The sequence below is a fragment of the Lactuca virosa genome, chromosome 7 (assembly GCF_052849685.1).
Source record: "Lactuca virosa cultivar CGN04683 chromosome 7, Lactuca_virosa_CGN04683_v6, whole genome shotgun sequence".
NCBI lineage: Eukaryota > Viridiplantae > Streptophyta > Magnoliopsida > Asterales > Asteraceae > Lactuca > Lactuca virosa.
In genome coordinates this window covers 193169258-193241346 of record NC_136432.1, presented here as the reverse complement: position 1 = coordinate 193241346, position 72089 = coordinate 193169258, and the positions used below count along the sequence as shown (strand labels likewise).

General features: G+C 38.3%; 5 protein-coding genes across 8 annotated transcripts in view; 2 read left to right on the top strand and 3 right to left on the bottom strand.

Moving 5' to 3' along the window:
- The window catches only part of LOC145124452 (zinc metalloproteinase-like protein), a 3986-nt gene extending 906 nt beyond the window's left edge, over positions 1-3080 (top strand). Inside the window, exons 2-10 of one of the 4 annotated variants that reach the window (XM_079059777.1) lie at positions 1-45; positions 132-341; positions 436-516; positions 596-682; positions 779-874; positions 956-1009; positions 1087-1842; positions 1943-1982; positions 2672-3080. The exon at positions 1-45 is cut by the window's left edge and continues 201 nt beyond it. In XM_079059777.1, the coding sequence (XP_078915903.1) occupies positions 1-45; positions 132-341; positions 436-516; positions 596-682; positions 779-874; positions 956-1009; positions 1087-1842; positions 1943-1982; positions 2672-2847 (1545 nt within the window). In that variant the 3' untranslated portion in view covers positions 2848-3080. Of the gene's footprint in view, positions 46-131; positions 342-435; positions 517-595; positions 683-778; positions 1010-1086; positions 1843-1942; positions 1983-2671 lie in introns of all 4 variants that reach the window. The other 3 variants (XM_079059780.1, XM_079059775.1, XM_079059776.1) reach the window with 3 other exon arrangements.
- Positions 3081-40733: 37653 nt separating this feature from the next.
- On the top strand, positions 40734-44020 carry LOC145124686 (Beta-ketoacyl synthase). Its single transcript, XM_079060115.1, has 14 exons — positions 40734-41027; positions 41123-41352; positions 41453-41560; positions 41640-41711; positions 41782-41868; positions 41961-42112; positions 42240-42320; positions 42405-42438; positions 42938-43004; positions 43089-43165; positions 43233-43293; positions 43400-43482; positions 43582-43653; positions 43748-44020. Exons 1-14 carry the CDS (start codon positions 40880-40882, stop codon positions 43910-43912), a joined length of 1437 nt encoding a protein of 478 aa, XP_078916241.1. The 5' UTR covers positions 40734-40879; the 3' UTR covers positions 43913-44020.
- On the bottom strand, positions 43948-46106 carry CPZ (Metallo-hydrolase/oxidoreductase superfamily protein). The gene is made up of 8 exons (XM_079060116.1): positions 45621-46106; positions 45390-45552; positions 45227-45297; positions 44836-44931; positions 44642-44755; positions 44449-44517; positions 44279-44353; positions 43948-44146 (listed from the first exon to the last, which is right to left on the bottom strand). Exons 1-8 carry the CDS (start codon positions 46017-46019, stop codon positions 44054-44056), a joined length of 1080 nt encoding a protein of 359 aa, XP_078916242.1. The 5' UTR covers positions 46020-46106; the 3' UTR covers positions 43948-44053.
- A 2550-nt stretch (positions 46107-48656) lies between these two features.
- On the bottom strand, positions 48657-49416 carry LOC145127415 (putative BPI/LBP family protein At1g04970). Its single transcript, XM_079062617.1, has 3 exons — positions 49283-49416; positions 48850-49195; positions 48657-48788 (listed from the first exon to the last, which is right to left on the bottom strand). Exons 1-3 carry the CDS (start codon positions 49414-49416, stop codon positions 48657-48659), a joined length of 612 nt encoding a protein of 203 aa, XP_078918743.1.
- A 1342-nt stretch (positions 49417-50758) lies between these two features.
- On the bottom strand, positions 50759-53453 carry LOC145125918 (putative BPI/LBP family protein At1g04970). The gene is made up of 6 exons (XM_079061326.1): positions 52886-53453; positions 52604-52743; positions 52159-52504; positions 51392-51640; positions 51177-51302; positions 50759-51090 (listed from the first exon to the last, which is right to left on the bottom strand). Exons 1-6 carry the CDS (start codon positions 53288-53290, stop codon positions 50887-50889), a joined length of 1470 nt encoding a protein of 489 aa, XP_078917452.1. The 5' UTR covers positions 53291-53453; the 3' UTR covers positions 50759-50886.
- Positions 53454-72089: the final 18636 nt, after the last annotated feature.

Here is a 72089-nt window from a genome sequence, read left to right as displayed (position 1 = left end):
GATCAACAATCCCATCTCACTTTGCAAGAAACATCCATTCTTGAGGTGCCAAATCTTTCTTTTTGTATTTTTCTAATACTAAAACAAAATGTACATACCCTTGTTCTTAATCACCTACTTTATACTTCTAGGGGAAACCTATACGGATGATGGGAGTTCCAAAAGAAGAGATTGATCAAGTTCTAGAAAGTTCTAGAACAGACATGAGGATAGCTGGATTTGATGAAGAAGAGAAGCGAATGAGGCAAAGAATGTCAAACGGGTTTGATTCCCCATTGAAGCTTCCTCAAGGAAATTATATTTTTGGTGATTTTAAAACACTTGATCTTCCAGGAATCAAGGTATTCAATGATTTATCCATTCATCATATACTTTCATCTAGTTTTAATCAACATTGACATGATTATATTTATATCAATTACATGTGTTTTATAGTTAAATCCTCCACCTTCAGAAGCACTCAGACTAATGCACACACTTGCTGCAGATCGAGGAATTGTAGCTGTCATGAATAAGGTATTGTATAGTTTTATATTTTTATAAACACTTTTTATAATCTATAATCTTATATCTTATTTGTTTATTAAAAAAAAAGCATAAATGGCGTGTGGGAATCATGACTGAAATGGCTCCAGAGGGTTATGTTGGTGTAAGCCCAGTATGCATCCTTGGTCTTAACAAGGTAAAACTCACCACCAATTTTATAAAAAAAAAAAAACAAAATATAAATATCAGTTTCTTACTTTTTTTTTTTTTTTTTTTTAACTTTTTTTTTCAGAATAAAGGTGAGGAGATATCTTTGCGCCTTAGAACTGATGACCTGAAGGGCTTCAGAAAATACCAAAGCATTAAAAAGACTCTTTTACATGAACTTGTAAGCATCTTTATCAATTCAAGCTTCTATTTTTATAGAAGGGTGCTCTCTTTTTTACTAAAAAACTCTTCTTTCTTTCAGGCTCATATGGTTTTCTCTGAACATGATGCTAAATTCTATGCTCTTGATAAACAGGTAACAACACAAAAAAAAATCAAACTTTGAATCAAAATTCAAAACCCTTTTTGCTAATCTTGTTTCACTATGAACAGCTTAACCTTGAGGCCAATTCTCTAGACTGGACAAGATCCACGGGTCACACCTTAAGTGGGTCCCACACAAATCAACAATATGAACCAAATTTCCATGTTGAAAATAATAATTTCTCCCATAAACTTGGAGGAAACTCATCAAACATTTCACTAGCAAATGCTCGAGCTTCATCAGTTGCTGCTGCTTATAATCGTTTAGTAATCACATCCATCAATCCATCAACAACAGCATCTGAAACCCATCAAGAACCAGATCCTGATGATTCTATGGAACTTATTGAGCAAAATTACGAACCTGACCCTGATGCTTCTATTGATATCATTGAACAAAATTACGAACCTGACCCTGATGCTTCTATTGATATCATTGAACAAAATTACGAACCTGACCCTGATGAACATGAAGTGGTTCAAATTCAAGAACCTGATCCAGATGAGAGTGTAGAAACTGAAGTACCTATGGAGTCTGAAACTAGAATTATAACTTGTGAAAGAATTGAGGGGAATTTTAATTTTGTGTCTGAAAATGAAATGAAGATGGAAAGCAATGAATTTGAGCCAGATACTGATGATGAAGAGCTGCAAAGAATTCAAGATCCTGTAATGGTGGCATGTAATCGATTGAAAAAGTCGATTCAGACCCTGCAATCTGAAGTTAGTCCTTCAGAGGCTTCAATGGTGTTTCAGACTTTGGTTAAGATAGTGAAGAATGTTATTGAACATCCGGATGAAATAAAGTTCAAGAAATTACGCAAGGTTTGTCATAAGATTTTCAAGAATCATAGTTTTTTTAAAGATTAAAGACTCGTATTTTTTGGTTATTTAATTATTTTCTGTTTGGATGATTTTTTTTCAGGCTAACCCTGTGATCCAGAAGAACATAGCAAATTACAATGGTGAGCATCTTCTCTTGAATCTTGATTGATTTTGTGATTTCAACTTTTTTATTAGCATGACTTAATTAGGGTTGGAATTAATCTTGACATAATGACTTTATGGGTTAAGATTGATGATTGTTGTCAAAATAGATGGATTTTGTGAAAATTGTTTATTTGGGATGTAAGGGTAAAATGGTCATTTAATTAGATTTGTGGAGTAGTATAGATCTTAGGGTATGCTCGGTAAAGGGTAAAATGGTCATTTAATATCGACCAGACGGAAAAGAAACAATACTTTATCTAGACTTTATGGGTTAAGTTTGATGGTTGTCAAAATTGATGGATTTTGTGAAAAATGTTTATTTGGAATGTAAGGGCAAAATGGTCATTTAATTAGATTTGCAGAGTAGTATAGATCTTAGGGTATGCTCGGTAAAGGGTAAAATGGTCATCTAATCTCAATCAGACGAAAAAGAAACAATACTTTATCCAGACTTGATGGAAAAAAAAAGCAGAAACAACTCGTTAATTACAACTACTTTTTTCAAACACTTCTATACAAATAAAAGAGCTTAGTTGCATATTATTATTATATATAATAAAAGCAACTAGCCTATGAATAATATATTTTTGGGTTTTAGACTTTGGCCACACTGGTTTCGTATGTTTGTAGGTTTGGTCCCTGTGTAGAAAATAAGATACAAAAGTTGTCCTTTTTTTTGATGTGGTAGGTGCAATGGAGATATTGTTTTTGATTGGTTTTTGTGAAGATGTTGTTCAAGATGAGATTGGAAGAGCGGAAGCTTATTTGGTATTGAAAAGGAATGATCCGGGATTGTTGTGGTTGGCTAAATCTTCATTGGAGACATGTGTTGCTTTTTAGATTTTTGTTAAATGGTGATTTGATTATTGGTTGTTGCATGTTTTTCTCTTGTACAAAATATAATAATGGGGTAGTATTTGGAATTGTATATGTATTGTGAACCGAGGGCTTGTTGTATATCGATTGAATAAGTGTTTAGAGGCAATTTGGTCGTATTAAAGGCTTCAAACTATTTGTCATTTTTTATTCCAATGTACAATATATAGTTTTGGTGCAAAATATATCATTTATCATTGTTTGTACTCTTTTAGAGGGTGAGAAAAGGGTAAGGGGAGCTTATCTTTCACTCTTTCTCCTCGTGTGGTTGATCAACTTTTTTTTATAACTTTTGTTTAATTTTTTTTAATATTTATTAAATTATATATCTATTAAAGTTATAAAAAATATGTCAAAATTCATGCTTTTAATATCTACTAGTATTTACTATATATGTCTATACAATGCTTATTTGTATACTTTGCCCTCCTATTTTCATTTACTATATATGTCTATACAATGCTTATTTGTATACTTTGCCCTCCTATTTTCAGTTCAATTATTATTATTATTATTTTTTTCGCTGGCCACTCTTTATTAAATTTTCTATCTTTTTCTTCCTTGTGGACTAATGTTTTACAATTTGTATACACGTCATCTAAGCCGAAATAAGCTTTATTTTATTCTATTTTTCTTCATTTTTTCACTGAAGATCATGTATGAAAAAAAACTCATATTGTCTATCATTTACCTCTTTCCTGCCCTATTATTATGTGATTAGATTAGATTAGGGTAGTGTTATCGTTATTGTTTGTTGTTTTTTATATTTGAACCATTCAACGAAATTTTTTAAGTTCTATTTTTAACTATGGGTGTTCAAAAATAACTGAATCCAAATATCCGATCCGAAAATGCGAAGATCCGAACTAAAATTATCCGGATTTTCGGGATATCCGGTTTTCCGGATTCGGATACGGATGTTCATTTTATAAAATTTCGGATATTCCAGATATTCGATATCCGAAAATCTAATTTTTTTATATATTTAATATTTTATTTTATTATAGTAAAATGAAGAATTTAGGGTTAAATGTGTAATTTTTTCTTTTGTTACTAGTTACAATGATGGGTAATTTCTGTTTCTTTTACTGCTGGAACGAAGATATTTAGGTTGCGTTTAATTACGGAAAAACAATTTTTCATTTCCTATTTTCTGTTTTCCGTTTTGAGTTTTCGTTTTCCGTTTTCATTGGAAAATTTAGAAAACGCGTTTAATTAAAACTTATTCATTTTTCATTTCCGGTTTCAGAAAATTAGCTAGAAAACGTGTTTTGATGTGTATTTTTCTATCGGTTTACATTTTAGAAAATGGTAGTAGTGGTAGGGTGAGGTTGGGTGGGGTGGTGGTGGATTTGATGGTGGCGACGGCGGTGGTGGGGGCGGTGGAAGTAGTAGTGGTGGTGTGGATGATGACGATGGTGGCGGTGGTGGCGATGATGGCGACAGTTATGGTGGTGGTGGGGTGGTAGTGGTGGTGGCAGTGATGGGGTAGTGGTGGATATAATGGTAGGTCGAAATTTACGGTAGTGGTGTGTGTGTTTTTATGGGGGTAGTGGTGGTGATAGATGTATGTGTGTTTGTGGGGGTGAGTGTGTCGGTGTATTTGTAGAAGTGGGTGTATGGGTGTGTTTGTAGAGGGGTGTGTGTGTTTGTAAGGGTGGGTGGGTGTGTGTGTTTGTGGGGGGTGGCAGTAGGTGTGTGCGTGTGTGCACGTGTGTTTATTGGGGGTAGTGGTGGTGGTATGTATAACGTCCCAAAAATTCATAGTAAAATTTTCATTTTTAAAACAATAAATCATACAAATGAGTTGTTCCAAAACCGATCAAAGTGAGTATATTATTTAAACATCATAGTAAAGATCATAAATGACCAATGCGCAAAACTATGGGGGGTGATGTGCAGTCACGTCAGACCCTTCCCTTTCGAATCAGAAGTACCTAGAACCATGAACATAAAACCGTAAACACAAAGCTTAGTGAGTTCCCCAAAATACCACCAACCATACATATAATAGAGATTGTTATGTGCCAACCATAGTTTTCCCATGAGCTGTATCATGGTCTTTCCTTGCCATGTCGGGGGACAAAACCCTGGGTCTTGCAGACAAGTGCCAAAAGTCACCTCCTGGTCTTCCATGCAAGTATCACATAGACAACTAACATACTATATATATATCTGCCAGGATCCAGTCCCTGTTCTTGCATACAATTTGCCGGGAGCCACTCCAGGTCTTTCATACAAATGTCAAGGGCCACCCCTGGTCTTCCTATATAACATAAGCCAATGGGTCGTCATTGGTGCCTTCGACCTCCAAGTACAGTGAGGAGACTCACCTAAATCTGAAGATAAGGAGGGTTGGAAATGAGTTAAGGTCTTTAAATAGGGTCCAAGACCCACAATTAGGGTTTGCATCTGACCTGCATACGCCCAACGTACTCCAAGTATGCCCAACGTACCGGGTTGGTCATCCACGATCATTCATGCCCAGTACGCCCAACGTACTTGGCTTACCCAAAATTTTGTAACTTCTAACGGTCATAACTTCTTCTTTCCAACTCTGTTTTTGACGAACCTTATATCTACGAAAAGTTATTGAGGAGCTCTATAATCCTATCTAATTACTTTTGACTTAAAATGTAACGCCCGTAGATCAGGGCTAGTCAATTAAGAGACAATAAGTGTCGAAAATGACTTTTTGATAGAAGATTATTTAGAATGAATAGCCTTAATAAAAGTTGTAGTATAAGTTACAAGGATTCTGGATATATAAAGAATGTCGACATCCGAGTTATAACAAAGAAGTTATGACCTGTCGAAGTTTCGCGACAGAACCGGCACGACACAGCGCGACGTAAATAGTGAACTTACGATAGAGCGATATTTGGCTCTAGCGATCTAAACGAAATTCGTAGAATACGTTAAACCGAGAGCGTGCATAAAGAGAATGCCCAAATCTGACTTCGTATAAGAAAGTTATGATTTTTCTAAATTTCAGCTTAGCGGTATGCAGCCCAAATCTCGAAATTGAGATCGAGTGATCTTTGGCCGAAACAATCTAAACGAGAATCGAAGGTGTCGTCGATAGTAGTTCAACGGTAAAAAGACAGACGAAAACGGACGTCGGATGAAGAAGTTATGAATTTTTAACGGACTTTTCCTGTCCCGGCCCGTTAAAAATATAATATTAAAACTAAATTCAAAATTAGCCGACGGAGTCTAAACAAAAGTTGTAGAGCATAATTTCACCTACGCGTGGATATAAAGAACGTCAAAAACGGAGTTCGTATGCGAAAAATATGAATTTCTGAAGTTCGGAGCACAAACTTCGAGACCTGACTGCGTTCACGACGTGAACACGGTGTTCACGACGTGAACTCAGTGAACGGCACGTTTCGAGCCTAGAAGACACACGGCAAGCCTAGGAGGTGACCAGGATCAAAGTCACGACGTGAACACTTATGGTTCACGACGTGAATGTCGAATTTTCACCCTATAAATAGAAATCGAGGGTATCCGGGAATGGTTGCTAATTCACACTCTCTTTCACTCTCTATACCCTCTCTAGCCATCTTAAAACACCCTGAAGCCTCAGGAACGCCCCTAGCACCCGAAGAAAGCCCGAAGTTCCCGAGAAAAAGAGTTTTTTCGAGCCAAAACTCTGCCCGTGTGAAGCCCGGTTTTTCAGAAAACAACCCAGTCTCATTGAAGAATATTATTTTAAGGGACGAAGTGGTGTCCAATCGTCGTCTTATCAAGTGAGTGTATAGTCTCTTTCATCTTACATATAGATATGAAGTATTTTATAAAATACGTGCTATGTGTGTGTGTGTATATATATGTATATATATATATATATATATATATATATATATATATATATATTGTTTGTTTATTAAGATAGATCAGACATACCCGATCCGGGAATATGGATTAGGTAAGGAGGTAAATTTTAGATCCGGGAGTACGGATTATGTATTTTTGAACTATGTGTTCATCCGATAAGGTATCAAGTGCATAGTCCCTTTCATGAACATGATTTTAATACAAGTATTGATTAAAGTATTAAATATTTATGTGTGTGAAATATTTGTTATTGCCCGATATATGTGTTAGATATATATTTGATGATATACTATATATTTGATGATATACAACGTGCAAACCAGTTATGGTTCAATATGTGTTAAGATGTGTATATATGATATTATTGTTAAGTATACACTAGTTAGCGTTGCCTAAATGGAGATAGTATCGAAAATTGATTATAAGCATTGTAGGTTTGCCTAGTGATGGGTTAAGACTTAAAAAGGGATGTTTAGTTCAATTAAGTTTGTACATTGGGTAGCCTCTTATTAAGAGTACGTGTGTGGTGAGATCGATGATCGGTGGAGTACGTCCTACGTACAGAAGTATATTTTATGTATGAATTCCTTTTCAAAGCCCTGTGTCTTAGGTGATGCTTGTGTCGGGGTATTATTATGTTCTCGGGTACGAGTCCTACGCATACCGGAGTACTATAATGTGCCAAAAGTACTATCATGTACAAAGTCTTTTTGACACTATTATGTGTCGGTTACGGGAGCGTACGGGAGTACTCTATTAGTATTTCCCCATACTTTTTATTTTGAAAGAGCTTTAGAGTCAGTGTTTCTTTTATGAAGTGATCGGACAAGCTTCATATGTCAGCGTTTTCTTTCACGAAGTAATTAAGGGAACTTCGTAGACTGCCTAATAAAGTGTATCGGTAATAGACCACTACTAGGTATGTCTGGTGTTATATTGCTGGATAGGGTGAGTCTGGAGGTAAAATACATCACGATATTCAGATCACTGCTAGGCAAAGTTCGATGCTGGATAGGGTGAGTCTGGGGGTAAAATACCTCACGATATTCGGACCACGGCTAGGCATTGTTATCTAGATAACTACCCCTCACTTAATTGTCTTGTGGTTCTTTCTTTTACGAACGAAGGTTCGTGGTGAAAATTATTCCATTCCCCTCATTTGATGTCTTTATTGATCCTCGTTTGCTGCCAGGGAATTTCCGAAGCAGCTTCGTCAGTTTGTTGTTCATATTGATTCCTTAGGCTAGATCTCGTAAGATCATTGTATAGGGTCAGTATGTGGGGATCGACGGGATGGGATGGATTGTTTTAGAGATATGATATATATGTGTTAATAATAACAGTGGTCGTGCAGGATTTAGATATACATTATTATCACATTGTTTGAACTAGGTGTTCATTAAGTATTTTCAAACAGAGTGTTTACCAAGTATTTTGATTTAAGTGTTCACTAGTTGTAATCTAAATATCCAGGCAGCTGCGCCTAAAGGATTATATTGGCAGCTATAAATTTAGTGTCTTATATATGTATGTTGGTAGCTATGGATTTAGTACCATATAGATGAACATTGGTAGCTATGGACTTAGTACCTTGGCAGCTATGGATTTAGTGTTTGTTGTATAAACCTCAGGCAGCGATGGACTTCATGCCTATTCCTTAGGTCAATCCTTAGGAATGAAGGATAGATGATTCTTAAGGTAGATCGTCAAGATTAAAGAAGATAATGGGGATGGGTAATTGGGTTGATTGTTTGATGATTAAATATAATAAATTTACTTATTGTGGGTTGAAAACCCTATATGTTCACCAGGCTCCCAAGCCTGACCTACTCAGTTTTTCTTTGTATTACAGGTAGTTGCACCAGAGCATAAGTTGGATGACTTATCAAAATATTTTGGATTATAGGCCAGTAGTTGTAAATAACTGTTGTAAGGCTTATAATCTGCCGTTTATGCTTTTGTCCTGTATCGGAACATGACATCCCGAGATTTTGTTATATAATGAAAATACATTTCTTTAAGAAATGCTTTGATAAATTTTTATCATATTTTGTTTTGGGAACAAATTCCGCAACTCTTTTAATGAAAGAATTACTCTTATTTTATTTTAAAATCATAAATTGAATCAGTTTTTTCTGGCCGAGAAATTGGGGATGTCACAGTTGGTATCAGAGCATTAGTTTAAGCGAACTAGGAATTTGTAGGATTTCTAGACTTAAACTTAGAATGCTAAGCAATGATTGTGAGGAGTGTGTCTAATAAATTTAGGTAATGCACCTGAATATACACGAGCACTAGTATATTTTAGGAAAGATGCCTAAAATGCTTTTATGTGGTAAATGTTATATGTTTGCCATATATGATACTAGTTGTTCGGATCTATGGTTTTATTGCCGACCGAATCTGGAAACCTTACGTGTTTAGGATTCTAAGCGTATGACTAAGATATTAGAACTAGCATGTATACATTTCAGAGTGATAAAGAGATTTATACGTCTATCGTAAATAAAGCTTTCCTATCTTAAAATTCTCGCCTAAATACACTGAACGTCTGCTTGGGTGTACAAAACGTTATGGTGAAGACTCGTAGAGAATTGAGTAGATGGAGGAAATGAAAGGCTTATGATAGTGAATGACACCTATCGGAAGATATCGTAAGAGTGGTATCTTGCCTTTAGAATGTGTCTGATAAAATAACGGAACGTTTAGAGGAGTACGGTACGTCTGAAGTACACCTTCGATTGGCATGATGATGGAACGATTGGTGTAATTCTTGAAGTTGTCCCATCGTTTGGAATTTCCATCACCAACCGAGTTGAAGTAGAATTGATGATTGAAGATACGCATGGAAGAAGTCCTAGTAGAGTCTAGGAAAATTTTTATGATTAATTGGACACATTAGTATGTGTTAAATTGTTTTGTGATTTTAGGACTTGGGGACTACGAGACCATACTTTAGACGAGTATGAGTAGGTGTGAATAGTATTAGAGATCTATACTAATGGAAGCACAAGACTCACACTTGGATCAGGGAAAGTCACAAGGTTACCAAGAAGCTAGTAATTGATCCCGTTTTATTCATGTATGTCGTTACCATCGTTTCGGTAATGACTCAGAAGATGAATGTTAATCTGACCTAAGTGGTCATATCAAATTGAGTCTGACTACGAGGAGTTTGTTACGTGGTTCGGAGAACCAAGTTCGATGTAACATCTGACTTAAGTCAGAAGATTGAAATCAATGTGATCGATAGAATCGCGCTCGTTGTTAGAGAAATTGGTAGCTAGAGATGCTACATGTTAAAATGTAATTATATCACATTAGAACATAAAGGAAGGTATAGTTTGTTCTGGAATTTGACTCTAAGAGACTTGAGTCTAAACGTTGCATCACACGATGATATGTCATTAAAATATAACACATCGATCCATGGTAGTAATAAAAGAACTTGCCTTAAGTTTGTTAAAGAAGAAGAAGGAGTCTCCAGTAAGGATCAAGATTGTGACTTGAAGGTCATAATTTGGAGTTTAACATAAGATAGAAAGCAGGTGCAAGATTTGAGCATCGCCTGCAGTCAAGAAGCCCAAAAGTTAGATACTCGTCCGAAGAAAAATATATATTACGGTTATTACATAGGATGGAAAGATAACGTATGGAATCATTATACCAGACCTATTTCGTTGATGATTACGGGACGTAATCATCCTAAGGGGGAGATAATTGTAACGCCCGTAGATCAGGGCTAGTCAATTAAGAGACAATAAGTGTCGAAAATGACTTTTTCATAGAAGATTATTTAGAATGAATAGTCTTAATAAAAGTTTTAGTATAAGTTACAAGGATTCCGGATATATAAAGAATGCCGAAATCCGAGTTACAACAAAGAAGTTATGACCTGTCGAAGTTTCGCGACAGAACCGGCACAACATAGCGCGACGTAAATAGTGAATTTACGATAGAGCAATATTTGGCTCTAGCGATCTAAACGAAATTCATAGAATACGTTAAACCGAGAGCGTGCATAAAGAGAACGCCCAAATCTGACTTCGTATGAGGAAGTTATGATTTTTCTAAGTTTCAGCTTAACGGTATGCAACCCAAATCTCGAAATTGAGATCGAGTGATCTTTGGCCGAAACAATCTAAACGAGAATCGAAGGTCTCGTCGATAGTAGTTCAACGGTAAAAAGACAGACAAAAACGGACGTCAGATGAAGAAGTTATGAAATTTTAACGGACTTTTCCTATCCCGGCCCGTTAAATATATAATATTAATAATAAAGTCAAAATTTGCCGACGGAGTCTAAACGAAAGTTGTAGAGCATAATTTCACCTACGCGTGGATATTAATAATGTCAAAAACAGAGTTCGTATGCTAAAGATATGAATTTCTGAAGTTCGGAGCACAAACTTCGAGACCTGACTGCGTTCACGACGTGAACACAGTGTTCACGACGTGAACTCAGTGAACGACACGTTTCGAGCCTAGAAGACACACGGCAAGCCTAGGAGGTGACCAGGATCAAAGTCACGACGTGAACACTTATGGTTCACGACGTGAATGTCAAATTTTCACCCTATAAATAGAAATCGAGGGTATCCGGGAATGGTTGCTAATTCACACTCTCTTTCCCTCTCTATACCGTCTCTAGCCATCTTAAAACACCCCAAAGCCTCGGTAATGCCCCTAGCACTCGAAGAAAGCCCGAAGTTCTCGAGAAAAAGAGTTTTTCGAGCCGAAACTCTGCCCGCGTGAAGACCGGTTTTTCAGAAAACATCCCGGTTTCATCGAAGAATATTGTTTTAAGGGACGAAGTGGTGTCCAATCGTCGTCTTATCAAGTGAGTGTATAGTCCCTTTTATCTTACACATAGATATGAAGTATTTTATAAAATATGTGCTATGTGTGTGTGTGTGTGTGTATATATATATATATATATATATATATATATATATATATATATATATATATATATATATATATATATTCTTTGTTTATTAAGATAGATCGGACATACCCGATCCGGGAATATGGATTAGGTAAGGAGGTAAATTTTAGATCCGGGAGTACGGATTATGTGTTTTTAAACTATGTGTTCATCTGATAAGGTATCAAGTGCATAGTCCCTTTCATGAACATGATTTTAATACAAGTATTGATTAAAGTATTAAATATATATGTGTGTGAAGTATTTGTTATTGCCCGAGATATGTGTTAGATATATATTTGATGATATACAACGTGCGAACCAGTTATGGTTCAATATGTGTTAAGATGTGTATATATGATATTATTACTTAAAACTCTGTGTTAAGTATACACTAGTTAGCGTTGCCTAAATGGAGATAGTATCGAAAATTGATTATAAGCATTGTAGGTTTGCCTAGTGATGGGTTAAGACTTGAAAAGGGATGTTTAGTTCAATTTAGTTTGGACATTGGGTAGCCTCTTATTAAGAGTACGTGTGTGGTGAGATCGATGATCGGTGGAGTACGTCCTACGTACAGAAGTACATTTTATGTACGAAGTCCTTTTCAAAACCCTGTGTCTTAGGTGTTGCTTGTGCCGAGGTATTATTATGTTCTCGGGTACGAGTCCTACGCATAGCAGAGTACTATAATATGCCAGAAGTACTATCATGTACAAAGTCTTTTTGACACTATTGTGTGTCAGTTACGGGAGCGTACGAGAGTACTCTATTAGTATTTCCCCATACTTTTTATTTTGAAAGAGCTTTAGAGTCAGTGTTTCTTTTATGAAGTGATCGGACAAGCTTCATATGTCAGCGTTTTCTTTCACGAAGTAATTAAGGGAACTTCGTAGACTGCCTAATAAAGTGTATCGGTAATAGACCACTACTAGGTATGTCTGGTGTTATATTGCTGGATAGGGTGAGTCTGGAGGTAAAATACATCACGATATTCAGATCACTGCTAGGCAAAGTTCGATGCTGGATAGGGTGAGTCTGGGGGTAAAATACCTCACGATATTCGGACCACGGCTAGGCATTGTTATCTAGATAACTACCCCTGACTTAATTGTCTTGTGGTTCTTTCTTTTACGAACGAAGGTTCGTGGTGAAACTTATTCCATTCCCCTCATTTGATGTCTTTATTGATCCTCGTTTGCTGCCAGGGAATTTCCGAAGCAACTTCGTCAGTTTGTTGTTCATATTGATTCCTTAGGCTAGATCTCGTAAGATCATTGTATAGGGTCAGTATGTGGGGATCGACGGGATGGGATAGATTGTTTTAGAGATATGATATATATGTGTTAATAATAATAGTGGCCTTGCAGGATTTAGATATACATTATTATCACATTGTTTGAACTAGGTGTTCATTAAGTATTTTCAAACGGAGTGTTTACCAAGTATTTTGATTTAAGTGATCACTAGTTGTAATCTAAATATCCTGGCAGCTGCACCTAAAGGATTATATTGGCAGCTATAGATTTAGTGTCTTATATATGTACATTGGTAGCTATGGATTTAGTACCATATAGATGAACATTGGTAGCTATGGACTTAGTACATTGGCAGCTATGGATTTAGTGCTTGTTGTATAAACCTCAGGCAGCGATGGACTTCGTGCCTATTCCTTAGGTCAATCCTTAGGAATAAAGGATAGATGATTCTTAGGGTAGATCCTTAAGATTAAAGAAGATAATGGGGATGGGTAATTGGGTTGATTGTTTGATGATTAAATATAATAAATTTACTTATTGTGGGTTGAAAACCCTATATGCTAACCAGGCTCCCAAGTTTGACCCACTCAGTTTTTCTTTGTATTGCAGGTAGTGGCACCAGAGCGTAAGTTGGATGACTTATAAAGATATTTTGGATTATAGGCCAGTAGTTGTAAATAACTATTGTAAGGCTTATAATCTGCCGTTTATGCTTTTGGTCTGTATCGGAACATGACATCCCGAGATTTTGTTATATAATGAAAATACATTTCTTTAAGAAATGCTTTGATAAATTTTTATCATATTATTTTTGGGAACAAATTCCGCAACTTTTTTAATCAAATGATTACTCTGATTTTATTTTAAAATCATAAATTAAATCGGTCTTTTCTGGCCGAGAAATTGGGGATGTCACATAAAACATATCGAAATAAAATCCTTAATTCATAAAAGAAGTATGAAACAACACTTTTCCCATTTTACCCTTTGACTCCAAAGCACAACCGAACTCTTGGATCACATAATCTACATTACCCACATCCAAATGGGTCTAAAGCTCTCTTTTCCCGAAGCCCGAAGCCTTATGATACTTTATCTTCGGGTCACGGGCCCCGAATTATGAAACGACTCGAAACAGGTTGTTACAGTATGTGTGTGTATTTGTGGGGGTGGGTGGTGTGACAACCCAGAACTTCAATCTTGTACAATTAATCAATTCAATCATTATTCAACTTGTTTTGTCGATTTCTAGTACTATTCAAGGGTTCGTTTAAGTGATTCTAAGCTTGAGCATGACCAAGGTTGAGTCTAGGAATGAGTCAGCAAGTCGTATGCTGTCAAAACAAGGCCATACGCACCTTTAGAGGGAGTGTACGGCCGTACACATGGGTGTGCGGCCGCACACACATCTCCTGGCAGCACACTCATCCCTATATATATAAGGTGACCCCTTTCACTCATTCCTTTCATTTGGCTGCACTCTACTTTCTCTCACTAAAAACTTCATCCAAGAACACTCTAAGGGCATCAAGAACGTGAATTACTCCATCATTCAGCTTGTTATAGTGGTAAGACACCTTGATCTAAGCTTAAAACTCTTCGAGTTCTTCGTATTCTTCAAAACTTGATGGGTGTATGACCAAACACTCATGTGTGCGGCAGCACACTCCGGTGTACGGCAGCACACTCATGTGTGTGGCAGCACACTCCTGTGTACGGCCACACACTCCTGTGTATGGTAGCACACTCCTGTGTGCGGCAGCACACTCCTGTGTGCGACCACACACACACATCCTAGGACCACAAACCCATTTCTAAGACCCTAAACTTGTACTACAACCAAGTATGGACCTAGGACACTTCATGGATGTAAGTATGGACCTTGAAAACACCTCAAAGGCACCTTCCATCATGAGTGTACGGCCGCACACCCATTGGGCCGCACACCCATGGCCATACACACCTTTAAGGTGGCCATACACCTCCCTCATGCAATCCTTTGAGGTCCTAACACTTAGTGCGAGTAGTGCCAAGTTCTTAGAGTGGTTCTTCATCACATCTAGTGGTGAAATACCTTCATTTGACTCGTTTATGTGTCATTACATGTTATTAGGATCGAATCGTGTTCAGGGCTTCACCAGAACACCCGGCTCTTCGTATAGATCCTTCAATCAAACCACTCGCTCGAGGTGAGTTCATACTCCTACATTTTCCGTATTTTTAATGTTTTCAGGGGGGGATACAAGCTAAACATAAAGGTTTTCAAAACTCATGAAATTCTCATACTTTAACCCTTTTGTACTGTGTTGAGCATAAGGGACGTTTTCACTAAAATTGCATGGTTTTCCGGACTCGCTCTTCACTACGTTTTACATGCAAACTATAATCGGTATAGTTTGGGATTTTCTAAGCATAACAAGTATAGAAACTTTCACTACTAAACGTATGCACTAAGACATAAATAGTTTACAATTTGCATCACTACTTTATCGCAGTTTCATAACTGTAATTATCACTACAAACGATATACATTCGGATTTTCACTACGGTAGAACGCTACTACACTACATGTAAACTAGATTGTACGATACTGTGAGGCGCTACTTCACTACTGTACCCTTAGGTGTACAGGGATAAATCCTATCATAGTATAACCAGAGTCTCCTGGAGGGAGAGCGTGAGATTTGTGAATAGATCTATTCGGGACTGACAATCCCACACCCGAACTGCTAGCTACAGTTGGGCAGGCATGCCCAGGGTGACAAATGTCATTTAACTCGACGCCTGAAGAACGTTGGAAAGGTCTCTAGTCATATCAAGTATGGTTATACGACTCACATTATGTATAATTCACCCTTTAGTTTACAACCTGTCACCTTTCAACAGTTTTATTTATACTAAATAGAACTAACACACTACGTATAAAGGCTGAAGCCAGGGTTTTCAACCAAAATCGTTTATGCAAGGATTTCATATACAATATACTTATACTTCATGATTAGCCTTAGCTAGTCACATGAAGTAGTATTTTCACATATCACTACAATTTTCAGTAACGAACATTCATGGTTTATATGGAACGGATAACGCTACATTTTTCACTTAAAGAAAATATCGGATTTTCTTGACGCTATACAAAATACTTTTTACGAGCTCATCAACAAGTTTTCATTACAAACTACCGCTTATGAACTCACCAGCTTTATGCTGATATTTTCAAACTGCTTGTATTCTCAGGAAATCAGTAGACAGGTACCTGCTGGATTTATGAGAAGCTGGAGTAATAAGAGTCTTATGTTTATATTTTATATGTACTCTCTGATGTAATTCAAACAAGTTTCAAATTGATGTAAACATCTTCATATATGTATACACTGTGATGGTTGTGTTGCTATGGTTGCTATTTCACATTGGTTGTGATGCTATACATGACGTCCTCCGCCCCGGAACGATTCCGCCATCACGGTTTCGGGGTGTGACAGATTGGTATCAGAGCCCTTGTTTATAGCGAACTAAGTATACCGAACCTTACATGGTATACAACTATAAACATTAAGGGGCCTAAGTGCTCTAAACTAAAAGTATACTTTCAAAAATATGAGTATTTTTATAAAAAGTATACAAGTATACCTGCGTACCAGAATCCGTGTCATAGGAAGAACAAAACAAAAGTATTTGGATGTTGCGACACTGCGGTTAAACCTGGGCAGTTATGTAATCATGCCTAGGGTCAATATAGCCTGATCAACTATATTCATTCGAGACATGACCAACATATGCTTGGGAGCGACTGTGGTGTTCCAGCCAACCTAAAACTTACCAAAAATCATCTCACAAAAATACTATAGGTGTATTTTAGCTAGAGCCGAACTTAGTATACAGAATCACTCTAAGTATTGCTACCTCTTCTTTCTTAAGTGATAACTTACTTGCCTTAGTAACCTTCCTGTGCTTATCGCTTGGTAGAATGCTTTCATTATCAGGATGAGATATATCATGTTTTATATATCTTGAGGACTTACCATCCTCTTCTTCCTGATTGTTTCTAGAAGAAGATGCCTCCTCGACCAAGACCCAACAGAAGGAACAACACTCCGCCACCACCACCACCTCCCCAGTTCGACCCCGTCATGTTCCAGGCAGCAGTTACCGCCGCCGTGACTGCAGCAATGGCACAAGTGAATGCTGGTGGGGCTGGGGGTGGAACCGACCCACAAAGACAAGATGGAAGTCAAGGACATCAAAAGGAGTGTTCCTACAAGGACTTCATGACTGCAAAACCCAAGTCTTTCGACGGAAATGGAGGTGTCATCGCTCTAACTCGGTGGTTCGAGAAGATCGAATCCATCTTCGAAATTTGCGCCTGTTCCGAAGCAAACAAGGTGAAGTTTGCCTCCTGCACCTTCACCGACAAAGCTTTGACCTGGTGTAATGGTCGAGCCAAAATCCTAACCCTGCCAGTGGCTAATGCCATGGGTTGGGAAAGACTGAAGGAACTCATGCTTGTGGAATACTGCCCGAGGGGCGAAGTGCAAAAGTTGGAGCATGAACTCTGGAACTTAAAGATGAAAGGTTCCGACATCGCTGCCTACACCGCAAGATTCTGTGATCTGGCTCTCCTCTGTCCGGGAATGGTCACCCCGGAAAGCAAGAAAATCGAGAGGTACATTTGGGGATTCACGCAACCAACCAAGGGGAATGTCTTGGCTGCTAGACCAGCTACATTTGAAAGCGCCAAGGATCTGGCACAGACTCTGATCGATCTGGATGAGGTGGCAGCTGTCTCCGGGCCACAAAAGGAGAGTGGTGAGAAGAAAAAGAAATCAAGGAACAAACGCAAGGGCCAGTCTTCGCAGGAGCCCTCCAAGAAACAACAAACAGTGGCAGTTCATGCTGTTACTGCTCCTGCTGTTGCTCCAGCTACTGTTCCAACCACCCAAACTCCTACCGGTGTTTATGCTGGGAAACTACCTTTGTGCAACAAGTGTAACTTCCATCATCACGGACCCTGCCGTGAGTTGAGTTGCAACAGCTGTGGGAAGAAGGGTCACACAGCTCGATACTGCAAGGTGCCAGCCCAACCAACCAACCAGACTACGGGAGCAGGTGCTGGTCAAGCTTGTTATGGATGTGGAGAGGTTGGGCACTTCAGGAGAAACTGCCCCAAGGCAACAACTGGTGGCAATACAGGAAGAGTTTTGGCAATGGGCCAGAATGAAGCAGTCGTTGATCCTACCGTTGTTACAGGTACGTTCCTCCTTGACAACTCTTATGCATGCATTCTTTTCGATTCTGGTGTGGAAAGGAGTTTTGTTAGTCATGCATTCAAGCATCTAATCAAATGTAAATCCCAACCTTTAACCGAAACGTTCACCGTCGAAATGGCTAACGGAAAGAAAGAGAGCGCTAACGACATATTCATAGGTTGTACTCTTACCCTAGACACTTACTCCTTTTCCATCGATCTTATGCCGGTGTCCATCAAGAACTTTGATGTCATCATTGGCATGGGCTGGTTGAGCTCCAACCGTGCTGATATTCTTTGTTTCGAGAAAGCTATCCGTCTCAATCTTCCCTCTGGTGAAGCCCTCATGATTTACGGAGATAAGCTTAGCTCGAACCTTTGTATCATCTCGTGCATCAAAGCTCAGAAGTACCTGCGGAAGGAATGCCATGCGTTTCTAGCTCACGTCGTTGATGAGACGCAAAAAGTTAAAGACCTCGAGAGTCTTCTCGAAGTCTGCAACTTCCCTGATGTCTTACCCGAAGACCTCCCAGGAATTCCTCCCGAACGTCAAGTCGAGTTTCGTATCGACTTAATCCCCGGAGCTACTTCTGTAGCTAAGTCTCCCTACCGTTTAGCGCCAGCAGAGATGCAAGAATTATCCAGCCAGCTCAATGAGCTGATCAGCAAGGGATTCATAAGACCGAGTTCCTCACCCTGGGGAGCTCCGATTTTATTTGTGAAAAAGAAAGATGGATCTTTTCGGATGTGCATTGACTACCGAGAACTGAACAAGCTGACAATCAAGAACCGCTATCCTTTACCCAGAATCGACGACCTTTTCGATCAGCTGCAAGGAGCCAGTTACTTTTCAAAGATAGATCTAAGATTAGGGTACCATCAGCTGCGAGTTCACGAGAGTGATGTGCCCAAGACAGCATTTCGAACTCGCTATGGACACTATGAGTTTGTAGTAATGCCCTTTGGTCTGACTAACGCACCGGCAGTATTCATGGACCTGATGAATCGGGTGTGCCGCCCTTTCCTAGACAAGTTCGTGATCGTGTTCATCGATGACATACTTGTCTATTCGCGGAGTGAGAGTGATCATAAACACCACTTGAGACAGGTGTCGGAAACATTAAGGGCGGAAAAGCTATACGCGAAATTTTCAAAGTGCGAGTTCTGGATCAGGAAGGTAAATTTCCTTGGTCACGTGATTAGCAAAGAAGGCATACACGTGGACACTTCCAAGATCAAAGCGATAGAGAATTGGTCTGCACCAAAGACACCCACAGAAATTCGACAATTCTTGGGTCTCGCGGGCTATTATCGCAGGTTCATCCAAAACTTCTCTAGAATCGCTAAGCCTCTAACTACCCTAACATAGAAAGGTGTAACCTTTAGTTGGGGAGTCCAGCAAGACACTGCATTTCAAACATTGAAGCAGGCCCTGTGCAGCGCACCTATCTTGTCTCTACCCGAAGGGACGGAAGACTTCGTGGTCTATTGTGATGCGTCCAATCAGGGCCTAGGCTGTGTGCTCATGCAGCGAGGAAAGGTCATCGCCTATGCCTCGAGACAGTTGAAAACACACGAGGTCAATTACACAACTCACGATTTAGAGTTGGGAGCAGTGGTCTTTGCGTTAAAGATCTGGAGACATTATCTCTATGGAACCAAGTGCACTATCTTCACTGACCATAAAAGCTTGCAGCATATCTTCGACCAGAAGGAGCTAAACATGAGGCAACGGCGATGGGTTGAGCTACTCGGTGATTACGAGTGCGAAATCGCTACCATCCCGGCAAGGCCAATGTGGTGGCAGATGCCCTCAGCCGAAAAGAGTACTCAGGTCGTAGAGCGAAGGCACTGACCATGACTATCCATTCCCATTTATCCGCGCAAATCAAGGAGGCTCAGCTGGAAGCCTTGAAACCAGAGAAAGTGGCAGATGAAGCATTGCGGGGAATGGACAAGAACTTAGAGGTTAAGGGAGACGGAGTGTACTATTTTATGAACCGGATCTGGACCCCAAAGTTTGGCGGGTACAAAGAGGTTGTCATGAATGAGGCTCACAAGACGAAATACTCCATTCACACAGGTTCAGATAAGATGTATCTGGATCTCAAACAGCTCTATTGGTGGCCAAACATGAAAGCAGAAATTGCAACCTTCGTGGGCAAGTGCTTGACTTGCGCCAAGGTGAAGGTGGAGTATCAGAAGCCCTCAGGTTTACTTCAGCAGCCAGGAATACCTGAGTGGAAGTGAGAAATGATAACAATGGATTTTATCACTAAGTTACCTAGATCCCCGAGTGGGCACGACGCCATCTGGGTGATTGTCGATCGGTTGACTAAATCTGCCCACTTCCTGCTAATCAAAGAAAACTTCAAGATGGAGAGACTGTGACACCAGTCAAATTTTGGTTAAAAATTAATTGATCAATAATCATAATTGGGATGAACCAAGTGATAGAGTTTGTAACAAGGTTTCCAAAAACATAAAGAAAACTGAAATCCGAGTTATAACGAAGAAGTTATGACCAATCGAAAATCCGCGGTAAAACCGGCAAAACACTGTTCATTGTAAAAAGCGAATTTTTGATAAAAGGATTTTTAGCCTTAACAATCTAAATGAAACTTGTAGAATATGTTAAACCAAGAACGTTCATAAAAAGAACGTGAAAATCCGACTTCGTATGAGGAAGTTATGATTTTTCGAAGTTTCGGTTTAGCAGTAGACAGCTAAAAATTCGAAATATAAATCGATCGATATTTAGCCGACGCAACTTAAACGAGAATCGAAGGTCTCATCAAAAGTAGCACAACGATAAAAAGACAGACGAAAACGGACGTCGGATGAAGAAGTTATGAATTTTTAACAGATTCCTGTCTCGGTCTGTTTAAAATAATAATATTAAAAATAAAGTCGAAATTAGCCGACAAAGTCTAAATGAAAGTCATAGAGTATGATTTTACCTACGCGTGCATATAAAGAACGCCAAAAACGAAGCTCGTATGCGAAAGTTATGATTTTCGCAAGTTTGGCACAAAAATAAAGAAAAAATGGGAAAAACCGGGCAATTTCGCATGCCACGTCACCCTCGCACGTGGCAGCTGCTGAGTGGACCGAACCCATGCGTGGCACCTCCTGATTAGACCGCAGTCGAGATCTACTTAGAAGCGAACAGCTTCGCATGAGATGCCCCGGAGACACCCCTCGGACACCCTCCTTCACACGTGGCCCCTTCCCATTGGACCGAGGTTTGGTCCAATCCGAGCCTAGCACCTTGCGAGCCTTCGGTCCGAAGTAAGCCACCTGTCCGACGCGTGTCGGCTTCGCATAGCTCCGGGTCCGAACCTTCGGACTATATATATGCATGCGAGGGCTTCCGAATTTTTACACTTTTTCACCCCAATTTTCATCCTCTTTCACATTTTCCACTCCCATAAGCTCATATACAACCCCTAAAGCCCCGGTATCAAATCTCGAACCCTAAGCAAGGCTCGAAGCCCCGATATTCCTGAGAAGTAACCTCTCTCCTGTCGAAACTCTGCCCAATTTGAGCCGGTTTCTCGTTAAATAAACTCTTTACGGGAAACGAAACGCTGCCCGAATCACCGCTTATCAAGGTGAGTTCATACCCCTATAATTTACTTTTTCAATGGTTTTTAAATACTTTTTAGGGGGGGGAATACAGGTTTAACACAATATTAAATTGTGTTAATAACTGTATGTGATAATAATCACACAAAATGATTCCGTATGCTTTTAAGAATTATCAAATACTTCCAAAATAACGTGAAGCCATGTTAAATCTTTAAAGTCATGTAAAAACTCCGTTAAATTCTTTGAAAAATGTTTTATAAGCTATTTCAAAGTATAAATGCCAAAATCATGTTTATATATGTATAAATATATAAATAAGATTTGAAGGGCTTAGGACTAATGAATTATCCTATATCCTTTTCCTTGTTTGGATGTGGAATTAGGGTTGTATTGTTTGTCCGGATGTCGTTTCCTTCTTAATTATATATATATATATTATACATATATGAGTACCAAAGGTTACTCCTTTTGGTATCTTCACCTTTGTATCAGGCTGAGCAAAGGTGTTCATCCATGAGAAACCATGCTAATCAGATAGAACATATAAATTATAATAGGTATAATTTATCATTCAAAACTAAAGATACAAGTATGATTTACTACTGTATACTTTCCAAGGAAATTACCAAAATACATTCAACTATACCAAAATATGTATAATACCTTTAATATAAAAACAACATATTAAAGAAGTAAAGATACATCATACCTAGTTTGCATTAACAAAGGTACTATACAGAGTACCAAGGTTAGCAAACACGTGGTAATGCCGGGTTTGCATTAGCAAAGATACTATACAGAGTGCCCGAGTTAGCAAACACGAGGTAATAATACATCCTGCCGAGTTTGCATTAGCGAAGGTACTATACAGAGTACTCGAGTTAGCAAACACGAGGTAATAATACATCCTGCCGAGTTTGCATTAGCGAAGGTACTATACAGAGTACCCGAGTTAGCAAACACGAGGTAATAATACATTCTGCCGGGTTTGCATTAGCAAAGGTACTATACAGAGTGCCCGAGTTAGCAAACACGAGGTAATAATACATAATTCAAGTATATTAGAATACACTGTTTTACAAGAAACCAGGGTTTTGATTCAAAACAGATCAAGGGTTTACACAAATACATGTTTGGAAAACTAAGAATATACTGTCAATCATTATTTCAGAATGATTGGGTTTTCAAAACTAATATACATGTAACGTTTAATATGCTTTTTATGAGACTCTATATTCAGGTTGTTTAATTCATTTTAGACAACATAGGAAAGTCCTGACATTATAACCAGAATCTCCATCCGGGGATCGAAACAAGTGTGTGTAGATCTATATCGGGATTGACAACCCCGCACTCTGGCTGCTAGCTACAGTCCGGCATACACGCCGGTGAGTGACAATTGTTATCACCAGTTTAAACGCCCACAAAGCGTTTGTTTCAGGCCATCCGTCATAGTATGGTTATAATAAAAACTACTCATTAAAAAGGTATTAACAATACGTTAGTGTATAAACAAATAAACGAAAGTACACCTTCAAAGTACCAGTTTATAGAATACAAAATACAATGGTTTAATACAGTTTTCATTAACACCTGGTGGAGCCAGGCACACTCTCAGTTTCAAGTTTTCATAAAGGAATACAAATATAAAACAGTAATACAAAGAGAACGGTTTATGGGATTAAACCACTTATCCAATGGAACTTAGTCACTCAATCTCGGTAAACTAGTATAACATAAAAGACCTTTAGTGGTTAATTCTATAATTCCTTAGTTATTACATCATAGTTATACATAAGTAATATCCGATTGACAGTGAAATGTGTGACTTCCGTCTTACTTCCTGTTCCTTGTTTGGTTGTGGGCTTAGGGCAGATACACCCAATTGACTGTCCATTCGATATTGTGTTATGTATAATCAGTATAAACTAAGTAATTACAGAGGGAAACTATTGAGGTTATCAATCTAGCACCTCAGGAAATATAGGATTTCCTGGAGAAACCAGTGAACTTATTCAAAGAACATTAGGGTATACTTAACAGAACTAAAATACTTATGAACTCACCAGCTTAAATGCTTATCTACTCTTTCCAAATAACTTGTATTCTCAGGAATCCAGTAGACAGGTACACTCCAGAAGCTTTTGAGAAGACTACCTAGTACCGTACCGCGACTCTTGTCATCTGTTGTACCTACTTTAGTGTTTGAATATGTAATGTTTAAACACTTATGTAAAACTTATACTTATTAATGCAATGGTTGTTTGTACTTTGATTACTATGTTACATGTGTTGTGATACTTACCTTAAGTCCTCCGCCCCCGAACGTTTTCGCCGTTCTGGTTTGGGGGTGCGACAGATTGGTATCAGAGCAATGTTTATAGTGAACTCAGTATATCAGTCATAAAAGATATACAACTATAAACCCATTGGGATAAAAACACTCTGACCAAGAGTTATACTTTAAAAATATATTAATATTTTATAAAAGTATAAGTACATGCAGAGTATATATACTAGAATGAGTATCACAAGAAGAACAAAACAAAAGTATTTGGATGTTGGACATTACAGTTAAACCTAGACAGTGACGTAATCATATCTGGGATCAATATAGCCTGATCAACTATATTCTTCCGAGATATGACCAACATGTGTTTAAGGGAGTGATTGTAATGTTGCAACTGGTCTAAAACTTACCTAAGCACCAGAAGAATTCTAGAACCAAAGACTAAAATACTATGGGAGTATTTTAGGATGCTATAACAAGAAAACTGAAAACTTGTTAAGTTCTTGTATCTAGAAGTCCAAGAATCAAACTCATAACTAAAATAACATGGAGGTATGTTACATACCTCTGGGGAAATGTTAAAAAGATCTTTTCTGATAGGTCTATAATTACTAAGTGGATACGTTAAGGTTATATATAGCCAAGATTTTATAGACTTAGAATATGTGATTTTCACTCTACTTCCTTTTCCTTGTTTGGATGTGGTTTTAGAGTAGGATTACTTATTCAAAGGTCTATTTGATCTGGATTATATATAATCGGTACACACCATGTGATTATAGAAGGACCAGAAAGAATCACCTTCGTAAAAATTCAAATTTTCTCATAGATTCTTTAGGCATTCCCATTCTCGTATAAACCCGTTAGATAAACATAGTTACTCCAGCAATCAATAGAAGAGTCAAGGAGGATCCAACAGAATTTCATTAGGAGAATTCCAAGAAAAAAAACAGATAAACTATAGAAATCATTTAGTGCCTTTACCCTATTAAGGACACCAATGAGATATTCGCATGAACTTCCGAGATTCAAAATCTTCATTACGAAGTAATGGGGATCAGTTTCAGAATCGGAAGTAAGACAGCCCGAGAATTCAATATACCTACAGAGGAGAAGGACACCCTATAGATACCAGGAGAGAACAAATCATTACCACCCAGAATAGAACAAAGGAAAACCACGCATGATTCATGTGAAGTGTTCGAGCACCTTTTCATCTAAGTAATAACTAGTAAATCGGTTCAACCCAGTGAGTTAGTGATTTCATTACTCACATTAGGTTTTGAGCTTATCCTCTTTTCCTGTCACGGCTAATAACAATAAATCAGATCACGGAATCTTAATTGATAGTGATTACCTCTCAAATTCATAAGTCTATTTTATGTAGACACTGTTATGAATTATTTTCGAATATTTTCGAAAATTGGGAAACGATATCCACCAAACAAAGGTAAATTAGTTTGGATAATACTCGGTTCACAACTATTCTAGAAACTTAACTATGTTCCTCACCAGGACTGCATCATAGGGATGCAGGTCAAATCATTAAGAACAATATAACAAAACGAAAGATTAATACATAGATACAAATGGTTAGAATACATCTAGAGACACGATAGTCGCTCACGGCCTCATTTTCTTATCATGTAACATAATCATGCCTCCAAAGAAGTGTAACCAATCCACCAGCGAAACACCAATCCTTCAGATAGATGCAGCTACGTTTCAAGCTGCGGTCACAGCAGCTGTAGCAGCTATCATGGCACACCTTAATACTAACAATACAAATGTTAGTAGTAATGTTATCGGTAACCCCGATCGTGGTGATGGCCAAGTACAACAACGAGCACCTACTTGTAAGAACACCTCGAAACTTAAGCGTAATAACCTTAAACGAAAGTTTGAGAACATGAAAGGGAGTTGTTCAACTCAAGAACCTAACAGAGGGCATCGAACTGGGGCAGTCAATACCCCCATCAGCCCTGTTATTCTAGCACCAACTAAGCCGTATATAGGAAACCTCCCACACTGTAGCAAATGCAACTACCATCACCATGGAGGTTGCCAAAAGAGGCATTGCAATAGATGCAACTTGAAGGGGCATACCGCCCGCTTCTGTAGAACTCCGGTTGAGTTCATCACTTCAACTACCGATGTTGGAACCATTCCCATATGTCACCTTTGTGGTGAAATAGGACATTACAAGAGGGACTGTCCAACAGAGAAGAACGACGGGGGAGCAGGATGATTTTGATCCCAATACATGGGAAAGCATCAAAGAACCCTATTATATTTTGGTACGCTTCCAAACCCCGATAATTATCTATAATTATGATTACTCTTCCGTTAAAATTAAATCATAACACTTATATAAAAATTTGAAACCGTAACAGGTAAGCTATGATGACTTAGTGTATACATAAGGGTCATTTATAATTAAGATTTGTAGACCTAGAGTGAGTAATCCCGCCTCATTTCTTGTTCCTTGTTTGGTTGTGGATTTAGGGCAGGGTTGCTCAGTCAAAGGTCTTACCAATCTAAATTATACATGACTTGTATACACCAAACGATTATAGAGAGACCTAGTAAGGATCGTTTCATGAAAGTTCATAATTTCAAATTAACAGAACCCTCGTATTGGTAATACCCGCCAATTATGAATCAAAAAGGGGTTCGTAGTAATAATAACAGAATAAAACCAGAAGTGCTGAAAACTTAGGTACATAGGATATCACCCTAGTAATCATTCGTCCCAGAACGACTTAATATCTATTTCGTCGAGAAAATTCTGACATCCTCATTCGACATGGTTTGGCCTAGCCCTTGCCATGTGAAAAATTCTTATGCTGTATAAGAGAACTTTTTCCTTAATTAGCCGTAAGATGAAATTCTTTCAATCCATAACACAAAACCCTTAGGTTGTCTCTCGTTTCAAAACTTCAGAAGTACCCATGCGAAGAGTACACCGCCATTCTAGCCTACTCAGTAGACAGGAAACTTCAAACGAAAAGCACCGAAGTAGTCTTAGAAGTCAGTAACTACCGAAGTACCTCAATAGATCTCATAGGAAAATCATTGTACCGCAGGTCAAGTTCAAGAATAGAGACTAAGAACTCATTAAGTTAATCTATCGCTGCTAAGTGTATACACGAGGGTGGTATATAAGTTAGACTTAACAAGATTAAGGATGTGTGCTTCCGCCCTATCTCCTGTTCCTTGTTTGGTTGTGGACCTGGGGTAGAGTCGCCCATCCGAACGTCTTGTGAAATCTAAATTATATAGGACTTGTATACACGAGGTTATGGTGGATGAGCCAAGTATGAGTCTGATCATGAACTTCGGAGCAAAAGCCTGCATCATATATTCTACCAGGTAGAATTCAACATGAGACCACAACGATGGGTTGAGCTACTAAATGACTACGAATTTGAAATTCGTTATCATATCGACAAAGCCAATATATTAGCCAACACCCTAAGTCGGAAGGAGTACCCAAGTCATAGTACCAATCATGGACTATGATAACCCATTCAAATCTCTCCACATAGAGTAAGGAGGCTCGACAGGAAGCCTTGAAACCTGAAAATGTGGCAAGCAGAGAAGATAACTAGAACGTGTGAGTGTACGGTATGCCAATATCTATTATCTCCACTGAGATAATAGAATCATCTCCCAGTTCAGGCCGTCACTCAAAAACCTCTAGGAACCAGAGTAGTCATGATTCTATGGGATCGGCTATGGTAAAGAATGGGATATCCATTTACCAATTAGTCGAGTCCTTTAACATGCTAGCATTTAAGTTGCTCCATTCGAAACCTTCTGTGGTCATAAGTACAGATTCTATCTGCACTGGACTAAAGTAGGTAATACGCAACTAGCTAGAGATCCAATTTCCACACAGCACCCTCGCTGATCTGGAAATTATCCGAGAAACTACCAAAAACAAAATACGAATCGGGAAACGCCATAAAGCTTCCAGAGTTAATCAAGAGAAGCTACAGCTTCGATAAAAGAAAACCCTTGGAATTCCATGATTGATGACCTTGTCATATGAAGGTCTCACCCTGGAAGGACAAGATGCGCTTGTGAAAGCGTGGAATACAAAATTCAAGGTACATAAGACCATTTGAGATTCTTACCAGAATCGGTCTTGTACTTTTAAACTTAAACTACCACAAAAACTTAATAACATTCATCCCATCTTTCACATATCAAATCTAAAGAGGTGTCTATCCGATAAAACACTTGTTATTTCACTCGATGAAATCAAGTTAAATAAAAGTCTACACTCTATAGAAGAAACAATAAAAACCATGGATAGGGACATCTGAAGAACCACGCTAAGTCTCATCCCGTTAGTGAAGGTTCGCTAGATTACAAACCAGGAACCTGAATTCACTTGGGATAGGAAAGATTAGACCTAGTCCATGAGTATCACTTTAGACTTAATTTCGGGACGAAATTCCCTCTAACGGGGGGATAATGTGACACCAGTCAAATTTTGGTCAAAAATTAATTGATCAATAATTGTAATTGGGATGAACCAAGTGGTAGAGTTTGTAACAAGGTTTCCAAAAACATAAAGAACACTGAAATCCGAGTTATAACGAAGAAGTTATGACCAATCGAAAATCCGCGGTAAAACCGGCAAAACACTGTTCAGTGTAAAAAGCGAATTTTCGATAAAAGGATTTTTAGCCTTAACAATCTAAATGAAACTTGTAGAATATGTTAAACCGAGAACGTTCATAAAAAGAACGTGAAAATCCGACTTCGTATGAGGAAGTTATGATTTTTCGAAGTTTCGGTTTAGCAGTAGACAGCTAAAAATTCGAAATATAAATCGATCGATATTTGGCCAACGCAACTTAAACGAGAATCGAAGGTCTCGTCAAAAGTATCACAACGGTAAAAAGACAGACGAAAACGGACGTCGGATGAAGAAGTTATGAATTTTTAACGGATTCCCGTCCCGGTCTGTTTAAAATAATAATATTAAAAATAAAGTCGAAATTAGCCGACGAAGTCTAAACAAAAGTCGTAGAGTATGATTTTACCTACGCGTGCATATAAAGAACGCCAAAAACGGAGCTCGTATGCAAAAGTTATGATTTTCGCAAGTTTGGCACAAAAATAAAGAAAAAATGGGAAAAAACGGGCAATTTCGCATGCCACGTCACCCTCGCACGTGGCAGCTGCTGAGTGGACCGAACCCATGCGTGGCACCTCCTGATTGGACCGCAGCTGAGGTCCACTTAGAAGCGAACAGCTTCGCATGAGATGCCCCGGAGACACCCCTCGGACACCCTCCTTCGCACGTGGCCCCTTCCCATTGGACCGAGGTTTGGTCCAATCCGAGCCTAGCACCTTGCGAGCCTTCGGTCCGAAGTAAGCCACCTGTCCGACGCGTGTCGGCTTCGCATAGCTCCGGGTCCGAACCTTCGGACTATATATATGCATGCGAGGGCTTCCGAATTTTTACACTTTTTCACCCCAATTTTCATCCTCTTTCAGATTTTCCACTCCCATAAGCTCATATACAACCCCTAAAGCCCCGGTATCAAGTCTTGAACCCTAAGCAAGGCTCGAAGCCCCGATATTCCTGAGAAGTAACCTCTCTCCTGTCGAAACTCTGCCCAATTTGAGCCGGTTTCTCGTTAAATAAACTCTTTACGGGAAACGAAACTCTGCCCGAATCACCGCTTATCAAGGTGAGTTCATACCCCTATAATTTACCTTTTCAATGGTTTTTAAATACTTTTTAGGGGGGGAATACAGGTTTAACACAATATTAAATTGTGTTAATAACTGTATGTGATAATAATCACACAAAATGATTCCGTATGCTTTTAAGAATTATCAAATACTTCCAAAATAACGTGAAGCCATGTTAAATCTTTAAAGTCATGTAAAAACTCCGTTAAATTCTTTGAAAAATGTTTTATAAGCTATTTCAAAGTATAAATGCCAAAATCATGTTTATATATGTATAAATATATAAATAAGATTTGAAGGGCTTAGGACTAATGAATTATCCTATATCCTTTTCCTTGTTTGGATGTGGAATTAGGGTTGTATTGTTTGTCCGGAGGTCGTTTCCTTCTTAATTATATATATATTATACATATATGAGTGCCAAAGGTTACTCCTTTTGGTATCTTCACCTTTGTATCAGGCTGAGCAAAGATGTTCATCCATGAGAAACCATGCTAATCAGATAGAACATATAAATTATAATAGGTATAATTTATCATTCAAAACTAAAGATACAAGTATGATTTACAACTGTATACTTTCCAAGGAAATTACCAAAATACATTCAACTATACCAAAATATGTATAATACCTTTAATATAAAAACAACATATTAAAGAAGTCAAGATACATCATACCTAGTTTGCATTAACAAATGTACTATACAGAGTACCAGGGTTAGCAAACACGTGGTAATGCCGGGTTTGCATTAGCAAAGGTACTATACAGAGTGCCCGAGTTAGCAAACACGAGGTAATAATACATCCCGCCGAGTTTGCATTAGCGAAGGTACTATACAGAGTACCCGAGTTAGCAAACACGAGGTAATAATACATTCTGCCGGGTTTGCATTAGCAAAGGTACTATACAGAGTGCCCGAGTTAGCAAACACGAGGTAATAATACATAATTCAAGTATATTAGAATACACTGTTTTACAAGAAACCAGGGTTTTGATTCAAAACAAATCAAGGGTTTACACAAATACATGTTTGGAAAACTAAGAATATACTGTCAATCATTATTTCAGAATGATTGGGTTTTCAAAACTAATATACATGTAACGTTTAATATGCTTTTTATGAGACTCTATATTCAGGTTGTTTAATTCATTTTAGACAACATAGGAAAGTCCTGACATTATAACCAGAATCTCCATCCGGGGATCGAAACAAGTGTGTGTAGATCTATATCGGGATTGACAACCCCACACTCTGGCTGCTAGCTACAGTCCGGCATACACGCCGGTGAGTGACAATTGTTATCACCAGTTTAAACGCCCACAAAGCGTTTGTTTCAGGCCATCCGTCATACTATGGTTATAATAAAAACTACTCATTAAAAAGGTATTAACAATACGTTAGTGTATAAACAAATAAACGAAAGTACACCTTCAAAGTACCAGTTTATAGAATACAAAATACAATGGTTTAATACAGTTTTCATTAACACCTGGTGGAGCCAGGCACACTCTCAGTTTCAAGTTTTCATAAAGGAATACAAATATAAAACAGTAATACAAAGAGAACGGTTTATGGGATTAAACCACTTATCCAATGGAACTTAGTCACTCAATCTCGGTAAACTAGTATAACATAAAAGACCTTTAGTGGTTAATTCTATAATTCCTTAGTTATTACATCATAGTTATACATAAGTAATATCCGATTGACAGTGAAATGTGTGACTTCCGCCTTACTTCCTGTTCCTTGTTTGGTTGTGGGCTTAGGGCAGATACACCCAATTGACTGTCCATTCGATATTGTGTTATGTATAATCAGTATAAACTAAGTAATTACAGAGGGAAACTATTGAGGTTATCAATCTAGCACCTCAGGAAATATAGGATTTCCTAGAGAAACCAGTGAACTTATTCAAAGAACATTAGGGTATACTTAACAGAACTAAAATACTTATGAACTCACCAGCTTAAATGCTGATCTACTCTTTCCAAATAACTTGTATTCTCAGGAATCCAATAGACAGGTACACTCCAGAAGCTTTTGAGAAGACTACCTAGTACCGTACCGCGACTCTTGTCATCTGTTGTACCTACTTTAGTGTTTGAATATGTAATGTTTAAACACTTATGTAAAACTTATACTTATTAATGCAATGGTTGTTTGTACTTTGATTACTATGTTACATGTGTTGTGATACTTACCTTAAGTCCTCCGTCCCCGAACGTTTCCGCTGTTCTGGTTTGGGGGTGCGACAGAGACTTACACGGATCTACATTCAAGAGATAGTTCGCCTTCATGGGGTACCTGTATCCATTATCTCTGACCGAGATAGCAGGTTTACTTCGAGATTCTGGCAATCACTACAGAAGGCTCTTGGAACTAAATTGGATATGAGCATAGCTTATCACCCTCAAACAGATGGACAAAGTGAGAGAACAATTCAGACATTGGAAGATATGTTGAGAGCCTGCCTCATCGACTTCGGCGCGTCATGGGACACTCATCTTCCCTTGGTTGAATTTTCCTACAACAACAGCTACCATACCAGCATCAAGGCTGCGCCGTTTGAATCCCTCTATGGCCACAAGTGCAGATCCCCTCTGTGCTGGGCTGAAGTGGGTGACACGCAGCTAGTCAAGGGTCAAGTCCCTGACAGCACTCTCACTGGTCCTGAAATTATCCGAGAGACGACTGAAAAGATTGTGCAAATCCGAGAACGACTGAAAGCCTCACGAGATAGACAAAAGAGCTACGCCGATAAGAGACGAAAACCCTTGGAATTCCAGGTCGGTGACCGCGTCCTTCTGAAGGTCTCGCCCTGGAAAGGCATGATACGTTTCGGAAAACGTGGAAAGCTAAACCCAAGGTACGTTGGACCATTCGAGAGCTCAGCAACATCCATCCTGTCTTCTACGTGTCGAACCTAAAGAAGTGTCTGTCCGACGAGACACTTGTGATTCCTCTCGACGAGATCGATCTGGACGAAAGTCTACGTTTTGTGGAAGAACCTGTTGAAATCATGGACCGTGAAGTCAAACGTACAAAGCAAAGTCGCATCCCGATAGTGAACGTCCGCTGGAATGCCAAGCGGGGTCCTGAATTCACTTGGGAGCGCGAGGATTCAATGAAGCAGAAGTACCCCCATCTCTTTCCAAGTTCATGATTGTACTTTATCCTTGAATTTCGGGACGAAATTCCCTCTAACGGGGGCATGATGTGACAACCCGGAACTTCAATCTTGTATAATTAATCAATTCAATCATTATTCAACTTGTTTTGTCGATTTCTAGTACTATTCAAGGGTTCGTTTAAGTGATTCTAAGCTTGAGCATGACCAAGGTTGAGTCTAGGAATGAGTCAGCAAGTCGTATGCTGTCAAAACAAGGCCATACGCACCTTTGGAGGGAGTGTACGGGCGTACACATGGGTGTGCGGCCGCACACACATCTCCTGGCAGCACACTCATCCCTATATATATAAGGTGACCCCTTTCACTCATTCCTTTCATTTGGCTGCACTCTACTTTCTCTCTCTACTTTCTCTCACTAAAAACTTCATCCAAGAACACTCTAAGGGCATCAAGAACGTGAATTACTCCATCATTCAGCTTGTTATAGTGGTAAGACACCTTGATCTAAGCTTAAAACTTTTCGAGTTCTTCGTATTCTTCAAAACTTGATGGGTGTATGACCACACACTCATGTGTGCGGCAGCACACTCCGGTGTACGGCAGCACACTCATGTGTACGGCCACACACTCCTGTGTATGGTAGCACACTCCTGTGTGCGGCAGCACACTCCTGTGTGCGACCACACACACACATCCTAGGACCACAAACCCATTTCTAAGACCGTAAACTTGTACTACAACCAAGTATGGACCTAGGACACTTCATGGATGCAAGTATGGACCTTAAAAACACCTCAAAGGCACCTTCCATCATGAGTGTACGTCCACACACCCATTGGGCCGCACACCCATGGCCATACACACCTTTAAGGTGGCCATACACCTCCCTCATGCAATCCTTTGATGTCCTAACACTTAGTGCGAGTAGTCCCAAGTTCTTAGAGTGGTTCTTCATCACATCTAGAGGTGAAATACCTTCATTTGACTCGTTTATGTGTCATTACATGTTATTAGGATCGAATCGTGTTCAGGGCTTCACCAAAACACCCGGCTCTTCGTATCGATCCTTCAATCAAACCACTCGCTCGAGGTGAGTTCATACCCCTACATTTTCCGTATTTTGAATGTTTCAGGGGGGGGGGGATACAAGCTAAACATAAAGGTTTTCAAAACTCATGAAATTCTCATACTTTAACCCTTTTGTACTGTGTTGAGCATAAGGGACGTTTTCACTAAAATTGCATGGTTTTCCGGACTCGCTATTCACTACGTTTTACATGCAAACTATAATCGGTATTGTTTGGGATTTTCTAAGCATAACAAGTATAGAAACTTTCACTACTAAACGTATGCACTAAGACATAAATAGTTTACAATTTGCATCACTACTTTATCGCGTTTTCATAACTGTAATTATCACTACAAACGATATACATTCGGATTTTCACTACGGTAGAACGCTACTACACTACATGTAAACTAGATTGTACGATACTATGAGGTGCTACTTCACTACTGTACCCTTAGGTGTACAGGGATAAATCCTATCATAGTATAACCAGAGTCTCCTGGAGGGAGAGCGTGAGATTTGTTAATAGATCTATTCGGGACTGACAATCCCACACCCGAACTGCTAGCTACAGTTGGGCAGGCATGCCCAGGGTGACAAATGTCATTTAACTCGACGCCTGAAGAACGTTGGAAAGGTCTCTAGTCATATCAAGTATGGTTATACGACTCACATTATGTATAATTCACCCTTTAGTTTACAACCTGTCACCCTTCAACAGTTTTATTTATACTAAATAGAACTAACACACTACGTATAAAGGCTGAAGCCAGGGTTTTCAACCAAAATCGTTTATGCAAGGATTTCATATACAATATACTTATACTTCATGATTAGCCTTAGCTAGTCACATGAAGTAGTATTTTCACATATCACTACAGTTTTCAGTAACGAACATTCATGGTTTATATGGAACGGATAACGCTACATTTTTCACTTAAAGAAAATATCGGATTTTCTTGACGCTATACAAAATACTTTTTACGAGCTCATCAACAAGTTTTCATTACAAACTACCGCTTATGAACTCACCAGCTTTATGCTGATATTTTCAAACTGCTTGTATTCTCAGGAAATCAGTAGACAGGTACCTGCTGGATTTATGAGAAGTTGGAGTAATAAGAGTCTTATGTTTATATTTTATATGTACTCTCTGATGTAATTCAAACAAGTTTCAAATTGATGTAAACATCTTCATATATGTATACACTGTGATGGTTGTGTTGCTATGGTTGCTATTTCACATTGGTTGTGATGCTATACATGACGTCCTCCGCCCCGGAACGATTCCGCCATCACGGTTTCGGGGTGTGACAGGTGGGTCTTGGGAGTGGGTGCATTGGGGGTGTTAGGGTCAGGGTATGTAGAGGTGGGTGGGGATGGGGTGGGTGTGTTTATATCTTTGAAATTTTTTGGAATTAGAAAAATGTGGAAATGTAACACCTGGTTTGGATTGGAAAGGATTTATGCATGGACTCGGCGATTTGGGAGGTCAACTCGTCGAGTAGGGTCGTGAGATCATGAAACGCGGAACAGGACCGACTCGGCGAGTCGAATGGTTGACTCGGCGAGTCCGAGCTGTTTAGAGAAAACTCTAAATTTGGGGTTTGCCCCCTATATAAACGTCATTATCCGTCCCAGTAGCCTCCCTTAGCACCATAGAAGAACGTCTACGGGCGCACACCCTCTTGTGAGTGAAGCAAGATCAATTGGGAGCTTATCCTTGGGATTTTAGGGATAATTCCAAGCTTGAAGAAGAAGTATCAAGGGGAAAACACTAGATCTAGCATCTAGTTCGTCTTGGGCATTGATTTGAGGTATGAATCTGTTACCTTGAGCATAAATTCTATTTGAGAGTTGTGACCAACTTTGAGGAAGTGGAAGCAAGCTTAGATATGGACCTATCACAAGGATCTGGTTCCAGATCTGGACCTTCTTAGGCCCCAAATATCATAAAGTTGCATCTTTTATTGAGCTCATTCCCTCTCCATGCATAATAACCTTGTTTGAAGGTTAGTTTTGGTGTTATGGCCATGTGAGGCTATGCATGCATGTAAAGTTTGCAACTTTACGTGATATCTTCACTAGGAGAGTATGGATCTGAAGTTTGAAACCTTAAACCCCACTGGAATGAATGGATTATGTGAGAACTCGTCGAGTCCCTCTGGTGACTCGGCGAGTCGAGAGGGTTCACGACCAAAGGTTTACGGCCAAGGGTTCACGGTCAGGGGTGTACGGTTGGTGGTTTACGGCCGTGAACACCAAGGAACTCGACGAGTCCCTCAGGTGACTCGGCGAGTTGGTGAGTGAAGCAGGAAACCCGACGAGTGACTGATTGTACTCGTCGAGTCAAGGTCAATATGGTCTGTTGACCTTGACTATATACCTTGACTTTGACCAGGGTTGACCCTGGGGGTATTTATGGGATTATTCTGAGTTACTTACTCATTGATTATAGGCAGTTTGGGAGGAGCAGCGTGGGATATATCTGACTACAGTTTACCGGTTCAGCCTGTGAAAGGTGAGTCTTCTCACCATATCAACGGGTTTAAGGCACCAAGGTCGGCCCATTTTATGAGATACTGTTATTGATTGAATGTGCGATATGATGGTATGTTATTTGCAAGGAAGACCACGTGGGGGTTCCCGTGGCTTTTGGTGTAAGACCTTGGAAGGTTTCCATGTCATCCTAAAATACTTGCTTGTATAGTTTGCATTATGTTTTGTATGGTAGGAAGACCTTGTGGGGGTTCCCAAGGCAGGAAGACCTTGTGGGGGTCCCCAAGGCAGGAAGACCATGTGGGGGTTCCCATGGCAGATAAGGACCACGTGGGGGTCCCATGGCATTTAGTATAAAACCCGGGAGGGTTTCCAGGGCTTCCTTGTTTGTCGAATGTATGACTTTTGTGACTTACGTAGTGTATGGCTAATTCGATATGTGTTATGTGGTTTGTGTGTGGGATATGCTCTGGAGGACTCACTAAGCATTAGCTTATAATTTGTGGATTGTTTCAGGTACATCTGAGCCCAAGGGCAAGGGCAAGGCGTGATGGCGCGGCGTGCACTCTATCTCTCTTTTACTAATATGTTTTGGGGACACTCTGATGAATTAACTAAGTTGTAATGAGTACTGATTTGAAAACAATTATGTTGAGATTTCATGGTTTATGCAAATGTGTTTTATTAATTAAAAACGAAAATTTCTTTGTAAATTTTGGGTCATTACAAGAAAAAATGATTGTCGGTTTTTCAAAAATTTCTAAGTTCTTTGTAATTTTGGAAATGACTAATATTATAAAAGTCCTAAATTTTTAACGCGTAATTGGAAAAAGCCCTAATATTATTTTTATTATTGTTATGGCCACAACTTTCTTGCTGAATTATCACTCTAGCCCACTTAACGAGTTTTATGGTTAACTTGGTTAATTTTTTTTTTGCAAAATCAGTCCTAAAAAGTTCAAATTTGGTCATTGAGGTTTGCAAAAAATTACACCACATGGTTTTTTAACTTTATTTTTCGTTTTTTGTATATTTTATTTATTTTCGTTTTTTTTATAAATATATATATATATTTTTGTTTTCTTTTTTATATACTTTATTTATTTTCATTTTTTAACTTTATTTTTCAACAATTTGATTTTTTTTTACCTTTTTACCTTTTTACCTTTTGTTTGCTATTTTTTTTTATCTTAGTTATTTATGGTTTTTCTGATATTTTTATTTATTTTGATTCAAGTATACGAACTTGAATTCAATTTAAATTACTGTAACAAGTTTTTTTTTTATAGAGACCGACTATTATTATATTTTTTGTTTTTTCTTTTAGTCTATTATCAAATTGAAAAATATTATCTTGAATTTAAACTATTGATATCACATATAGAAATATGATTTAATTTGCAAGTTATATAACACATTAAAACACTAATTCTCAATAAACAAGCTATTTTTTTTAATTTTCATTTTCGTAACATAAATATAATAGCACTAAAGAAAAATGAATAAAAGGAAAATAAGTTGGACCGAAATTACAAATATAAACATAACTATTTTATTTACTTGAATAAAAATAAAAAATTACAAAAACTATAAATTATCAAAATTGTAATATACTCTAATATATTAATACATTTTACATTTTTTGAAAAAGGTCAATAAAAAGTTAAAAATACAAAAAAATAAAACCAAATAATTGGAAAACAAATAAGAAAAAAAAATTAAAAAAATAAAAAGATGAAAAAATTAAAAATATAATACGAAAACAAAAATAAAAAAAACTAAAAAAAAACTCTAATATACTCTATATATACACTAAAAAATAGAAAAGAAAAGGTAAAAAAAATCAAATTATGGATAAATAAAGTTAAAAAAAATGAAATTAAATAAAGTATATATAAAAAAAGAAAATAAAAAATGTAAATATATTTATAAAAAGACAAAATTGCAAAAATGGTCCCCGTGGTATACATTTTTTGGGGTTTTAGTCCAAACCACGACTTTTTTGATTGGTGGTCATTTTGAGCTAGTTTCTTTGTGTTTTTGGTCCCTCAGTAAACTGAAAAGACTATTATGCCCTTATTATATTTATTTTCCATTTTTCTTTTTTCATATATATATATATATATATAATAATAATAAAAATAGGGGCCCACATACCTCTCTCTCTCTCTCTCCAACACAAATAAGGGGAAAGGAATTTTGTCCATGGCAGATCGAAGAAGATGAACAGAAGCAGGCAGAAAAAAAATGCTCCGGTGATGTTTGATCGAATTGCAAGGAGGGGCGGAGAGATCGATCTCCGGCGACCCTCTAAGGGTTTAATTTACGTTTCCGGCGGCAACAACCAAGGCGAAAAAGAATTGGTTCGAAGGCAGATCAAAAACACACCCTAACCCCGCTTCTTCTTCCCCAACCATAAACACACACAAAAATCGAAGACTGTAAATCGATTTTGGAGAAGAAGATTGGCTCTCAATTCGAACAGGCCACACTCGATGATGTGTTTGGGTTTATGACTAAGAAGAAGAAAGATAAAAGGAGAGACGTCGGAGGTTATGTGTGTGTTTGTGTGTCTTCTTCTTATACGATCCAAATCTCTCACCCCTATTTTCCTCGAGCAACCTAACATTTGGGTGTGTATGTGTCTATCGGTGTGTGTTTGCAGCCTTGGATTCATTTTTTTGATCGATTTATGAAATGGTTTTTTGAATTTGGGTTTTGATTTTTGATTTCTGTAATGATGGATTTCTTAAAAATGAAGAACATAAACTCAGAGATGAACACTTGGATATTTGATTCCTGGGTTGAAGAACAAACAGAAAAATGGTTTCCCGAAGAACACACATTTGATTTCTGTTTTTTTTGTTATTATTTCCGGAAAAGTATATCTTTCTGAAATTGGGTTTCGGTTTTTGATTTTTGGAATGGTGGGTTTCCTAGAAATCACGAACATGAACTCAGACATGAATTGGAATGGTGGGTTTTTGATTTTTGGAATGGAGAGAGAGAGAGAGAGAGAGAGAGAGAGAGAGAGAGATGTGGGCCCCAAATTAGTTAGTTATTTTATTTTTCATTTAAATTAAATAGAAAAGACATAAAAAAAATATATGAGAAGGGCATAATAGTCTTTTCAGTTTACTGAGGGACCAAAAACACAAAGAAACTAGCTCAAAAGGACCATCAATAAAAAAAAGTCGTGGTTTGGACTAAAACCCCCAAAAAATGCATACCACAGGGACCATTTTTGCAATTTTGTCTTATAAAAAAATTCCGAAAATAAATAAAGTATACAAAAAACGAAAAATAAAGTTAAAAACCATATGGTGTAATTTTTTGCAAACCTCGGGGACCAAATTTGAATTTTTTAGGACTAATTTTGCAAAAAAATTAACCAAGTTAACCATGAAACTCGTTACGTAGGCTAGAGCGATAATTTTTCGAGAAAATTGTGGCCATAACAATAATAAAAAAAATATTAGGGCTTTTTCCAATTACGCGTTAAAAAATTAGGACTTTTATAATATTAGTCTTTTTGGAAAATGGAAAATTTTCATTTTCTGTGAAAAATTTAGAAAATTTATTGAACTAAACGCGTTTTCAAAATTATTGTTTTTTTTGGAATTTTTTTTCGGAAAGCGACTCATTTTTCTATAACTAAACGCACTAGTTCTGCATGTGATTATGTAATAACTATTATTTACATAACCATGCTCATATACTTGAATAAATAATCTTATTTTACCATATCATATGTAAATTACCTCATGGTACATAGAGTCTAAATGTAAACATGAAATTATAATATATCAATAACCATTATTTATATGAAGATGCTTCCATATAGTTTTTATATATTTTCTATGCAACCTTCTGTTTATTATTATTATTATTATTTTTAATCCATAATCCATTCAAAACTAAACATGATAGAATTTTAAAATGAATGATCTATTTTCGTTTATGGAGCCACTTGATAATAATATGAAATATATGAATACATTCACCGATGAATTTCTAATCCATTTACATTAGTATATTGTTTGTAAAATATTTAACTTGTATCATCAATGGATGTAATAAACAAATAACGTCTATGAGTGGATTAAATTGTCAAGTAGATAAAGGCTTAAAAGGAATTAGTAAAGGCTTAAAAGGAATTGGTATTTTTGGATATACGATCTCAATATATAAATCTATATCCGAAATTTCAGATACTGATTCGGATATTAAAATCTACTACCCCTACTTCTAACACAGAGGTTAAGGGAAACCCTATCACAGTTGAAATGTTAAGGGTAAAAACTGACATTGCATTCGTACACCAAGGGCACAAACAACAAGATAAATACACGAACAGCAAAATGAGGCAGGGGTTTTAGAGATTTCTTCATCCTGGCCGAATTCCTCCAAAAAAAACCCCAATCGAAATGCCTCTGATGGCTATGAAGAGGCGTTGGTGGTGTAAATCTGCACAATTATGCCACTGTATTCATCGAAATTTCTCATCTTCTAGCAGCTCTCTTGAGCCCTTCAAATCTCCTCCTTTTTTCCCTTATAGAAGAGTTGTTGTCACTGGTAAGTTCTTCCCTCAGACAGAGTCGCTGCATCTTGAATTGAGTTCTTCTATTTACCTTTTTGATTCAACGTGCGCTATTTTCAAACTGTTATAGGATTAGGAATGGTTACACCATTGGGTTGCGGAGTAGAAACTACATGGAATCGGTTAATCAAAGGGGAAAGTGGTATCAGAGCTTTATCTCTCGAAGACCTAAAGATGAATGGATTCGATCGAGACACTCAATCGTATACATTTGATCAACTGACTTCCAAAGTGGCTGGTATCGTGCCTTCTGGTACTAAACCTGGCGAATTCAACGAAGCATTATGGCTCGATTCCAAGGTATTATACAACAACAATCTTTCAAGTCTATCATTTTCATGATTATCCAACTATAATCAATCAAATAATCATTTTTCTTTTTGGGGATTTCCATTTTCAGCATGGTAAATCAATGGCAAGGTTCATAAGCTACGCCCTATGTGCTGCAGATGAAGCACTTAAAGATGCAAACTGGATACCCTCTGAGCAGGATGAAAAGGAAAAAACTGTAAATTTCCTTAATAATGTCATTTTCCCCCTTTCTTTCTTTCTTTGTTTGTTTTTTTGTTCTAACTTAAATCAATCAGGGTGTTTCTATAGGTGGAGGAATTGGAAGCATTGGTGATATACTAGATGCATCACAATTAATCTGCGAAAAGGTTTATCTTTCTACAATTTTCCATTTATTTTATACCCTTTTTCATCAACTAATTGATTTTTTGAACTTAGAAACTACGACGCCTTAGTCCCTTTTTTGTCCCTCGAATCTTAATCAACATGGCAGCTGGACACGTCAGCATGAAGTATGGCTTCCAGGTGTGTAAATAAATCATAAAATCATTATTCCAAATAAAGTTTTCTTCATGAAAAATAGATTAACCAAATTCAGTATAAATCTTTGAATTTAGGGGCCAAATCATGCTGCAGTGACAGCTTGTGCCACAGGGGCAAATTCAATTGGTGATGCAGCAAGAATGATTCAATTTGGAGATGCTGATGTCATGGTGGCTGGAGGAACAGAAGCTAGCATTGATGCTTTATCTATAGCAGGATTTTGTAGGTAATAAAATAATAATTAGGTCAACATTTAGCATTTAGATTTCTTGATTTTAGATTATAAAAGAAGGATTGGATTTTATTTTATGTGATATGATTATATGAATATGATTGATCTATATTTGATGTAGGTTAAGGGCGTTATCTACAAAATACAATTCTACCCCTCAAGAATCTTCACGCCCTTTTGATTGTGATCGTGATGGATTTGTGTATGTTAGTAAATAATTTTAAATATATGATTTTTTTTATGTGAAAAGCAATAAAAATTATTATTATTTTTTTTTTTGATGCAGAATAGGAGAAGGTGCTGGTGTTCTTGTCTTGGAAGTGAGTAATCATGTTTCTTTTGATAGAAAAAAGTTTCAACTTTTTACAAATTTGCCCTCTATGTATTTTTCTTTCCATCATATTTTTGTAAACATTAGAGTAAATTACACGAATGGTCCCTATGGTTTGGGGTAATTTGCACGTTTGGTCACTAACTTATTTTTTTAACTCGGAAGGTCCTTACTGTTTGTTTTTGTTGCGCGCTTGGTCTCTGTCTTTCCTAAAAAGACTATTTTGCCATTGATTTTTTAATTTATATAAATAAATACACTCTCAACCTCATTTCCACATCACCTTACCTATCTCATATTATTTAAATAAATTAAAAAAATCAAGCGCAAAATAGCTTTTTTAGGTAAGACAGGGACCAAACGCGCAACAAAAACAAACAGTAAGGACCTTCCGAGTTAAAAAAATAAGTTAGGGACCAAAAGTGCAAATTACCCCAAACCATAGGGACCATTCGTGTAATTTAACTCTAAACATTATATTGTGTTAGGAACTTGAACATGCGAAAAAGAGAGGAGCAAAGATTTATGCGGAGCTTCGTGGTTATGGGATGTCAGGTTTGACTTTTTTGTTGACTTTTAGTTGTCATACTTTGACTTCATGTTTTATATCTTTTAACATATGAACTTTCTTGTTATAAGGTGATGCACATCACATCACACAACCACACACAGATGGGAGAGGCGCCATTTTGGCCATGTCACGTGCTTTAAAACAGGTATTAGGTTAAAAATATGTTTTTTTTTTTTTTTTAATAATAATTTATCTTTTCTTGTGAACAAAAGTCGGGTATTTGCCATGATCAAGTGGACTATGTGAATGCACATGCGACATCTACGCCTCTTGGTAATACCCTTTTAATATAATATATATAATATTCACTACTTATTTACTTTACAATAAATATTAAAAAAAAAAAGTAAATGTAAAATTCAATTTGTTTACTCATTAGGTGACATGGTGGAAGCCCATGCAATTAAGTCGTTATTTTCCAAACATGCAATGTCTGGTGCCTTAGCTTTTTCATCCACAAAGGTATAACTTTTAAAAAACATCTTATTTTAATTTTTAATAAAGTTTTTAATTTAATCATCAAAATAACCCGAAAAGAAAATACGTTTTCACACATTTCAGGGTGCTATTGGGCATCTTCTAGGGGCTGCTGGAGCTGTTGAGGCAATATTTACAATTCTTGCCATTCATAAAGTAAAATACAAAATCTTGCAATTTTTTTTTTTTTTTTAATTATTACAAAACTCGATTGTTATTTATTTAATTTGTTGATTATTTTTATTTGTAGGGTATTGCGCCCTTGTCGCTTAATATAAGTAACCCGGATCCCATTTTTGAAGAAGCTTTTATGCCTTTGAAAACTACAAAGAAGATGCAAATCAAAGCAGCTTTATCAAATGCTTTTGGATTTGGAGGAACAAATGCTGCACTTCTGTTTGCAAAAATTTCATAAGAGTTTTAATCAACACTTTTTGGTTGAGATATTGATTCCATGAAACATGTTTTCTTTAACAATGGTTCTTAGTTAAAATTTTACATATGCACAATGATTCAACAAAAATTCCCACAAAATTTGAGAACCTTAAATTATATCTTATGATGTGTACATTGACCTAAAACCTTCCGTAAGAGGAACAACTTTGCCCGAAACCTTCGATTGCAATTTTGCCACAGCTTGACGAATTTCCTACAAAAAAAAAAGATATGAGGAGGGCATTTTTGTCTTTTGTTCCATTAATATCCAATACATGTCAGACACAGTACAACGTGTTCTGTCTTGTTCTAAAAGAACAAAAACTTGTGAGGGTTATTTGATTACCTCGATATGGTAACGTGAAGAAAAATGAGTCAAAAGAATGGATTTGTTTCGGATCCACTTAGCATGCTCCATAATCTAAAATTTAAATCTTCAATTATAATCCTTGCATACAAAAATAAATCTTTCTTTTCCTAAAATTTTGAAGCGTGTATATCGAATGTATCAAATACCTCATCAATATGCATGTGACCATGTTCTCGTGCATGCTCGATGTTGCATTTATCGTCCAAAAAAGTCGCCTATCCAATAATTAAAAAATACGCAACAGAGTATTGTAAGTAACATGATAACTTTATTGTGTCACAATCCACTGAGATTTAGCCATGAGTCGCTTAGATTTGATAATATTAACAAAGAAGGTACCTCAGTTATGAGAACTTTGGCCCTCAAGGCATCGGAACTTCTTGGATCAAGTAGAAAGTCAGAAGTTGTATCTCCAGTGAATGCCACCTCCGGGGACAATATGATATCGGTGATCTAAAATCACAAGTAGAAATTATGAAAGAGTGACAATGTATAAATAGTGTTTATGGAAAATATAAATCCAAAACTCAAACCTCAACACCGGATTTTTTCTTCTTCTCAATCTCCCTTCCTTTTAGATGTTCGTATTGCTTTTTTAGCTTCTTGCGAACCGAGTAAATAACATAACCCTAATGATCATCACAAAAGTCAACCACTTTTAGTCAATTGTTTTCTCTAGAACCTCATACATTCATCAATATAATGACATAAATTGTTAGTGGTACTCCAAAAGAGCACAAACCAACAACACATAACCGAATAAACATAATGAAGTTCAAGTCTCAACAACTGCAATATGAGAAATTCAATTCCAATATGGATTTGGCTCCTTTGTGTACTCTATCAATTCCAATGTGGAATTGACTCTTTTTATATCTCACATGATGTTTTTGGGACAATATAAATAAGATCAAGAAATTATACCTGACTGGGTATCACATGGTGAGTTTTAAACGGGCGTACAACAAGGTCATTTCGCAACTCATATGTTTCTCCTTCAAAAAAAAAAAAAAAAAACAAAAATGTTAAGATTTGAAAATCATGCTAATGTGTCATAATACAAAAAGGGTTTAAGAAGAAACCAGACCTACATCCAATGCAACCAAATCAAGATTTAACTCCACCATTCCCATCTTCCTATGAAGCTCCATCAAATTTTCAACATCATCTTTAATGGCAGGAGGAACAAATACAGTCGGAGGACTCAAGCTGTACAAGCCACGAGTTGCTACATACATGGGTAGCCCACCCTAATCAATCCAATACTTGTTAAATTTAGTTAATTAAACATCGAAATTAGAAAAATTGAAGAGCTTACAATGTGATCAAGGTGAGCATGAGTAATAAACAAGAAATTCATGGCGACTGCTCTAGCAGGACACCTTCCGATATCAAATGCGCACTTCAATTCAGGAACAATTACACAAGTTTCATGACCTCCGATTGAAAGACCCTCAATTGTGTAACCTTCTAACCCTGTTCCTTTTCGGATAACTTCAGCCCTAGCTTTCCGATACTCTTGTTCTTCGATTGCGTTTCCAATTGCTGATAAAAACCCGGAATTTTTTAGGGATTTTATGGAATTATCATGGGGTTTTGTTGGGTTTTGATGAATTGTGATAGGAGGGTGTTTGTATGAAGGGGGATGGGAGGTGGAATGGTGGAATGGGGGTAAAGATGGGAAGCTAGGGGTTGTAATTGTCATGGAGAATTGCATTGTTCTTGTGGTGAATCTTTGAAAGAAGGGTTTAAGAAAGGTTTAGGCGGATTTTTGTTGTAATCCGTTTGTTCTTTCGGATCGTGTAATGAATTGATGTTTTTGCAATTTTGCCTATGTTATCCTGTGCTCATTCGTCGTAATTGGACTTTCACCCCCTAAACTATTTGAGGTTAGTAGGTTTAGTCCTTTAGAGTTTCTGTTTGAACCATGGAACACCTTAAGTTGTTAACCCACCAATGACACCCATACAATGTTAGTGATTTTTGGGTATCTAAGTAGTTTAGATAATTGTGACTTATACAAGTAAGAAAGAGAATAAAATTATGCTCAAATACCATTGAAGTACATAGTGATATGAGATAGTTTTTACACATCTAATATTTGTTGATCGACTTAGATGCCTAAATAAATAATTTTTTTTTTGAATATGTTCTGATTGAAATCATGATGTTTTTATTATATCTATGATGAGACTGTAGAATAATGAAAATGATTATTTTACCCTTCTGTTATATTGTTGTGTTGGATAAAATATATATTTTTGATAAATAATCTGAAAAAAGTAGCTAAATACTTAAAAAAAATCCAAATTAAACATAAATAATTTGCATACAAATTTGACTTGAACCATTTGAAAATAATTGATTGGAAATCTAGTCATGTAAAGTAGCCATATATTTATTGCCTTGTGGATCTCATTTTATATCTTGTATGCATTGGCCATCACTTTCTCCACTTTGCAAAGCCTATAAATATTTAATCATGAATATTTCATTTTCTTATAAAGTTATGAACTGCGAAACAATCAATGATCAACGATAAAATTATGTTTTGGCCATCACTTTCAACCCAACCGCATAATTTGATTTTAAATAGTTGTATGGATTATTCATTTGCTTTTGATCGACTACAAAACTGTGTTATCTTTTAGTTTCTACACTGCTACCTTCCATGAGTTTTCTTTCAAGCTACAACCTTCCGGACCATTAGTTGTATTTCGTGTATGCATACTTCAAGAAAAGTTTTGTCCACACATTCTTGATTCCAACTAACTCTAAGCCTCTTTTTTGACATGTCTAGGATAAAATCAATGATAAAAACATAAAGCACTTCAGCATACAAGTTCAAGAAATCAAATTTTAGCATACAAGTTCGTAATTTCAGCATTAAAAGTTCAAGAAATAAGATTTTAGCATACAAGTTCATAATTTCAACATACAAGTTCAAGAAATCAGACTTTAGCATACAAGAAATCAGATTTTAGCATACAATCATATTTTAGCAACGTTTCAAGTTCAAGAAATCATATTTCATAACTTCAGAGGAATTCCAACAATATTTCAAGTCGAGAGGACATAAATGGTTTCAAGGTCATATTAAAGGAAAACGATTTCAGAAGACAAAATCGAATCCAAGTTCATACGAGAAAAAAAAACCCTCAATGAGTCATGACCGAATCAAATCATAGGCATTTGACCCATTAAGTGGTGTAATTTTGGCAAAATAAACTCTATGACTCAGCTGACTCGGACAGAGTCAGACATCTTACTGGACTAAGTAAAAGGCATATGAAACATGGCCTTATTGATTATCACTCACTTATTGTGTACGATTTTGCAACATTAAGAAAAAGGAAAAAAAAAAGAAAAAAAAAGCCAAACATGTATGTACAATTGGTTGAAAATCGTGTATTCATAATTCAAAAGAGTTAAATTCAAGAACAAGGTTAAATCATACATGAGGTCTCAAGAACTATACATATATTATACAACATTGTACAAGATGAATCTCCCTTCATCATCTATGAAGTGTAAACAAGTGTATGGCTAGGATCAAAGGGTTCTTTATAATTGAATTCACTACAGGTTGTGATTCTTGAATCCGAATATCTCAACATTTTGAAGGTTAATCCCACATAATAAAGGCAAAGGAAAGCTTGTTCCAAGGCGTGCATTATGTGTGGTGATGGCATTGGGTCTATTCGCATGATGCAATAACACGACAAGCTGGCTGCTTGGCAGCAGTGCCTAAACGTTAATCAGGGAACACAAATCATCCAAAAATCATAAAAATGGAATTTAATAAAGGTTACGAATTATATAAGCAACAAGTATCCATTTGAGTATTTTTTTTATAAAGTTGAGGGGCAACAAATTTCCAACCGTTTGTGTTTAAAAGATTTTGTTCCAGAACTTTATCCACAACCCATCGCATAAATATAGCCTGAAAAACTGAATTATGTGATTTAAATGAGAGAAAGATGCAAGGCTTTAAGGCCCATTTGTTACTCATAACATGACAAAGCTTTTCGGTTATATCTGGCGTTGAGGATGAGAGAGGCATTCATGTCTTTTCACACATGAATTGTACCATCTTCTTTGAGTGGAACAAAAAGTCACAATTTTATCCCAAAAAATATGGGTTGCAGTTTTGGAATGACATGCCATGACGAGACAAGTTTTCTAGGGATATTTTTTATGATAATGATAAGGAGGGTATTCACGTCTTTTTGCACAAACGAGGTGCCCCATCTTGTTCCATTTTGTCTTAGAAAGTCATTGGGTCTTAGAGAAACATGAGATGACAAGACAAATTTTACATGTTTATTTTTTATGACAAAGATACGGAGGGTATTCACATCTTTTGCACACATGGGTTGTCCCACCTTGATCCATCTTTCTGGACAGGACAAAAAGTTACAACTTTGTCCCCAAAAGTCCGATTCTCAACCCAATGCATGTCAAACACAATATAACTTGTTCTCATCTGTCATATGTAACAAATGGAGATTAAAGAATACGAATAAAAAAAGGATTTGAGGAGTCACATTGTAGTACAAGGAAAACCCCGAGTTGAAAACAACTTCATCTAATGCAATTCCAACCATTTTCTGAGGATCCAAACAATAAACCGGTGGTTGCAACATTTTCCCATATAAATGATTTTCTTTTTTAGAGTCTACAAATAACCCATTTATCCAAAATCCCAAGGAATTGTCACTCAAAAAAGGTTCTTTAACAAATGTAGTATGCAACGAAGCAATATTATCAACCGGAATTAGTTTTTGAAGAGATTGCACTTCAAATCCAAACTTTAAAACTCCCGCCTTTGGTTTATTGATAATTTCTTTCGAGACTTCCGACCTTATTGGTTCTTCAAAAGCATCAACAATCCTAAAAGGTGGTGAAAACTAATTATTAAGATAAATGAAAAATCAATTATGTGGATTTTGAAGTTAAAAAGTTTTCTATTTGACTTACCATACCCTTGAACCTTGATAGAGCCAAGATGCACCTCCATTTAGGTCTATAGAGATATTGTCATATTCCATGAAAAAAAAAAGATTTAAAGATCCTTCTTGATTACGGAAGCTTAGCTTTGTACCCGTTTCCATGCCAATAACATTGGCATGAAAACATTAATATTCATCAAAAACAATAATTTTTACTTTTTTACTTTAGAGTGATAATATGATTATGATTAGTGTTTGGGTAATCTACTTATGTTTATGATTTTTTTTTGAAAAAGTTTTGTGAGGATATAACCTAAGATAGGAGGGTGTGGAGGTTTAAAATCATGATAGTGGAGTATTGAAGGTCTTAGGGTTTTTTTATTTTTTATTATTTTTTTTTCACTTGTACCTTGTGTACAATGTTTAGTTTCCTACTTTTATTCCTTTTTGCTTTAGCTTTATTGAGCTTTATTGATGAACTCACATTTTATATACATCAGCCTGAATAAAAGCAGTGTATTTACCTTTAGAGATACAACTTTCTACATCTTACATTCCCTTGCCCTTATGGGATTAGGCTATTATGTTTGTTTTCTTAAAAAATCATTATTTTCCAAAAATCAACATCATCAAAAATGGTTATTACAACATTAAGTAGTATAAATATACTCAAACACTAAATACATGTTTGACCATGGGATTTTAAGAGCTTTTAGCTCTTAAAAAAATCTCAGATTTAAAGAAACATATTTGTTTGGGAACATAAGCTTAAAGATTTTTATTTTAGAACAAAAAAACTCATAATCCAAAAGTTATTTCAATTAGCATTTAAAGAAAAGCTTCTGCCTATTATAACAAAATTACTATGTTGCCCTAAAAAAACCACATACTTTTTATGTAAATTTAAACCTTTCAAAATCTTACAACAAAGGCTTGCCTAACTCTTGCATCATATTTTATTACAACTGATTAGTCAATATCAGAACAATCAGTTCCATAATTAAATATCCAAACATTAAAACTCCCGCCTTTAGTTTCTTGATAATTTCCTTTGAGACTTCGGACCTTGGTTCTTCAAAAGCATCCACAATCCTAGAAGGTGGTGAAAATTGATTATGGAGATAAATGAAAAATTAATTATGTCAACTTTGAAGTTGAAAACTTTTCTATTTGACTTAACAATATTTCAAGTCGAGAGGACATAAATGGTTTCAAGGTCATAATAAAGAAAACGATTTCAGAAGACAAAATCGAATTCAAGTTCATACAAGAAAAAAAAAACCTCAATCAACAGTCATGTCTGAGCGAATCGAATCATAGACATTTGACCCATTAAATGGTGTAATTTTGGCAAAATAAACTCTGTGACTTGGACAGAGTCAGACATCTTACTGGACTAAGTAAAAGGCATATGAAACATGACTTTATTGATTATCACTCACCTTATTGTGTACGATTTTGCAACATAAAGAAAAAGGAAAAAAAGCCAAACATGTATGTACAATTGGTTGAAAATCATGTATTCATAATTCAAAAGAGTTAAACTCACGAACAACGTCAAATCATAAATGAGGTCTCAACAACTATACATATATTATACAACATTGTACAAGATGAATCTCCCTTCATAATCTACGAAGTGTAAACAAGTGTATGGCTAGGATCAAAAGGTTCTTTATAACTGAAGTCACTACAAATTGTGATTCGTGAATCCTTGAATAATATCTCAGCATTTTGAAGGTTAATCCCACGAAATATAGGCAAAGGAAATCCTGTTCCAAGGCGTGCATTTATGTAAGGCACAAAAACCGTTTCAATAATCGTCCACATCACAGGCTACAAAAAGATCACACAAAAAGTGATTATTATTGAATATAAATATAAATCAAGAAATATAATAAAGAACATATTAAACGAATTACCTGAATTAGAAACATACGCAAGGTTCCAATCTTGCTCCATTTCAATGACATGGTGAAATCATCCAGTTTCAAATGACCAGTGAGGTTATTTTTGGTAATTTGCACCGAACCCACACCCGCCATTTCCTGTAAAAACAAAAAACATAATCCAAAAATTGATAAAGAAACACAAATTATCCAAAAATCATAAAAAAATGGAATTGAATAAAGGTTACCAATGAAATACAAGCAACGGGTATCCTGTCATCTAATTGAAGAACATCAATGATTAAATCAGCATAAACGGTTGCATCGATAATTTGGCTTGATACATGCATAATTGGAGGATCAGAAAGAGAGATTTCCAAGTTCATATCTGCATTTGGGTATTTTTTATAAAGTTGAGGGACTACAAATCTCCATCCAGCTGTGTTTAAAAGATTTTGTTCAGGGACTTTATCCACAATCCATCGCATAAATATAGCCTGAAAATTTAAATTAAATTATGTGATTTTAATGAAAGAAATATTGCAAGGCTTTAAGCCCCATTTGTTACTCATGACATGGACAAAGCTTTTTAGGGCTATATCTGACGATGAGGATGAGGGGGGCGTTCTCGTCTTTTCACACATGAGTTGTATATCTTCTTGAGTGGGACAAAAAGTCAAAAACATTTATCCCAAAAAATTTTGGTCGGAGTCTCGGAATGACATGTCTTGACCAGACGAGTTTTCTAGGACTATTTTTGATGATAAAGATAAGGAGGGTATTTAGGTCTTTTTGAACAAACGAGTTGCCCCACCTTGTTCCATCTTTTTAGGTGGGACAAAAAGTTACAACTTTTGTCCACAAAAGTCTGATTTTCAGTCCAAAGCATGTCAAACACATTATAACCTGTTCTCATCTGTCATACATGTCATACACAGTACAACCTGTTCTCATGTGTCATATGTAACAAATGGGGATTAAAGAATACGAATAAATAGAGGAATTGAGGAGTCACATTGTAGTACAACGCAAATCCCGAGTTGAAAACCGCTTCATCTAATGCAATTCCAACCATTTTTTGAGGATCCGAACAACAAACCGGTGGTTGCAACTTTTTCCCATATAAATAATTTCCTTTTTTAAAGTCAACAAATAACCCATTTATCCCAAACCCTAATGAATTGTCACTCAAAAAAGGGTCGTTAACAAATGTAGTATTCAACGAGGCAATATTATCAACCGAAATTAGTTTTGGAAGAGATTGCACAACGGATCCAAGCTTTATGACTCCCGCCTTTAGTTTCTTGATAATTTCCTTTGAGACTTCCGACCTTATTGGTTCTTCAAAAGCATCAACAACCCTAAAAGGTAGTGAAAATTGATTATTGAGATAAATGGAAAATCAATTATGTGAATTTTGAAGTTGAAAAGTTTTCTATTTGACTTAACAATTAACATACCCTTGATAGAGCCACGATGCACCTCCATTTAGGTCTATCGAGATATCGTTCATATGACAATTACATTCCATTACAAAAAGACTTAAAGATCCTTCTTGATTATGTAACCCTAGCTTTATACTCGTTTCCATGCCAATAACCTTAGCATGAAAACATTAATATTCATCAAAAAACACAATTACATATATGAATTCGAACACATAAAATAAAACCCAGACACCGATTTTCATAGTTGCAAATATAAAAATGAAAATTTCAAGAAAATCTTGAAATGGTAAGTACCTTAACACGAGCAGTTCCACTATCCGAAATCGAAATTGGGCCAACCCAAGTGCCATAAGCATAATGCCATTTCGTACTCAAATCGCACGTAACATCCGACCCGAAAATTGTAACACCCGTGGCATCGGGTTTGATATTCGATAACCCGACATTGACCCGATTAATAGTGATGTCTGAAAGAACGATATGCACTTTACCAATTACAGGGATTCTAACAGTCTTTTCGATTTTGGGTATCCGAGTGGATGTGAGTGTAGGAATCGCTTTCGAAATGAGTAAATTCTTGACGAAATCGAGGCCGTTTTGGGTTATGAGCGATGAGATGAATGATTGATCGGCGGTGGTTGGATGTGGCGGAATAAAGAGAGAGAATATGAGGAGTAGATATATAGTTGGTGGTGGCATGAAGGAATATAGAGAGAGAGAACTGATCAGGAATCAAGATTTGAGCTCGGGGATGATGATGATTGATCTATTTGTCAGGTGTCTTTTGGAATTGTGTTTGATAAAAGCTTGTTTTTTTCAGAATATGAGGGTTCTTGAGAGTGAGTTGCAAACTTCCTGTTGGATTTACAAACGAAACCTTAGACTTTTGGAATATTAACGATTGGAAGTTGAAAACTTTTTTGTCATTAATCCAAAATCTTTACATAGAAACCATTTTAACATTCGTCAAAAATAAAAAAAGATCCCTTTGCAATATGACAAATGAAACCTTATATGGCCAATTTTAGGTCATTGATGTGGTTTGTTAAGCTAAGGGGCTGTTTGATAGTTGTTGATTGAGTAAGATCTGACTGAGTCAAGGTCTGACTGAGTCTGAAGCTCTGACGGTATCTGTTCTGACTGAAACCATGTTGTTTGATTACACATCTGATTGGTTGTGCTGACCGCTGAAAATGACAATTTTACCCTTATTTTGTTTTGTGTTGAATAAAATATATCTATTTACTAAAACTGATGAATAGTTATACAAAAAGAATTATAAAAATAAATTGTTAAGATCCGGGTCTTTGAGTTGCAATTCAATGTTTATACATATATTGTCCCATTTTTGATTCTTTTAATCAACTCGTGAAAATTTATTCCATATCTTTTTAGAACACATGAGAATTTATAAAACTAGAAAAACAATCATACAAAAGAAGCAACTATCTAGAACAACACCAAGGTTAGAAGGAGATATACGTGACTCAAGAGCTTTTAAAGCAACAAACTTTGATAACAACCCCTTAAATAACATCCATCATTCCAGCTAGTATACTTTTGAAGGATCTGACATGATATCAACATGACACGAACTTTACTTTGAATCCATTAAAACCCACACCAAACATAATTGAAATAGCAATGAATTTTTCTTAAACAACAACAGAGTTTTCTGAAACAACATCCACCATTCCTCAAATAGTATTACACAGTGTTTTATACAACAATACATATCTACAGTAAAAGACATTATATCCTTATGGAGTAATCTTACAGTTGATCAAACAAGTGAAATCATGTGAAACTAAATATATTAAGTGATTATAGTTTATATTGTTCTTCAACATACCACTCCATAGCCAAACCTGCATCATGCTTTAACCCTGGGATTGCAGTATCTGAAAGAGAAGAAGAACTAGAATTCCCAACTTTTGCGAATCCTGAACTGTTGTGTTGTCAACCGAACTTGTTTGGAATTATATGGTGTGTCGATTAAACCCTAGATTCTTCACACACAAATCGAAATTAGGATTTCCACTGAACATCACAAACACCAAGCTTCAATCAATCCAGAACTCATAAAACATCGAACGCAGAACCTATAAATCAGTGGTGAAAATATTTTTTACGAATCCCAAAAGGCCAGCTAAGATTACCGGTAAAGAAAATCGAATCAAGCTGGAGTTGCAGGAAGAAGGCGGTGGCAGAGGAATGGAAGACGATTGTGTGGCTGGGTGGGGGAAGGGGTGGCTGAGGAAGTCGATGGTCTGCGACTCTGCTGTGGTCGACGGAGCGATTGTGGTCGACGAAGCTGCTCTGATCGACGGCGTTGCTACCTGCGACGACAAAAGAAGTCGACAGACATCGGCAGTTGAAGTCGCCGGACGTTGTCGTTTGGTGGTGGAATCTGGAGTAGTCGGATCAACTGGAGGATGAAGTAGAGGGGACACCAGAAGCGGGAGATGAAAAAAATGGCGTGAACTTGGGTTGAGGCATAAAGGGCAAATGCTTTTATTTTCATCAGTCAGCTATGTTTTTTGCTTACCCAGTAGGAGGCAATTGACCGAGTAAGGGATTGAATTTTTGCAAAACAAACGGTCTGATCCGGATGGAGTCAGACGTTACCTCTTACTGGACTCAGTAAGAGGCAAAACAAACAAGCCCTAAGTTGGACATGTACTATTTCTGAAAATTCAAATGTTCCCTTTTGTATAGACAAAGTCAAAACAAATCCTTGTTCTTCCCTTGTGTAAGTCGCAACCATAAACAATGATGAACAAACACACACACAAACACACTTGCAAATCAATGATGAGAGATAAACAGAGTATTTGGCGTGAATATCCCAATGGATTGTATTGATAAATATATAGATACATGAGGCTACAGATAAGAACTAACAATAGATCCTAAGCTCTAGGATCTAATCTATACAAACGATTCTATCAATAATTGTGAACAAACTTATCATACACGTTTACATTCCCCCTCAATCTTAACTGTAATAAGGTTAAGATTGTATCTTAAACGATTTAACATATCACGTGTAGCCAGCTTTGTGAATCTGTCTGCAAGTTGATCATTAGAAGAAATGAATCGAACATCTAAAGCACCCATTGCCACCTTCTCTCTAACAAAATGGAAATCTACTTCGATATGTTTGGTTCTTGCATGAAAGACCGAATTTGCAGTTAGATATGTAGCTCCCAAGTTGTCACACCAAAGCACAGGAGGTCGTGGCTGATTAATCTGCAATTCCTTGAGTAACGATTGTATCCTAGTTGCCTCTGTCGTACCATTAGCTAAAGCCTTGTACTCCGCCTCTGTGCTGGACCTAAAAACAGTAGGTTGCTTTCTTGAGCTCCATGAAATCAGATTAGGACCTAAGAAAATAGCAAAACCTCTAGTTGACCTTCGATAGTCTAAACAACCTGCCCAATCAGCATCTGTAGATACACTTGATGGGTTTGAGCCATAAGAAGTTTCCTATGTGCACATGCAAACCGTAATGCTTGGATCTAGGTTTCTCTAATTGAACATGCAATGTATCCAAGGCTTACAATCCTAGATCTAGTGAATACAATTGAAACATAACATATGAAATCAGATCTAGATGAATACCTTTTGATTGCTTGCTTGAATATTCTTGTTCTTGGAGCTTAGAGTCACAATTGTCACTCCTCTAATGGCTTACAAACACCAACTAGCAAGAGGTTGATTTGGAGAGAGGAGAGAGGTGTATAAATCGGCTCTAGGGTTCCCAAGGAAGCAAGGTGGCCCATTTCTCTAACCCATGGGGTCTATTTATACTGTGATCTTCTAGGGTTTCAGCCAAAACCCTAATGGACAACTTAATCACCAAGCAGCCCATGGAACCTTCTGGATTAGGGCCCTTGGACGAAATCTAGATGGGATCCTCCCATAATTTCGTCCATCCCTTGCTCCATAGGGTTTCCTAGCCCAAAATACAACTATCACACATTTGACAGTTTAAGCCCCTTTATTCAATTAACCTCTTTTAGTCATCTAATTAATTCTTAATTAATCTATGACTAATATTAATCAAATAATATTATTATTCCTTTAATATATTATTCTCATAATATATTAATATAATAATATCTTCTCTCTCTTCATAAATCACCCTGTTAAGTTGCTATGGTGAAGGCAACCCAAAAGGACCATGCACAACCGGGTCAAGTACTTACCAAATATAGTTACGGGCTTAGACACTAATCCAACAGTCTCCCACTTGGATAAGTCTAGTAACTATAAATGCAACCACAATCCGATTAGCAATCGTAGCTCTCAAAAACGCTGTCAAACTCTGATCTTATCAGTAACCTGTCCTTCATATAAGGGATCGTATAATCCTCTGTTCTAGATATCGTGCAGACAGTCACATGGAACATGGTCATACTTATTGTCCTGCAATCGGTTTCTCGATCTCAGATTCATTTGACATAGAACTTAATTGAACACATCAATTCAGTCCTGACCGGGCCCGACACATAAGTCAAATCAAATCATCGAGGGGCCCTGATATCGCTTTTACCCTCTTAGGATAAAAGGAACAGATAAACTTCGACTTATATGCATCTATTATCCATTAATCAAATTATACACAACAATGCGTTTTATAACATCAAGTTACTGATGCGTTTACGCATTATCAATGCACAACCATTTAACAAACAATAAATCATATATCTAGGTTTTAAGACCATATGATATTACCATCTTGCGATCACTCGTGATAAATTCCATGAAGTGATTCCAGCAAGTGTGGGTTTATTCCAATGCTCAAAACAAGTTCATAAGCACTCATGAACGTTGCAACAAACTTTTGCTATGTCTAATACACTTTAGACAATCTACACACCAATTCATGACATTCTTCATTCATATCTACTTCCAACATATGAATGACTGTGGACCGTTTGAATAATTCGATTATTATCAAATAATTCAATTATTCAGGAAGTCAAAACATGCAAAATGAAACAATAGGTAAAAGATTAACATAAGACAGTAACATTACTAATAAATAATACTCTTTTATTTAATCATCAAATGTTAATAACAACTTATCTATTACACGTTTCCAAACTATCTAATCTAAACTAATATCGTCCTTCAGCCCAATGCTCCTAGCGTGCTGCAAGTGCTTAACCCTGCTCAGTCCCTTCGTAAGCGGATCTGCTGGGTTATCCTCTGACGATACCCTCTTCACTACGAGGAGTCCTTCTTCCACTCAATGTCGAATAAAGTGATATTTTCTGTCAATATGTCGAGATCTACCATGATCTCTTGGTTCCTTGGTTAAGGCAACCACTCCTTCATTATCACAGAAAATCTCCATAGGCTCCTTTATGGCTGGCACAACTCCAAGGTCGCCAATGAAGTTCTTCAGCCATATCGCCTCCTTTGATGCTTCGCTTGCTGCAATGTACTCTGATTCGCATGTTGAATCAGCTACGGTTTCCTGCTTGGAACTCTTCCAAGTTACTGCTCCTCCATTGAGGGTAAAGACCCAGCCCGACTGCGAACGGTAGTTGTCCCTGTCGGTCTGAAAACTGGCGTCACTGTACCCTCGCACCTTTAAGTCATCACTCCCACCGAGGACTAGAAACCATTCCTTGGTCCTCCGAAGGTACTTAAGAATATTCTTGACCGCGATCCAATGCGCTCTGCCAGGGTTCCCTTGATATCTGCTGACCATGCTCAAAGCGAAGACCACATCAGGGCGAGTACAAGTCATAGCATACATGATTGAGCCAACTGCGGAAGCATATGGTACTCGGCTCATCTCTGCTATCTCGACTTCAGTACTCGGACTTTGAGTCTTACTCAACTTGGCATTACTCTGGATTGGTAACTCCCCTTTCTTTGAATTCTACATACTAAAACGTTTTAGTACCTTGTCCAGGTAAGTATTCTGACTAAGTCCTATTAGTCTCTTACTTCTGTCTCTCACTATCCTTATTCCCAAAATATAAGAAGCTTCTCCGAGGTCCTTCATAGCGAAACACTTCCCGAGCCAGGACTTAACCTCCTGCAATGTCGGGATGTCGTTTCCTATGAGTAGTATGTCGTCGACATACAATACGAGAAAGCTTACTACACTCCTACTCGCTTTGACATATACACACGATTCATCTTCGCTTCGCAGAAAACCAAACTCTTTGGCCTTCTCGTCAAAACAAAGATTCCATCTGCGAGACGCTTGCTTAAGTCCATAAATGGACTTCTCAAGCTTACACACTCTATTGGGATGCTTCGCATTGATAAAACCCTCTGGCCGAGCCATGTAAACATCCTCAGCCAACTTGGAAAGCAGTTTTGACATCTATTTGCCATATTTCATAGTCATGAAATGCAGCAATGGCCAGCATCACCCTGATAGACTTTATCTTTGCAACTGGTGAGAAGGTTTCATCGTAGTCAACTCCAGGAGTTTGAGTGAAACCCTTCGCAACCAATCGCGCCTTTTAAGTGTGCACGTTTCCATCCATGCCAGTCTTCTTCTTGAAGATCCACTTGCATCCGACCGTCTTACGACCTGGTACATTGTCAACCAAATTCCAAACTTGGTTGTCATACATGGACTGAATCTCGCTGTCCATAGCCTTTTTCCATTTTGCAGACTCTGGGCCTGCCATGGCTTCCTTATAGCTGTTAGGTTCGTTCATATTCACTAGTGTACTATCACTAATGAACGTATCCCCTTCCATAGTGATATGAAAACCATAAAACTGGGGTGGAACACTAACCCTTTCGGAACGTCTAAGAGGTAAAGACTCGTCAATTGGTTCAAATGGAGTTTCCTCCTCGGGTTGAGCGCCAGTGTTAGAGGTTCCTTCATTGCTCGATTCTTGAAGCTCTTCAAGATCGATTTGCCTCCCACTGTCTCCTTAGCTTATGAGTTCTCGCTCTCGGAAAACCCCTCTCTTCGCAACGAAGACTACATTGTCACTCGGTCTGTAGAAGAGATATCCAAAGGATTTCTGTGGGTAGGCGATGAAAATACATCGCTCACTACGAGGTTCGAGCTTTTCGTGAGTTTCTCGTCTTACGAAACCTCGCAACCCCAAACCTTAATATGTGCCAATGAGGGAGCCTTCCCTGTCCACATCTCGTGAGGTGTTTTGGCAACCTTCTTCATAGGGACTAAGTTAAGGATATGGGCGGCAGTCTCTAAGGCATACCCCCAGAATGAGATAGGTAGTGAAGCACGACTCATCATGGAACGAACCATGTCTAGCAAGGTTCGATCACGCCTCTCAGCTACACCATTCATTTGTGGTGTCCTAGGTGGCGTCAATTGTGAAACTATTCCACATTCCTTGAGGTAGTCGTGGAATTCAAGACTTAGGTACTCTCCACCTCGATTAGATCTAAGCATCTTCATTTTCCCGCCCAACTGATTCTCCACTTCTTGTTTAAACTCTTTAAACTTTTCAAAGGTTTCTGACTTGTGCTTGATCAAGTAGATATACCCATATCTGCTATAATCATCTGTGAAAGTCACATAGAAGCGATTCGCATCCCTTGTGGTGGATCTAAAGGGTCCACATACATCTGTATGTATGAGATCCAATAAATCCTCACCCCTCGCACAAGTGCCGGTGAAGGGTGACTTGGTCATCTTTCCAAGTAAACAGGACTCGCACACGTCATCGTCCCTAAGGTCGAATGACTCCAACACTCCATCCTTTTGGAGTTGGGCTATGCATTTCTTGTTGACATGTCCAAGACGTCAATGCCACAAGCATGCTTTATCCATACTATTGGAAGAATCTACACACAACACATCATTTCCTAAGTTGTCTACAACCATCACAGTTTCATATATTCCATTACAAGGTAATGCTTCAAAATATAAAACATTATTAAAATAAGCATAAATAGAACCCTTTTCATTATCAAATGAATATCTAAAACCTTGTTTATATAAACCATGAAATGAAATGATGTTTCTAGCCATATCTGGCGAATAGCAACAATTATTCAAATTTAAATCTAAACCATTACTAAGAACTAAGGAGTATACTCCAATCTTGGTCACAGGCGACGATCTTCTGTTTCCCATGATCAGATTCATCCTTCCACGCTCCACATCCCGATTTCTTTTTAGTCCCTGCAAATCAGAACATATGTGAAAACCATATCCTGTATCAAGAACCCAAGAAGTAGCATGTGATAAACTATTAGATTTAATTGTGTAAATACCTGCGAAAGATGGCTTGATCTTTCCATCCTTGATGGCTTGCAGATATTCTGGGCAACTTCTCTTCCAATTCCCTATCTTATGGCAGTAGTGGCACTCTGCCTCTTTGGGGTTTGAGTTAGGTTTAGCAGAACCAACTTTGGTTTCACTAGAAGAGGTGTCATCTTGGGACTTTCCCTTGTGGTGGCCCCTTGAGGAGGCCTTCCTCTTCTTACCCTTCCCTTGCCCTATTGCCAAGACAGGGGCAACAGTTGGAGTTGGAGGTGATGCAACATATTTATCCTTGAGGTTGCTCTCAGCAGTCCTTAACAAGCCCTGAAGCTTGCTCAAGGAGACCTCTTCCTTATTCATGTGGTAGGTCATGCGGAACTGGCTATAGCAGGAAGGCAATGAATGAAGGATGATATCAATTGCTAGCTCTTCATCGAAGTTAACATTCAACTTCAGCAGGCGATCAACATATCTCTGCATCTTTTGCAGATGGGCGGTAAGGGACTCTCCATTACCCATTTTGGTAGTAATCATCGAAGTGATGATCTCATACCTCTCTTGCCTAGCGCTCTGGTGGTAGCGTTCCAGCAGATCCTGATGCATCTCATAGGGGTACTTGTCCTCATAGGACTTTTGGAGCTCAGCAGTCATAGTCGCGAGCATGATGCAATGGACTTTCATGGCATCACGCTCGTGGGCCTTGTAGGCCACGATCTCATCGGCGGTAGCAGTTTCGATATCAATCTCCTTTAGCTTCTCGTCGAGGACATATTCTTTGTCCTCGTAGCGAGTGACCATGCGAATGTTGCAGATCCAATTACTGAAATTGGTCCCATCGAATATCACTTTCCCATACAAGTTCATGAGTGAGAATGAACCAGAGGAGTTTGACCCAGAAGCGTTATTGTTTGCGTTCGACATCTGAAAAGGAAAAAGAACAAAGTTGATTAGAAATGAATTTCCCCAATTAATCACCTGATGCGACAACGACATCCGGCGAGTCTTCTGGTCTTCTGCTGCGGCGGAGATCTGGATATCACAGTGCAAAGTCGTTAGAGCCGTCCCAGGGACTGTGCCCCGGGAGTGGACTCCGAACGTCAAGTTAGATCAGATAGAAGATCTGAGATGGTCCCCCATAGCTGGAGAGAACCATCTTGGTGCTAGTGGTGGTGTATGGTGGTTGACGGCGTAGGGTGGCGGCTGAGCCACCCGGCCGGAGTCTAGGATGGCGACTGAGCCAAAGAGCAGGATCTAGGGGAAAGGTCTTAGTGGTGGCTGAACCACTTGGGAAAGAGTCCCTACTTCATGGAGGAGGCACTATTCTATTTATAGTGGACAATTAGGTCAAGGGGAATTGGGTCAGGCCTTGGGCCAGTCCAATTCAGGCCCAACTAGCAAGGAGCTGGGCAAGGCCGCCCGGAGGCGCCGGGCAGGGCTGGCGGGCGCGCCCCAGGCAAGGCTGGCAGGCGCGCACCAGGAAAGGATGGCAGGGGAGCGCCAGGCGAGGGAGCGCCTGGCCTGGCCGGCAGGAGAGTCCCCAGCAGGGCTGGAAAGGGATTCCCCAGCAAGGGCTAGCAAGGGAACGCCAGACAGGGCTGGAAGGAGCGCGCCAGGCCAAGCTGTCGCGCTGGAGCAGTCTAGGCCATGCCAATGGACCATATATCATCAAGTCCCCCCAGTCTGGTGTTATTGGTACGCGGCCAATGACATCGGACTGGAACTAGTCATATAAACTGTGCGTCGTCAAGTCCCCCTAGTCTGATGCGATTGGGTTGCTGGCAATCAGATCGGACTAGATAAAGCACCAATACAATAAATAATAAAGAGAAATGACCGAACCTTGCCCACGAGAGTCGTGGGGTTGTGCGATGAGCCAAGCATTGCTTACATAGCTTGAGGTGACTTGATACTCCTTCATTGAGAGGAGCGCGAGCCGATCGGTGCGATGCAACGTAACTGTTGCTGCGATCATGCAGACCGAGGCTGCTAAAGAGTGTTACACGACACTGATGTCGATGGAATGTCGGGCCGGGGTAGCTAAGAACCGTAAGCTTGCCATACAGTCTCTTAGACCGTTGTCGAGCTCCGAAGTCTGTAAATAGATACAACGCACTTGGTCCATGATTCCCGCGTTCCAGTCACAGCTGAAAGTTGTTAATAGAAATAGACGCTCTGAGCATCGCGCGCACACCTCGGTGAGAGGGACGAGACCCGTAGCCAGCACCGGGTGGGATTTATATTTCTATGCCCGCTGGATGGGAACTTTGAGTGACTGGTCAGCGGTGCACACTTCACAAGTCCCCTGTAAATGCTTTACAGATCGGGCTTTGCTACGCGAGTTTGTTGTTGGCGTACGCTGAGTGTCGCGGTGCTGAAGCGATTTTCGGAAACGACAACAACACCAATTTTGTGAGTTAGTATATTTTCTTTAAATTATAAGCTAATTGATTTTATGCCAGGGCTCTTTCGAAATGCTTCATGAGTAGTAGTAGTAGTAGTGTACTATTCTTCTCCCTCCCCCCCCCTTTTTTTTGAGAACATTGCGTGAGTCCGAGTGGCAACGCGTTTTGTTGAGCGGAGCTTGCGATGCGCGGGTATTAAATTGCTTATTTTTATCTTGCAAAATTGGACCATTTTTGTTGATGTAGCCCGACAACTTAAAAGAGTCCATCTAGAATATCGTAGCCCATATATTGTAGGAGGAGCCCAAATTTGTTACAGCCCAAAATCATCTTTGTTTTGTTGGGCCTTGCGAATATAGGCCGAATTCATATCCTCTTTTGTGTTTTTTTTTTTTTTTTTTTTTTTTTTTTTTTTTTTTGGAATAGCCTCAAATTATGGAGCAATAAACTTTAGAGGAGCCCAAATTGATTGTTATAGCCCAAATACACCAATGTAGCCCGTTAGGATTTACGGAGCTGGAGGCCCAAGTTCTATTTTGTTTGAAACACATCTAAGAATATCTCCAGCTCTTTCACTTTCACGTTTTGGTTCAAGGAAGTGCCCAAAGAGGGGTTTGGCCGCTGTTGAAGAAAATCGGAGTGGTGATGCGGCTTCCGCGACGATCTGCCACCGGCGATGCTCTAGTTGTCGCTGCCTGGGGTCGTCGAGGTGAATGGAACTGTAAGTCCGACAGCGACGGGCGTTGGGGGTGCGCCGTCAATCGCCATCTGGAGGGCTAGGGTTCGCAAGTAGAATAGACCGGCTGGGCGGTGATGGTCGATTCGGAGGATGACAGGAGGTAGCATAGCGGCACCGATGACGGTCTAACTTCGGATGGTAGTGCAACTGAAGGCGTACAGTGGTGGTTATTTTGGTGGTTCCTCATTGGAGGTCACAACAGCGTGCTCGCCTCTTGTGCTTGGTCGCCGGTGACGATTGATTCCAGGTCGTCGGTTCTATAATTTTTTGATGACAGGGCCTGATTTGTTTGTGACAGTGTGTGGTTTGATCTAGCACTGGTGGCGGTTTGCGTCGGAGCTGTTGTTGTAGGAAGATTGATGGGTGGCTGGTAATCGTAGGCTGCCTGGTTGTGGTAGTCGACCGGTGATGGTCGCATTCTGACTGTCGATGCGGGGTTGCTGCCGGCGATGGGTTGTTGCTCAGCGTGTGCTGGTCTACGTCCGACTTCCGAGGGAGAGCTGGACCAAGGTGGGTCCCATCGTAGGCCTTGTATTTTCTGCCAATTGTTGAGTGTTGTATGAATTATGTGTGGCCCATCTTCTTTGTTTTTTGTGCCGTTGTCGGGTGAAAACAAACATACACTAGGGGCCATTATTGTAATTTTCATATCAAATTTGTAGGCTTATGAGCTGTAAACTGTAATTTCTTTTTGTACAAGGCATGTGTATTTTGTGTGTACCCTATGCTATAGGGTGCCAGCTATCTCCCTTTTTTTTCTTTCTTTTTTGTTGGATTGTTGGTGGATGGCGATCGTGGTTTAGCTTCTTGGAGACGGATTGGTTTCAACTTTCGCCAGCAATTCTAGATTTGAGGTCGGCGATCGGGAGCGGTGATCGAGAGTGGCGCTCGGGTCCTGCTCGTCGGAATCGGAAGCAACTGGTGAAGGTTGGGGTGACCGGAGACACTTTATCGGAGGTAGCGGGGTTCGGTGGTGCTGGTATTCCAGGAAAGTCGACCGACTATGGTTGCTGGTGGAGCGACTACTGTCGATTGAAGATGTTTTGGGCAGTCGCTCGGCGTCGGACTCGAATGCGACTGGTCCAGTGTCGCTATTGGTAATTCATCGGGAGAAGTCACATGGGATGGTGAGTGATTGTTTGCACAGGTCTCGGTGCTTCATGGGTTGCCGCCTGCTAGAAACGATCAACAATGTTCGAGGGAGACGTACGTTGTCGGGGCGTTCCTGCTGGGGGCGTCGTCTAGCTGGGATCGTCCAGCGATGGAAACTACTGATGACTGATGATTGGTGTTGTTGCTAGTGATTCATTGGGAAGCGAAAAAACTATTACTCCATTGGAAAAAGAGAAAGCCAAGTGGGGCCCATTTTCCTTTTGACTTTGGTGACAGCTCTGTCATTTGTCTGATGCACTGTGCACCCGTACCCCTTTTTGATTGAAAGGGGACAACTATATACATCTTTTTTGACCAAACACATATCACGAACGTCTCTCTTTTTTTTTGAAGGTTCAAGAGTGACAGCCCCTTTTTGTATACACATATATATTTTTTTTACGAGCAGTGAATTGTAAATCTGTGTGGTAAGGTAAAATGTTGAAATATGATCTTGGAATGATTTTTTTTTTAAACAATTTACTAATGGTAAAACTATAGGATAAAGGTAATTTACCAATGTCTTGAAATTTGTAAGGATTACAACGCGACTTAATCAAACTTACACATAAACTCATTGCTGAAATAATTTTTAATTATATGTGAACTGGAATATGGTAAAATTTGTAAAAGCTTCTTTGCTTCTCAACTTTCTTAGTAAATCAGGAAATGTAAAACTGATCTAGGATGAGAACGTGTTTTCTGAAAATTTGAGGAGGTAAAAAATTTATAGAAACTTATTTCTTCTTTCAAGCTTGTAAATAACTTGAAAATCATACCCTAAATGGGACTTTCTGAAAACCCATGAAAAGCTCATCTCTTCTTCTTCTCTTTTTTTTTGAAGAGGTGTTGTAAAATGTACAAGCTACACAGCTGTATGTACGAATAAATGTTTCAGGAATTGAAGTTTTTTTACAGAAGATCTAAACAAAAATCGTTTTTCTGTAATATATAAACTAAAAATGAGGTAAAAACTCATAAGAATTTCTTTTCTTCTGAAATTCCTCAACAAACCCCCAAAATATAAACTAAAAACGAATCTAAGAAGGTGTTTTCCTCACTAAACCTTCTCTACTCTTCAGCTTGCTCAACAAATCTGAAAATCTTTTGTTTTCCATCTCTAAGCTTCTAGAGGAAGCACCAAATAAACAACTTGAATGAAGTTGTACATGAGAAATCAGGAACCAAAACCGATTTTCTTGAAAATGAGCAAGCAAAAGAGGTAAAGACTTGTAAAATATTGTTTGTTCTTCAACTTGGTGAATAAAATTCGAAAATATGAACAAAGATGGGGAAAAACTCATAGAAATATCTTTTCTCCCCAACTTTCTGAATAATCCATCAAAATATAGATGAAAATGAGATCTGATAAAGTCCTTTAAGACTTGAGAGTTGCTCAGATGAACTAAAACAAAACATATCTAGACATCTGAGCAAAAAACAATGCAGATCTGAAGATCTAAGAGAGAAAACTCAAACAGATCATAAAACTAAGCAGATTAAGAGATCTGAACGATGGTTAGACAGATCTGAAAAGATCTTGTCAAGAACCAAATTGATTTGAACAGATCTTGGCCAAAGCCAAACGGATCTGAACCAAATGGTGCTAGAAATGAACAGATCTGAGCAAACCTGATGCGAAATGCAAAAGATATGAATAGATCTAAGAGAAAAACGAGCTTGAAAGCAACCGAGGCTTTTGCTACTTGCTCGAATCCGGGATGGCGCCAAATGATGCGACACTGACCTCCGACGAGTCTTCTAGTCTGCTGCTGCGGCGGAGATCTGGATATCACAGTGCAAAGTCGTTAGAGCCGTCCCAAGGACTGTGCCCCGGGAGCGGACTCCGACGGTCAAGTTAGATCAGCTAGAAGATCTGAGATGGTCCCCCATAGCTGGAGAGAACTATCTTGGTGCTAGTGGTGGTGTATGGTGGTTGACGACGTAGGGTGGCGGCTGAGCCACCCGGCCGGAGTCTAGGATGGCGATTGAGCCAAAGAGCAGGATCTAGGGGAAAGGTCTTAGTGGTGGCTGAACCACTTGGGAAAGAGTCCCTCCTTCATGGAGGAGGCACTATTCTATTTATAGTGGACAATTAGGTCAAGGGGAATTGGGTCAGGCCTTGGGCCAGCCCAATTCAGGCCCAACTAGCAAGGAGCTGGGCAAGGCCGCCCGGAGGCGCCGAGCGGGGCTGGCGGGCGCGCACCAGGAAAGGATGGCAGGGGAGCGCCAGGCGAGGGAGCGCCTGGCCGGGCCGGCAGGAGAGTCCCCAGCAGGGCTGGCAAGGGATTCCCCAGCAAGGGCTAGCAAGGGAACGCCAGGCAGGGCTGGCAGGAGCGCGCCAGGCCAGGCTGGCGCGCTGGAGCAGTCTAGGCCATGCCAATGGACCATATATCATCATCACCCAAATGAGAAATTAGGGCTAGGAACCAACAACATTATTTACAAATTAGAAAAGGGATGTCGTAATCTAACAAGTAAATAATTTGAAGGCAAGTGAATGTCGATTCACTAATTCTCCACCATGAAAAACGAAAAAGAAATTAGGTTTTAAATGTATTGAAAAACTCCTAGATCTTTTGAGATACATTGAACTTTTCAATGGCATGTTTAAATCTCGATATGCCCCTCTAGTTTGTGACTGGGATGCCGAGGATCACAAAGTGGGTGTGAATAACCATGCAAATGTACATGGTGCCCTTATTGTTACAGTCACCTATTCGATGTGCTGGTTAACCACACAAGCTCCATCGAACTATGACAAACAATGAGTCACCCTTTGCTACCTTTGCTTAGAACCCAATTAATGTGCCGGTTAACCACACGCGCTCCATTAATGTCTTAGCAAGGGTACAAAGTGTAATTTCATGGAATTGCATCAAATTCACTTTTGCCTAAAGTAACTAAGATTGGGAATTTTGTAAAAACATTTAGTTACTTTATATAGATTCATTATATTTTTAATGAGGAAAGGTTTGCCCGATCCTACCCGTTCGGCTAACGACCCTCCAACAATCAAGGAAGCGGTGGGTGAGAATGGATACCCATTAAACGACCATTTTATAGGCCATAACCTTATACACCCCTTATAGATCGGCTTCGTGAATGAGGCCTACTAACGGTAAGACTAGCATTTAAGTTATACATATATATTAATCTTATAATACTATAAGTATAAGGTTGAATTTTAAAACTTGTAAAATTCTAAGGTTTGAAATTTAAATAAATCAAATTAAACTTTTAATCACAAAACTTTATATTTCAAAACTTGAGGACAAGTTTTGAACTTTTCAAAACATAAAGGATCAAATAGCAAATAATATAAATCAACTAATTAATTTAATGATTATCTAAATTTGACCTAGTCAATATTACTTGCAAGACAATTTACCAATTAATTCAAATAATCAATTATTATCAAATAAGGGAATTATTATTTAATCAAATGGTAATTATCTTTTGTTTTGTCAAGGATATAGTCAAATATATGATAAAATTCGGACTTTATTGACCCAAAACGATTAAGGCAAGTATCCTCAAGCAAAACAGCAAGAAATCCCGAAAATCACTCTGACAGACGCTCCGACTCGCCGAGTCCCATTATGGACTCGTCGAGTTCATGCTACTCGTCGAGTCCACAATGGGACTCGCCGAGTCTGTCAGTCAGGGGCACAAAAAACGTTTTTTCATGTCAAGAACAATCAAACAAAGCATCAATTCAATAGAAATCAATCTAAGCTCTGATACCACTGATGGGTTTGAGCCATAAGAACTTTCCTATGTGCACATGCAAACCCTAATGCTTGGATCTAGGTTTCTCTAATTGAACATGCAATGTATCCAAGGCTTACAATCCTAGATCTAGTGAATACAATTGAAACATAACATATGAAATCAGATCTAGATGAATACCTTTTGATTGCTTGCTTGAATCTTCTTGTTCTTGGAGCTTAGAGTCATAATTGTCACTCCTCTAATGGCTTACAAACACCAACTAGCAAGAGGTTGATTTGGAGAGAGGAGAGAGGTGTAGAAATCGGCTCTAGGGTTCCCAAGGAAGCAAGGTGGCCCATTTCTCCAACCCATGGGGTCTATTTATACTGTGAGCTTCTAGGGTTTCAGCCAAAACCCTAATGGACAACTTAATCACCAAGCAGCCCATGGAACCTTCTGGATTAGGGCCCTTGGACGAAATCTAGATGGGATCCTCCCATAATTTCGTCCATCCCTTGCTCCATAGGGTTTCCTAGCCCAAAATACAACTATCACACATTTGACAGTTTAAGCCCCTTTATTCAATTAACCTCTTTTAGTCATCTAATTAATTCTTAATTAATCTATGACTAATATTAATCAAATAATATTATTATTCCTTTAATATATTATTCTCATAATATATTAATATAATAATATCTTCTCTCTCTTCATAAATCACCCTGTCAAGTTGCTATGGTGAAGGCAACCCAAAAGGACCATGCACAACCGGGTCAAGTACTTACCAAATATAGTTACGGGCTTAGACACTAATCCAACAACACTCAACAGTGTAGAAGAGGACCTATGTATACGAAGCCCAGTTGATATAGTTTTTTGATGTATCGCAAAATTCGCTTCACAGCTTCCATGTGTACAGTCGTGGTTCGAGCTAGATATTGACATACTTTATTGACAGGAAAAGAGATATCTGGCCTCGTCAATGTAAGATACTGCAGAGCTCCCACCATACTTCTATACTTGGCTGTATCATTACTATTTAGTGTAGTTCCATAGTCAAGAGTAAGCTTATCAGATACTGACATAGGGGTTGAAACACCTTTACAATTCATCATATTAAAACGATTAAGTAGATCTGTCGCATACTTATGTTGCATCAATACAATGCCCCCTGAGTTGTGAAGTATTTCAATCCCCAGAAAATAATTCAGCCGACCCAGATCTTTGATCGGAAAAGAAGTGGATAAGGCACAAAGAAGTTGATCAACTGCGTGTTGAGATGATCCAACAATTACAATGTCATCTACATAAACCAACATGTAGATAGTGATTCCATCTTGATGAAACAAGAAAAGAGATGTATCAGCCTTGGATGAATGAAAACCAAGCTGAAACAATTTTTCACTCAACCGAGAGAACCAGGCACGTGGGGATTGCTTTAGACCATATATTGCTTTTTGTAATTTACAAACAAAGTGAGGTCGTTGTGAGTCCTCAAAGACAGGGGGCTATTGCATATAAACTTCTTTATTCAGGAGTCCATGAAGAAACACATTACTAACATCCACTTGACGAAGACACCACCCTCGTGAGACAACAACAGAAAGGACCAAGCGAACTGTAGCGGGTTTGACCACGGGGTTGAACGTATCATGATAATCTACTCCATGTTGTTGAGTAAAACCACGGGCAACAAGACGAGCCTTATGTTTGTCAACAGTTCCATCTGGATGTTGTTTTAATTTAAATACCCACTTGCATCCAACCACATTGATACCAGGAGGTTTTGGAACAAGAGACCATGTATTGTTCTTTGTAAGAGCACAAAACTCATCCTCCATTGCAGTTCGCCAAGCGGGATCAGTCAAAGCGATCTTATAAGAAGTAGGTGCAGCTAAAAAAGCTCGTTTCTTTGGATCATACGGTATGGTGCCATCATGGAACTTCTTTGGAAAAACTTTACCTGCTTGCCCTTGTGTACGCATACCTAGCAGAGGAGTAACAGAAGAGCTGTCATCAGGAACAACAACTGTTGGCGGAGACCCTGTAGCTGAAACAGGAGATGATAATGACGACTCATGAACCATCAGTGGTGTTGATGGTGATTCAAGATCACTGATCAACTGGGATGCTGGTGAAGCATCAGGTGTACTTGAAGAAGCTATCTCATGGGAATCAGATGTTGTATGACCAGGTGATCTGTGGCTCCTGTGTCGATATACCAACTACTTTCGGGATTGTAACCTGCACTGGTTACACTGTTTCCACTCTGGTACTCCTCTGGTTGATAGGAGTGGTTGAACCTGTTGTGACAGTTCAATGCTGTGTGACCTGGTATGTTACATACTTGACATCGCGGACCATTTCTCCTTCCACAACCACGGCCCCGTCCCCTGCCATGGCCTCCTCTGTAATTGTTTCGCTGGGTATTATTGTTGTTGGTATACCCGCTGGTGTTGTTGAAATTGCGACGAGGAGGGTTTGATGATGTATCTTGTCGAGTAACATTATTGGCTGATGTTGTGAACTCCACTGTGGTGCCCATGGCAGTGGATTGAGCCTCATGAGCAATCAAATACGAATAGAATTCAGGGAGAGTTACCTTGCGTTCATTACTGAGAATAGTAATGGCTGTGAAAAGATCACCATGCCCAGGTCCTAAACCGGCTAATATATAGCCGATTATTTCTTCATCATTCATTGGTTGACCAATATTTTCCATAGTATCAGTGAAACATGTCATCTTTTGATAGTATTCTGCTGCACTCATGTCTCCCTTCCTTGTAGTTGATAATTGAGTACGAATTTGAATCGAATTTCCATGGTGCTGGGCTGAAAACATAGTGTGGAGAGACGTCCACAGTTGTTGGGCTGTGCCAATACAACGAATTAGTTGAGGTAAGACATCTTCAGTCATGGAGGATAACAATCCCCCAATAACAACCTGATCTTGAATCACCCAAGTATTGTATGCGGGATTGGGTGTTTCTTTTGGAGCCTCAGTGGTTTCTTTTGCAGCAGCACTGGTTGGCACAGGTAAGGTCTGTGGCGGTGCAGGGGTGGTTCCATCGAGATGGCCAAACAACTGAACACCGCGTAGAATAGGAACAACTTGAGCCTTCCATAGTAAGAAGTTTGTACAGGTTAATTTGAAAGAAATAGCAGTGGCGATGGTGGATGATTTTACTGGTGCGCTTGATGTAGACATTCTGAGAGAGATACTCGTTTGGAAAAGGAACCAAAGAGTCAATGTGGTGTTATAGGGTT

Bases quoted from the DNA above. Each gene is read 5' to 3' on its own strand.
- LOC145125918 (XM_079061326.1), bottom strand. From the start codon at position 53,290: ATGCCACCACCAACTATATATCTACTCCTCATATTCTCTCTCTTTATT. The intron at 52,744-52,885 runs GTACTTACCATT...TTTCATGCTAAG, and splicing joins GTGGAACTGCTCGTGTTAAG to GTTATTGGCATGGAAACGAG. The intron at 52,505-52,603 runs GTATGTTAATTG...ACTACCTTTTAG, and splicing joins GCATCGTGGCTCTATCAAGG to GGTTGTTGATGCTTTTGAAG.
- LOC145127415 (XM_079062617.1), bottom strand. From the start codon at position 49,416: ATGGAAACGGGTACAAAGCTAAGCTTCCGTAATCAAGAAGGATCTTTA. The intron at 49,196-49,282 runs GTAAGTCAAATA...ACCACCTTTTAG, and splicing joins TATCAAGGTTCAAGGGTATG to GATTGTTGATGCTTTTGAAG. The intron at 48,789-48,849 runs GTGACTCCTCAA...TACATATGACAG, and splicing joins GGTTTTCCTTGTACTACAAT to ATGAGAACAAGTTATATTGT.
- LOC145124686 (XM_079060115.1), top strand. From the start codon at position 40,880: ATGCCTCTGATGGCTATGAAGAGGCGTTGGTGGTGTAAATCTGCACAA. The intron at 41,353-41,452 runs GTATTATACAAC...TTCCATTTTCAG, and splicing joins CATTATGGCTCGATTCCAAG to CATGGTAAATCAATGGCAAG. The intron at 43,005-43,088 runs GTTTGACTTTTT...TCTTGTTATAAG, and splicing joins TCGTGGTTATGGGATGTCAG to GTGATGCACATCACATCACA.
- CPZ (XM_079060116.1), bottom strand. From the start codon at position 46,019: ATGCAATTCTCCATGACAATTACAACCCCTAGCTTCCCATCTTTACCC. The intron at 45,553-45,620 runs GTAAGCTCTTCA...TGGATTGATTAG, and splicing joins ATGCTCACCTTGATCACATT to GGTGGGCTACCCATGTATGT. The intron at 45,298-45,389 runs GTCTGGTTTCTT...TTTTTTTTGAAG, and splicing joins TTTGGTTGCATTGGATGTAG to GAGAAACATATGAGTTGCGA.